The sequence below is a fragment of the Giraffa tippelskirchi genome, chromosome 4 (genome assembly GCF_054371585.1).
Source record: "Giraffa tippelskirchi isolate mGirTip1 chromosome 4, T2T-mGirTip1v1.2.pri, whole genome shotgun sequence".
Taxonomy (NCBI): Eukaryota; Metazoa; Chordata; class Mammalia; order Artiodactyla; family Giraffidae; genus Giraffa; species Giraffa tippelskirchi.
In genome coordinates, this window is record NC_137278.1 from 193,255,738 (window position 1) to 193,327,826 (window position 72,089).

Sequence of the window (72,089 nt, forward strand, 5' to 3'; positions counted from 1 at the left end):
TGACTTCTTATGTTGAGTCCAGGATTTCGATGCAACAGGGTATTATTTCTTCCTGTGGGTCCATGAATTAATTACAGTGCAGAAAGCATGGCAAGATCATCTTGTTTTATTAGTAATGGATTCAGAGTCAATGTATATTTGCTGTTTAAGAGTTTTTAGTTTTGTAAGATGATAAATGCTAATGCTAGGCAATTGTGTGTAGGCATTATACTGTAATGATTGGGTCTTTATCACTATTTTTTAATTTGATTTTTTAAAAATTAATTAACTAATTTTTGGCTGCACTGGGTCTTTGTTGCTGCACAAAGACTTTCTCTAGTTGCAGCAAATGGGGGCTACTCACTAGTTGCCTTGTGAGGCCTTCTCATTGTGGTGGCTTCTCTTGTTGCAGAGCGTGGCTCTAGGCTTGCAGGCTTCATTTGCTGCTGCACACAGACTTCATTCAGCTGTTGTGGCTCTCCATGGGCTTAGCTGCCCCATGGCATGTGGGATCTTAGTTCCTGGGCCAGGAGTGTCCACCACACTGGTAGGCGGATTCTGGACCGCCAGGGAAGTCTACTTATCATCATTTTTTAATGGTTCTCTTCTGACTGTCCTTCTCAATAATCTAAGTGACTACTCTGTGCTGGGCTGTTTTCCACAGGTGGCCATACCAGCGGAAGAACTGAAAGAAAATGTCTTGGTCCTTATGGCTTCAAATAGCTTCTTCAAACTCCTTATTTAAAAATGTGTAATTTTAAATTATTTTGCTCTTGTAGTTATAGCAGTTGCAAAAATATAAAAAAAAGAAAAACATATGCTGTAATTTGTTGTGAGTAACATTAGGAAAGGGGGCTTAGGACTTCGGACAAATGTGAATTTTATCATTCTACTGCAACGCTTTATTAAATGTTAAAATTCTACACTTTAGCCATTTATTTATAGATGTTGTAGGAAGTCATTATTTGTTGACATATATTTACATATATAAAAATTAAGGGGGTTTTCTCTGGCAGTCCAGTGGCTAAGACTATGCACCGCAATATAGGGGACATACGTTTGATCCCTGGTTGGGGAACTAAGATCCCACATTGCCCCAAAATTTTCTTTTGAAAAAGTAAAAAGACAGAACAGGAGAAAATGTTTGCAAGTCCTATATCTGAAGTGATGTGGATTCATAATAAATAATGAACTCTTACACTTTAACAGTAAAAAGATCAGTTACCCAGTTAAAAAAAAATTAAGGGCAGACAAGCCCATTAAGCAACTTGAGGCAGAGACAAGCACATGCATGGCAGGCTTCCATGAAGATTTTTTCTTTTCCTTTTTTTAAGAATGGATTTTTTAAATTTGTTGGCAGCTTTGCAGCCTGTGGAATCTTAGTTCCCCAACCAGGGACTGAGCCTGTGCCCCCTGTAGTGGAAGTCCAGAGTCCCAACCCCTGGACCGCCAGAACAGTCCCATCTGAGAAGGTTTTCTTAAACCTATCTTTTTTTAATGTCTTTATTGGGCAGCATGCCCCATTATGCTGCAGTTTTCTCCAATAATTTTATTCTTCTGTAATCTTGCTTTGACCTAGATACATAATGATACTGTTGTTTGAACACTGTTGCAGTAATACCTTTAACTTATACATTAATTGCTTTCATCAGGTTTATCCTTCCAATCCCCTCTTACTTTCATTTAATCACAGCTGCTTACTGCAGGTCAGCTACATTCTGGGTGCTGTGCTGTGTGCCAGTGATACCAAGGAGATACTGTGGTTTTGTTGCTGTTTATCGCAAAGCCTTCTCCCTCTAGACTAAAATAAATCCTCAGGAATGGAAATTATGATCAAATACCTATGGCAGAGCATTTGAAACCTCAGAGGAGGTCAGTGTGGTAGGAGACTACACGTAGTGAGGAAAATGACAGAAAATGAAAATGAGGAAGTGATCAGATAATGAGGTAAGTTTGAATGTTCATCAGGAAGTTCAAAAGGAAGTATTAGAAGCTTTTAATGGAGAAGAGAAAGAACCCGGGCTCTTTGGGATTTAGCTGATTTCATAGCTTGAAGAGGGAAAAAATTAAGTTTGGAGAAGGGATATCTAATTGTTATCTGTGAATAAGGAATCATTTAAGACAAAGTTCATCAATATTCTGGATGGTAAAAAGATCAGGGATGTGGAGTGGAGAGATGAATAGACAGAACATATAAGATTTCTAGGGCACTGAAAACACCTTTATGATATTATGATGGATATATGTTATTTTACATTTGTCCAAACCCATAGAATGTATTAATATAACACCATAAGTAAACTCTTAGGTAAACTATGGATTGAGTCAATGCAGGTTAATTGATTATAACAAGTGATAGCAAGTGTACCACTCTGGTAGGAGATGTTGATAATAGGGGAAGCTATCTATGCATGTGTCAGGGTAGGGATTCCTTGAGAAATCTCTGTAACTCCCCCCTCAAGGCAACAAGAAGGTGGGACGAATTGAGAGAGTAGGACTGGCATATCTACATTATCATGTGTAAAATAGATGACTAGTGGGAACCTGCTGTATAACACAGGGAGCTCAGCTTGGTGCTGTGATGACCTAGAGGTGGGGGAGAGCAGGAGGGAGGATTAAGAGGAAGGGGATATATGTATACTTATGGCTGATTCATGTTGTATAGCAGAAACCAATACAACATTGTAAAGCGATTTTCCTCCAATTAAAAATAAATTTTAAATTTTAAAAAAGTTTTAGAATAAAAGAAGATTGCTGTGATCCAAAAAGTCTAAAAGAATAAAGTCTTAAAAAAATTCTTTTAAAGATAATATACATAGAGGTCAGCTTGAGGGACTGTTTGGGGGTAGTTTATGACACTTTGAGCATTAATGATAGTAATATTATAATAGACAAATATATAAATCAATAAAATTGTTTTACAAGGTCATGTGTTCATAATGATAATTAAAAGAAATGTTTGTCAGCATAGATAGTTGTAATCTGAAATGAGAACCCTAACATGATATTTCAGAAATGTATTTCAACAAGTTAATAATTTCATAGCTAAATGATTTTGTATATGCTTAGAATATATATGTTTACGAAGTATAGAGAGGTATTTGTTTTAACTGTGTAAGTAAAGATGGGAAAATATTGGAAATTATGTCAGCCCAGAAAAAGCAGAATCCAAAGGAGGATGATCATACACAATAACAAAGCAGAAAGAGGAAAAGAGAGTTCAATTTCGTGCTTTAAAATGATGGTCTAACCACAAGTTTTAAGAAGGGACTAACTTCAAGAGTTTGATTCCTCTTTTCCTAGGGCTTAGATGTTCTAAATGGCCCGAAAATTTAAATGCTACAAGAATGCATACACAGTTTTTAATAGTGCTGACAGATAATAGCAATATATAAAAAGGATAGCATAACGCATAATTAAATGTTAGCTAAAATGAGACTTAAAATGTATCATTTGTAATGGAGATATTAGGTTAAGAAATACAAAATCTATATGAAAGGTGAGAATTCCAAATGTTCTATTTTTGTAATAAATGATGTTTAAAACAAGAGCTGACTTAATGGCCTGCAGCTTGAGTTCAGTCATGATGCGAAAAGCAAACAATCTAAAAATCAGTTGTTTGACAAACTGTTTCCTGAAGTATTTTGCTTTTTTGGTCCATGGAGATTACTGCAAACTAGAAAAGCATTCAAGGATCTAATAATGCAACTATTGGTTCAAGAACAGTTATAACCTTAGAGAAGTATAAAAATTATAAGAATAACACACAAAATGAAGTTTAAAAACTACTGTTTTATTTTAAAATAGATTTAAGTACAAGAATAACAATAGGTTTTATAATAATTTTACTTGTATTTGCTTCTTGAGGTGTTCAAAGGAGTTAGGTACTTCAATTGAAATTTAAAAATTTTATACGACTTAATTTGAGTATTTAAGTAGAAATTAATGTTGAAAAGTTTCAGTAGGTTTCAAATTGTCTTCATTAGTGAACAATGAGTCACAGATAAGCTGGGTGACTGATTCAGTTTCTTAGGAAGCTGCCTTCAAGCTGAAGGTCAGAGGTGGGGTCTCAGGTCAAGGCTTGATTAGGGAGCTCCCACCTCCAAGCTCACTCACATGGGTGTTGGCTGGTCTCAGGTCATCATTGCCTATTGACTGGAGACCCAAATTCTTTGCCATATGGGCCTTTTCATAGGGCTATTCATATCACAGGGGCTTCCCTCATAGCTCAGTTGGTAAAGAGTCTGCCTGCAATGCAGGAGACCCGGGTTTGATTCTTGGTTCCGAAAGATCCCTTGGAGAAGGAAATAGTAACCCACTCCATTCTTGCCTGGAGAATTCCATGGACAGAGGAGCCTGCCAGGCTACAGTCCATGGGACTGCAAGAGTCGGACACTACTGAGCAACTAAACCACCACCACCATTCACATCACAGCAGTTTGCTTTCTATGGGGGTGGGGGAGAGACCGGACAAAGAGAGAGAGAGAGATGGAAATACATTCGCTCTCTTGGGAAGAGGATTCCAAAATGATATGGATACTAAGGGGTGGGGAATTGTGATTGGGGGCCACTGTAGAGGTTGCCTGTACCATGAGATATGCATTTATGAATTTTATAAAATAGGGATGATTCAAATCACAAATATTAGTAAATTTTATTTTCCATTTGCAAAAGCCTTTGGTCACGTTTGCAGTGATCAGTTTGCTTTTGTGTATCCCTGTTAAATATGACCTCCTTGAGGTCATGCCTTGTGACTCACATCGGTCTTCGGCAGGCGATAGACTAGTCACCGCGTGAAGTGCTCCAGAAATTCAGGTTGAACAAGATGAATTAATAAGTATCATTTGAAACAGATTGTAAGCTTTATTTTATATGGTTGCTGAGGATAATTAGAAATCCAAATAGCAAGAGCACTTTTTGAAAACCTGTAGACAGATAATAGTTGTCGCCGTAATTTTGCCGTTTCCCAAGGGGCTCTTCTATTTCTGCTTTTGTAACTTTGTATTATGGCCACCAGATGGCATCGTCGTACAAATCAAGTTCTGAAATTAAGCTGCTTCAATTTGAAAATGTCTTGCTCGTAAGAATAAAGAAATAAATATATTCTCATAAGCTGTTACTCGGAATGTTAGTAGACTAGTATTGCAAATAGATTTGGCAAAATATATCTGTAGTATTAAAAATGCTATCACTTTTTGAACTAATGATTTCACTTTAGAGATCTGTCTTCAAATAATAATACATATGAACAAGATGCTACACAATTAGATTTGTTTTTTTTTCTCAGTATTATTTGACTTGCCAAATACTAGGAAAATCTTGTCTCCAGCAATAGGAGAAAGGTTAAATATATATGATATTACCTTACAATTGAAAAATACAAAAATTTAAAAATTATTTTTATGACGTATTCAATAATGTTAGTTGAAAAAATTATAAAATAATGTGTAACTCCTCCTATGCACAAAATACACACAGAAAATATGGAAAGGAAACATATTGGCATAATTTTATATGGAGATTTTAAGGTTTTTTTTCTTCATATTTTCCTTGTTGTTCCAATTTTCAGTAATGAGTAGCTGGAAATAGCATCGTATTTTTTGATAAGCAGAAATCAAGTGCGAGAACAAAGAAGGGAATAAAAATTTTTGTGCTAATCATAATTAAAAATTCTGTCCTCTACCATATTAAACCATAAAAATATTCATTTATCTAATGATTATCTAGTGTTTTTTATATGTCAGACATCACACTGGGTGTGATACAAAAGAAAGATAAGAAAATAAGACACAGTTTTTGTCTTTACTGAACATAGGGTCAACTTGGAGAGAGAGACATATGAACATATACTATATAAAGTAATATGGCAGATGCAACGAATAAGACTATTAATGGTCTGATACATTTTCTTTCTCTCATTTGTTAGTCTTGATTTTCCAGGTTTTTTTTTTTTCCACGTCGCACGGGGCTTTCAGGATTCTAGTTCCCAGACCAGAGATGGATTGAACCTGGACCCTCTCAGTGAAAGCGCAGAGTCCTAAACCCTGGACCAGGGAATTCTCTCAGTTCTCCATTTTGGTCTCCAATATTTGATCTGTGACTGTGATTTACTGAACTTTACACATATTTTTCATTAAGAATTTCCAAGAACAGCCATGACACACAAGTAAATAATATTTACACTATCTACCCAGTGGTTATGAGTACCATTCTGTTGGCAAAGATACTATCTACCTGTGAGAAAAGGATTGTTGCTGCTGTGATTAAGGTGGAGGATGATATAGAAAAACTGCTATGAAAAACTTGCTTGTCTGAGGTTACCAGCATTTCGATTGTGAGGCTGAGATGAGTTTTAGTAACAGATTTTCAAAAGGTTTTCCCTCTTCTCTGATTTAGCACAACAGAGTGTATGTGTGAAGAAGGAAAACGCGTGGGCAGCTCTTTTTGGAGAGGCATTACCCTTTTAAAAAAAACTCTACATTTTGGGTTACTTTTCTTCTCTCTAGACGGATGAGACTGAATGAGTATGGACTAGCACTGGGGTGTGAAGTTCTGAGCCTAACAGGCCACTAAGGTATTGCTGGACTGTGGGCCTGAGGGTGTGTTAGGGAGACTGAGGGGGTGGGAGGGGGTGGGGGTGAGGGTGGGGGGTGGATCTTTCTCCCTAAGAATAATAGAAGGTCTGACTCATGGCCTTTGGCTTGCTAAACATTTAAGATGCAGTACTGATGAAGGAGATATTGGACAATTGTTTTGAAGGCAGAGGAGTGAATGGAAATGCTCTCAACAAAGCACAGCTTTCCTTATGTCCAGTGGAAAAAAATGCACAACGTGAGTGTCGTGAGTTGAGTTTTATTTGGGCCATATGAGCACTACAGCCCAGGAGACAGCATGTCAGATAGTTCTGAGAAATTGTTCCAAAGAAGTGGGGAGTAAGATCAGTATATATACATATATACGTGTATATATATATATATATATATATATTAGTGAAGGGAGGATTCGTGTAGTTAAGCACACATTTTGGCAGAGGTTTGCTACTAGTCACAAGAAGGTTGCTGCTAGTCATGAGGAGCAGTATGTTCTTTAATGATTTTAGTGCTTTTCTAGATATAAGAAGATGCAAACAATTGGGCTCATAAACTCTTCTCCTAAAAATATCTAACTATGTGAATGCCTGTTCTGCTGTTTTTTCTCAGAGCACAGAGGGCTCATTACTGATCTCCACCTTGGACTCCTTTCAGAGTCTGTTCAAGGTCAGGACCACAGGGGCCAGTGACTTCATCCTTGTCAGAACCAGATGGTGAATGACAGTTTTTTAGCCGGCACTAATTTAGGCTGCAAACGGTGCTGGAGCTTGGTGGTTCTCTGCTCACCCCACATCGTTCTCTAGAAACTCCCCGCCTGCCTACTTTTAGACCCCTGAACTAGCCACTTCCTCTCTCTTCATTCATTTCCCGAAATCATTGTGAGCTCATACTGGTCATCTGGAGGCAAAAGTCTAGTCTGCCCAGTTTGTTCCTGTCTCTCATAATTGAATTTGTGCGTGATAGCTCTTGAATGTAAAAAGCAAAATGATTCTGTGGAAAGTCCAATATTTTTGTTTTGGTTTTTGGAATTTCACGAAACATTTTCTGTTATTAACAGAAAAGTGGGATGAAAATGTACACATAATTCTCATTATGTTAATGTACACATTATTCTTTATCTGTAAAAGAGAAAGTGAAGTGAAAGTGTAGGTCACTTAGTCATGACCGACTGTGACCCCATGGACTGTAGCCCACCAGGCTCCTCTGTCCATGGGATTTCTCAGACAGGAGGAATACTGGAGTGGGTTGCCATTTCCTTCTCTAGGGGATCTTCCCAACTCAGGGAGGGAACCTGGGTCCCCTGCATTGCAGGCAGATTCTTTTACCATCTGAGCCACAGGGGAGCTCTTTAAAAGTAAATATAAACATTCTACATAAAGTCACATATATGCATTTGTGTGCCCTTTTGTGAGTCACTTAATGCTCCTACATCTGAGTTTCTTCATCAGTAAAATGAAGAAAACAATCTATTATCCAGTTTGTTGAGGAATAGATGAAGTGGCTTAAGTGGAATGGCAACAATAACAAAAATACCCCCAAACTCCCCCAAACTATGCTTGACACACGGATTTTCTAAATGTTAGTTTGCTTCACTTAGTAAACAATAGACGACAGATGACAGCAAAAAGAATTGGCCCTTACTTACTCATCCCTGAACAAAGGAAAAAACTACTCTAAAAACACAACAGGGGCTTCCCAGGTGGCTCAGTGTTAAAGAATTCACCTGCCAATGTAGGGGATGCAGGTTTGATCCCTGGGTCAGGAAGATCTCCTGGAGGAGGAAATGGCTACCCACTGCAGTATTCTTGCCTGGAGAATTCCATGCACAAAGGAGCCTAGTGGTCTACAGTCCACAGGGTCACAAAGAGTTGGATAGGACTGAGCACGTACACACAAAACAACAACTTCTGAGATCAAACACTCCATTTGCAATCATCAGATGCTTTAATACAATATCCGATTCTCATGTGTACATTTCTTACTGTTACTGTACTGGGGAATCCATTCTCAAGAGGCCAAATTTAAAGTGAGCCAGAGATTTAAAGGTAGATCTAAAATCGGTAATATTTAAAAGTTTTACCTTTTGTTTCATGTTTCTAGACTTTGCATGAAAGTGAGGAGCGGAAGTGCTTGTCAGGGCCACTCTGCCTCGCACAGTGAAATGTACATCACCCTGAGCCTTGCAGTACTGTGAGCTCCTTGAGTTTGAGACTTCCTGTGTGGTTTTAGCTCAGATAGTGAGGTATCTCCAGCTGCTTTTCTTCCTCTGCTGAGCTAGATATGTTGACAACCTCTCAGGAAGTCTCTGGGTCTATTTTTATATTTTATTTTCATAGAGCATTTTGCTACATATTTTAGAGTGTACTTTTAATTGTCCTCGTGATGGTGGAGGGTCAGATTGAGACAGACAAACAGCAGGTGATCTAAAACTCACTTATGTGTTATTTAATTATCATTTGCATTTCACTGTTGGTTCAAATACACTTTGATAAAGCAATGCCCAATGATGACATTCCCTGAGCTTTAACTAATTCATAACCAGAGAAAGTGGGTTAAGAAGGGTGAGGTGCTGGTAGGAAACTAGGTGAGCATGAAAAATTGCAAATGTAAATTCACTAAGAGGAGAAGTCACTAGGATGTATCACTTAACGGTGAATTCAGGGCTTCATCTCTATTTAGGCTGAATTGAATCTCTCTAGCATCATGCTTGCTCTTGGTGTATTACGATCAAGTGAGGAATAATGCTCTATTAGCCTCTCGACCTGGAGTTTACCTTTTTCTGATATCAAAACTTGAGATGAAGGCAAAAACATAGAGTTGCTATTCAGCCTCGTTGTTATTTTTTAAAAACATAATGGGAAGTGGCATAAATGATTCAACATATTCCCTCCCATTTTGTATCTAGGTTAAGAAAGACTTTTTTTTTTTTTGAATTCAGTTGTCATTCATCTTTTATTTTTCAGTCAAACACTTACCTCTTTAGGTACATCCTTGCTTCTGAACTATGATTAACCTCTGGGTTATTCAACCTTTTGGTTTCTCATTTTTTTGTTTATCCTACCCGTGGGCTTAATGAGAGGGACTTTTAATAGCTGTGACTCACTTGCTTCCAATGTTAGTATCAGTGGATTTCAAACTTTAGTTTGCATCAGAATCATCTGGAGAATTTGTGAAAATACAAAATGTTGAGCTCCAACTCAAGAGTTTCTGACTCAGTGATTCTGGGGTATGGCCATGGAATTTGCATTTTTAACAGTTCTCAGGTGATACTATGCTTCTGGCCCCAGGGACCACGCTCAAAGACCTCTGCTCTTGTTTATTTTTAATTATTTCACAGTGGAAGTATTAATTATGCTTTTGTTGTGGTGTAGTTGCTAAGTCGTGTCCTACTCATTTGCAACCCAATAATTATGTTAACCAATGCCCCCTGAGTGCATCAGTCTGAGAATTCCTTTCTTGAAATTGCATTCTTTGACAAGAGAAATTGCTATATATTTCTTCAGACAAGGTTCCAACTAGCATTTCCATTTCCAAGCTATATTTTCTCATTGTTATTTCCCTAATAGAATCTGCTCTCAGAATGAAAGTTTCTATATTTTTTCTCTTATTAAGGTTCATTCTTTTATTCTGTAGTAGAATTTCCCTTCTTCTCTTGTTCACATGGGACTTATTGTTAGAACTGTTGTTAGTTGCTCAGTTGTGTCTGACTCTTTGCGACCCATGGACTACAGCTGGCCAGGCTCCTTTGTCCATTGAATTCTCCAGGCAAGAATATTGGAGTGGGTAGCCATTCTCTTCTCCAGGGGATCTTCCCAACTCAGGGATCGAATCCAGATCTTCTGCATTAGCAGGCAGATTCTTTACTGTCTGAGCCACCAGGGAACTTGTAAATAAGAAATTCAGTACACTTCCATCTTGGTCAGGTGTCAGAATTGTCCTTGTGTGATTCCAGCCCCACACAGGGTGTCCAAGTTTCCCACCTTCTCTTGAGGAGAGCTTAAAGGTGTTCAGAACTGTAAGTTACCCAAAGAAATTAGATAGGTGGTAGGAAATGCATGATCTCGGACAATTGGGTTATTTCTTACTTTCTGTTCCATTATGTTGAAAAGGTCTCTTATTAGTTCCATTCCCATTTCATTTTGTGCTCTGCTTTTCCCTTCCACAGTGCTTGGGGAAAAATACCAAGCTCAACAAGCACCTCCACTTCAGCCTCCTAGAGGACTTTGTAAAGTAGTGTCAGCTTTGTCCCAGGCTGGGCAAGAAAGTGCTTTTCAGTGTGAGTGAAAGTGGGGGAAAACTTGGAGGACTGGAAAACAACCCACATAATAGCCCTATGACTCTGTTTCTATATTTAGTGTTCTTGCCTGGAGAATCCCAGCGACGACGGAGCCTGGTGGGCTGCCATCTATGGGGTCGCACAGAGTCGGACACGACTGAAGCGACTTAGCAGCAGCAGCAGCATATATACATTAATTCGTTCATATATTCTTTTTCTATGTAACCGACATTTATTGAGTTTTGTGTGCCTTTAATTAACACTGTTCACCAACATTTCAGAAATGGAGACCTCATTGAAATGAAAGAGGCATTTATTTGGGGTTTGTTAGAACTGCCGTCTGGGAGACACAGATTCAAGAGGCGCTTGAATCGTGTTCTGATGGGCTACCAAATTCAGGAAGCCTATAAAAGCAAAACTCCAAGGCCACAGTTAGTTACATAAGCTGTTTGTCAAGAATTATAATTGGAGCTGGCAAGGAGTAGCATGCTTGTTAAGCAAGGAATGGTTGGGGCCTGAAATGATGGCATAGTCACCAGGGGGGACCTTGAGGCCTTAATGCTGCAGCTGGTGGATGTTGTTTTAAATATGCCTGATAGTGGCCTTGGGTTTGATTCAGTTTGGAGAAAATACAAGTTCTCAGAAGTGCAGAGTCATGTCTGAAACCAGACCGTCCATGGCTGCTGAGTCTGTTTTTTATGCCTGAACTGAGATTACTCCATTATAATTTCCATTTATCATCAGTACTAACCACCATTTTAAGAGATTAGTTCCCCTCTCTTGTACTATTTTCTTTTTAAGTTAGAATGGTGTGTATATAACCATATATTAAATGTGTATATTGCAAATTAAATATTTAAATATATACTATTTTAATATATGTGTCAAGTGTGTTTAACGCATGTATGTTATGTTAGTGTTAGTGGCTCAGTCATGTCCAACTCTTGTGACCCCATGGACTATAGCCCACCAGGCTTCTCTTTCCATGGAATTCTCCAGGCAAGAATACTGGAATGGGTTGCCAGTCCCTTCTCCAGGGGATCTTCCCCACCTGGGGATTGAACCCAGGTCTCCTGTATTGGCAGATTCTTAACCGTCTGAGCCACCAGGGAAGCCCTGTATATGTCAAAGGTTTTTCTTTTACTCTCTAATCAAAGATGATAGAGAATTGATGATCCATGGTACAAATGCAGTTTTATTTTGTAATCACCAAAAATTAAAATACATTTTTTTTGCTTTAAAATTCTACATTTTATTGAGCATATTTCTGGAGTTTCTTAACAGTATTTAGCAGCTATTGTGTGTACTCTTCTCCAGGGTCTACTTGATCACAAATATAACACTTGAATTTTTTAAAAAAGTTTGTTCAACATTCTTAAATACATGACAGTATATAGTTAAAACATCTGAATTACAATTAAAATTATTAGAAATCAATGCAGTGCATAAAAGTACAAAGAAGAAAAAATTCACTATACATAATCACTTAAAGATTTTTTTAAACTCCCTTCTAGGTGTTACTTATTTTCCTGTTTAATTAAACTGACAATTAAAAAAAATTATAGATTCTTTACAAAAAACTTAACATTTCAGATAAATACAAAGAATAAAGCTTTAAAAATACAAAATATTAGAAATAATCATTATGAATACACAACTATAAACGTATGACTGTAGGCACATTCCACATGGCTGATTGTCGATAAATAGAAGAAATTAATATTGAGTTCTGTAATCATAATTTCCAGATTTGTGTGCTATCAATTGTTTATTTATGTCAATTTAAGATGCCGTCTATGGGATCACACCAAGTCGGACATGAATAAAGCTACTTAGCAGCAGCAACAGCAAGATCAACATCAATTATTTCACATCACTTTTCCTTAATTTGATTCAAATTTTTCTTAAGGGAGCACAATGACTCAGCAAAGTTTCCACTAATTTTTTTTATTGTTTTATAAATATCTATATATAAAGGATATATGTATAGCCTACAATTCACTTATTAGAATGCCATCATTGAAAAGCCATCCAAAAATGCAATTATTCTCACAAAGTGTTTTTTAGCTTAGCAGAGCAATCCAATGGAGAAGGCACTGGCGACCTACTCCAACACTCTTGCCTGGAAAATCCCATGGACGGAGGAGCCTGGCAGGCTTCAGTCCATGGGGTAGCTAAGAGTCAGACACGACTGAGCGACTTCACTTTCACTTTTCCCTTTCATGCACTGGAGAAGGAAATGGCAACCCACTCCAGTGTTCTTGCCTGGAGAATCCCAGGGACGGGGGAGCCTGGTGGGCTGCCATCTATGGGGTCGCACAGAGTCGGACACGACTGAAGCGACTTAGCAGCAGCAGAGCAATCCAATAATGCTAATTCAGAAATACATTTTTAAACAAACTGAGCCAGTTGACTTAAAAAAATCATCTTACATACTCTTCTGCTTAGAACATAGAAGGCCACATCAAAAGGTCATTCTCATTCTGACAAGGAAAATCTAGATCATCTACAAAATTTTAACTTTATTTGAGCTGGTCAGAGTGACAAAGTCACAAAGTAAACAGTGCCAAAGAGGAACAAGCTCCCTCTCCCCCTACAACTCCACCCCGAGGAAAGATAAAACTCATAAAGAGCTTTATCTGTGGCAGAGGAGAAACAGTGGCTGCCATAAAAATGGATAAGATAAAAATAGCAGATATTTTACCCAACTCTTAATTTTTTTTTTTTTTTAATTTGGCTACACAGGGTCTTTGTTGTGGTATGCAAACTCTAGGTCAAGTCAAGTGGGATCTAGTTCTCTGACCGGGGCTCGAACCCAGGCTTCCTGCATAGAGAGCGTGGAGTCTTAGCCACTGGACCACCAGGGAAGTCCCTTTAACAAACTCTAAAAGGATGAATGTGGGCTATCTTGATAGTTTAGAATGCCGAGAGCCCTAAACATAAAGGGAGTCCACTCTCTTTCACCAGGTCTTTTCAACAGACCTCTAATGGGAGCTCATGAGACAGACTGGGACAGAGTAGGAGACCCAGACAAGCCCCTTAGTGATGGAGAGGCATGAAACATCACCATTTCCCAGGTCTTTTTCTCACATGAAGCAAAAACCTTGAGACACTGAGGGAGGGCCAGGAAACTCTCCTACTCCCAGGAATGGCTATTGGGGAAAGAATAGAAGCAAAAACTTTCTTCCATTTTAGAAGAGGTAAGATAAGCCTCCCTGTCCTCTCTCCTGGTCTCAGAAAATGAAGTGATGCTAGGAGATGGCTAAAAGCAAAGTCTCTTTGTAGCTGATTAAAGGAAAGCATTTGACTGTGTGGATCACAATAAACTGTGGCCAGACCACCTGACCTGCTTCCTGAGAAATCTGTATGCAGGTCAGGAAGCAACAGTTAGAACTGGACATGGAACAACAGACTGGTTCCAAATAGGAAAAGGAGTATGTCAAGGCTGTATATTGTCATCCTGCTTATCTAACTTACATGCAGAGTACATTATGAGAAATGCTGGGCTGGAGGAAGCACAAGTTGGAATCAAGATTGCCGGGAGAAATATCAACTTCAGATATACAGATGACACCACCCTTATGGCAGAAAGTGAAGAACTAAAGAGCCTCTTGATGAAAGTGAAAGAGGAGAGTGAAAAAGTTGGCTTAAAGCTCAACATTCAGAAGACTAAGATCATGGGATCCGGTCCCATCACTTCATGGCAAATAGATGGGAAAACAATGGAAACAGTGGCTGACTTTATTTTGGGGGTCTCTAAAATCACTGCAGGTTTTGCAGCCATGCAACCATGGAATTGCAGCCATGAAATTAAAAGATGCTTACTCCCTGGAAGGAAAGTTATGACCAACCTAGATAGCATATTAAAAAGCAGAGACATTACTTTGCCAACAAAGGTCCATCTAGTCAAGGCTAGAGCTTTTCCAGTGGTCATGTGTGGATGTGAGAGTTGGACTATAAAGAAAGCTGAGCACAGAAGAATTGATGCTTTTGAACTGTGGTATTGGAGAATACTCTTGAGAGTCCTTTGGACTGCAAGGAGATCCAACCAGTCCGTCCCAAAGGAGATCAGTCTTGGGTGTTCATTTGAAGGACTGATGTTGAAGCTGAAAGTCCAAAACTTTGGTCACTTGATGCAAAGAGCTGACTCATTTGAAAAGACCCTGATGCTAGGAAAGATTGAGGACAGGAGGGGAAGGGGACGACAGAGGATGAGATAGTTGGATGGCGTCACCGACTCGGTGGACATGAGTTTGTGTGAACTCTGGGAGCTGGTGATGGACAGGGAGGCCTGGTGTGCTGCGGTTCATGGGGTTGCAAAGAGTCGGACACGACTGAGCTACTGAACTGAACTGCAAGGAAAGGAAACCACAATTGCTCCCACCACAAGCCTTGCACCAAGTCACAAATAGCAGATTCTACTGCTCAAGGCAGAGCAGGCAACTCTTTCATCACTGCTGCTGCTGCTAAGTCACTTCAGTCGTGTCCTACTCCGTGCGACCCCATAGACGGCAGCCCACCAGGCTCCCCTATCCCTGGGATTCTCCAGGCAAGAACACTGGAGTGGGTTGCCATTGCCTTCTCCTTTTCATCACTGATCCTAGACAAAAAGGTGATGCTGCCAAGGAAAGACAAGAATAAAATTATCTTTAATCCTGAGAGAAAAGCAGGGAACTCTCTGGGGCCAAGGATTCCACATACTGTATATAAAACCGGGTTCTGCCACACCTACAGAAGAGAGGGAAACTCTTTCCTGCCTAAGACCCCAACAGATACAAGAAAGAGCTTGGCTACTGAGGAGGAGAGGCAGAAATGCTGAGAAAGCCACACTCCCAAGGCTAAGGCAGACAGTACTTGTCCGAGACTGAGACTAGATTAAGAGAACTTCGAATTTCTCCTGTCTCCCACACTGTCATACACTGTCCCACACTGATGTTACAAGCTATAGAAGCTTACCACTGGGGGAGGGCAAGAGTTTGGAGAGAGACCCCCTTCAGATCGCTGAAATTGTAGACTTGAATCAAAACACTCAGAACACATGTACACCCATGGCTGATTCATGTCAATGTATGGCAAAACCCACTACAATATTGTAAAGTAATTAGCCTCCAAATAAAATAAATAAATTTTAAAAAAATTAAAAAAAAAAACTCAGAAAAAACCTTCAGTCACCAAGACCCCACAGTAAACATTAGGTTGCAGCACCATATTGCTGAAAGAATCTGAAGTCTGCATGTAACAAAGAAGACCTCAGAAACAATGAACTATAAACCAGCCCAAGGTCCCATACTATTAGTTTTACAGAAGAAGAGCTATCTTTTTTCTAGCGAAACATACAATATTTGCCATTCAATAAAAATTATTTGACACACATGTGCAAAAAAGGAAGAAAATGACCCCCTGCCAAAAGTTAAAATGGCGGCGGCGGTGGTTTAGTTGGTAAGTCATGTCTGATTCTTGTGACACCGTGTAGTCTGCCTGGCTCCTCTGTCCATGGGATTTTCCAGACAAGAATACTGGAGTGGGTTGCCATTTCTTCTCCAGGGGATCTTCCCAATCCAGGAATCGATCCCAGGTCTCCTGCACTGCAAGAAGATTCTTTACTGACTGAGCTGCAAGGGAAGCACACAGCTGAAATAAACTCAGGTATGTTCAAGATGTTGGAATTAGCATCATGAAACTTGTTGAGAATAACTTTTAGCTTGTCAAAAAACTAGTGGAAACTTAGGAAAACATACATGAGTATATGGGGAAATTTTATCTGAGAGATGAAGATTATATAAAGAAAGAGTCAAAGGGAAATATCAGATGGGAAAAACTATGATATCAGAAATAAATCATTCCTTTCATGGGCTTGTCAGAAAACTGGACACATGAAAGAGAAAAAAAAAATCCTAGTAAACCTGAAGATAGATCAACAGAAATATCCCAAGTGAGTCACAAAGAATAGAAAAAGAGTGAAACTTGACAGATCATCCAAGAGCTTTGAGACAGTAAGAATCATAGATTCCCCATCTGAAAGTATGCAAACTGGAAGGTGATAAAGTGACATTCTTTGTAGTACTGAAAGAAAATTTCATTAACTACTATAGAGATAAAGACACATATTACATAATGTTGAAGGAATCAGCATAATAAGATGCCTAAAAATTCAAAGTGCATATAAACCCAATAAAAGAATTAGAAAATACGTAAAGTAAAAAAAAAAAAAAAAACCCCAGAGACATTACTTTGCCAACAAAGGTCCATCTAGTCAAGGCTATGGTTTTTCCAGTGGTCATGTTTGGATGTGAGAGCTGGACTATAAAGAAAGCTGAACACCAAAGAACTGGTGCTTTTGAACTGTGCTGTTGGAGAAGACTCTTGAGAGTCCCTTGGACGCAAGGAGATCCAACCAGTCCATCCTAAAGGAGATCAGTTCTGGGTGTTCATTGGAAGGACTGATGTTGAAGCTGAAACTCCGATACTTTGACCACCTGATGCGAAGAGCTGACTCATTTGAAAAGACCCTGATGCTAGGAAAGATTGAGGACAGGAGAGGGAGGGGACGACAGAGGATGAGATGGTTGGATGGCATCACCAACTCGATGGACATGGGTTTGGGTGGATTCCGGGAGCTGGTGATGGACAGGGAGGCCTGGAGTGCTGCGATTCATGGGGTCGCAAAGAGTCGGACATGACTGAGCGACTGAACTGAACTGAACTGAAAGTAAAAACTGATTTAATTGTAAAGGGAAATAGACAAATCCTCAGTTTCATTGGACACTTTGACATACTTCTATAAGCAATTATTTAGGATATTTAGGCAAAAAAAAAAGCGGTAAGGATTTAGAAAATCTGAAAGAGCACTTTGCAACCAAATTGCATATTGGATGTATATAGGGCCCTCTATTCAACAGTAGAAAAAGCATATTCTTTTCATGTGCACCTGGAGCATGGAACATTCACCAGCATTCACCACAAAAAGCCAAAAACATTTTAAAGAAAAAAAATTACAGACCCTTATCCGTTCTGGATAGATCAAAATTTCTTAACAAAATATTAGCAAATCCAATCCAGCAATATAAAAATTACTAACACATCATGACCTACTGGGATTTGTCCCAGGAATTCAATTTTGTTTCAACACTTGAAAACCAATTAATGTAATTCTCTATTTCAACACAGTATAAAAGAATAACCAAGTTGCTGTTATTTAGTCACTAAGTTGTGTCCAAATCTTTCTGACCCCATGGACTGTAGTGTGCCAGGCTCCACTCTCCATGGGATTCTCCAGGTAAGAATACAGGAGTGGGTTGCCATTTCCTTTTCAGGGAATCTTCCCAACCCAGGGATCAAACCTTTGACTCCTGCATTTCAGGCAGATTCTTTATTGCTGAGCGACCAGCAAAGCCCACACGCAGAAAAATACATGAGAAAATCCAACTTTCATTCTTGATAAAAGGTCTTAGAAAGTTGTGAACAGAAGATAACCTGCTAACAAGCACACGTAAAGGAAAAAAAAAAAACTATATCTCACATCATACTTAAAGGTGAAAGACTGAATGCTTTACTCCTAAGATTGAAAACATAGGCAGGATATACACTTTCCCTACCTTTTTTTAAATGTTGTATTGGTTCCAGCCCATGTAATTGATCAAGAAGAAGAAATACAATGCATAGACTAGAAAAAAATGAAAGACAAATTTCTTTATTTGCAGAGGTTCTGATTGTGCATAGTTTACTCAAAGAATCTACAAAAGAGCTATGACAGCTAATAAGTAATTGTATGAAATTCACAGGCTATATAGTCCATGTATAATTGTATTTCTATATGAATGTGGTAGGCAGCCTCTAAAGTGGCCTTTCGTGATTCCCGTCTTCTATTTTTGCCCTTCTGTAACTACACAAGGCCTAGCCCCTGTCGGCCGCCGCTCCCGGCCCCCGGCCCGGCCTGGCCTGGCCCCTCTCGTCCGTCCGGATGGACAGAGAGGCCTGGCATGCTGCGATTCATGGGGTCGCAAAGAGTCGGACACGACTGAGCGACTGAACTGAACTGAACTACACAAGGGTTGGTTTGTGGTTCTCTCCTAAGTATGCTGTTGCTGCTGCTGTTTCCTATATTGGCAGGCAGATTCTTTAGCATTGAGCCATCTGGGACAACGACAGAGATTCACTCAGTCGTGTCCGGCTTTTTCTGACCCCACAGACTGTAGCCCTCCAGGCTCCTCTGTCCTGGGATTCTCCAGGAAAGCATACTGGAGTGGGTTGCCATGCTCTTCTTCAAGGGATCTTCCCAACCCAGGGATCAAACCTGGGTCTCCCATGCAGATTCTTAACCGTCTGAGCCACCAGAGAAGCCTCACCTGGGAAACATGGTAAAAATAACAATATGTCACTTCTTTGGTTAGACTTCCATATATTTTTAAATATGTGTCCATTTCTCTTTAGAGAAATTTATTTTTTCCTTTAATGCAACAGTTAAGGAGAGAAGAACATGTACTCCTGTTGCTTAGGTGAAGCACCAGTCTCCAGATCTCAGGCTAGCAGTTTGATTACAGAGCTCAGACATCTCCAGCCACACAATATGGTAAATACATGCTGGTGGGATCCTGCAGAACAAAGCTTGAATGGTAAAAGTCAGTTAGTTCATCTTCAGTTAGACAATTTAGCCTGTTTTCTATTCTGCTTGCTCAGCCAAGAAGCGTTTGCTTCTTTTTTGGAGTATAGTTGCTTTATACTTCTGTGTCAGTTCCTTCTGTATAGCAAAATGAGTCATCCATATTTATACATATCCTCTCTTCTTTTTGGGTTTTGGTCTCATTTACATCACCGCAGTGCACTGAGTAGAGTTTTCTGTGCTAAACATTAGATTCTCATCCAGTTCAGTTCAGTTCAGTCGCTCAGTCATGTCTGACTCTTTGCGACCCCATGAACCACAGCACGCCAGGCCTCCCTGTCCATCACCAACTCCTGGAGTCCACCCAAATTCAGGTCCATCGAGTTGGTGATGCCATCCAGCCATCTCATCCTCTGTCGTCCCCTTCTCCTCCTGCCCCCAATCCTTCCCAGCATCAGGGTCTTTTCCAATGAGTCAACTCTTTGCATGAGGTGGCCAAAGTATTGGAGTTTCACCTTCAACATCAGACTCTCCAATGAACACCCAGGACTGATCTCCTTTAGGATGGACTGGTTGGATCTCCTTGCAGTCCAAGGGACTCTCAAGAGTCTTCTCCAACACCACAGTTCAAAAGCATCAATTCTTTGGTGCTCAGCTTTCTTCACCGTCCAACTCTCACATCCATACATGACTACTGGAAAAACCATAGCCTTGACTAGACGGACCTTTGTTGGCAAAGTAATGTCTCTGCTTTTAAATATGCTGTCTAGGTTGGTCATAACCTTCCTTCCAAGGAGTAAGCGTCTTTTAATTTCATGGCTGCAGTCACCATCAGCAGTGATTTTGGAGCCCCCCAAAATAAAGCCTGCCACTGTTTCTACTGTTTCCCCATCTATTTCCCATGAAGTGATGGGACCAGATGCCATGATGTTAGTTTTCTGAATTTTGAACTTTAAGCCAACTTTTTCACTCTTCTCTTTCACTTTCATCAAGAGGCTCTTTAGTTCTTCTTCACTTTCTGCCATAAGGGTGGTGTCATCTGCATATCTGAGGTTATTGATATTTTCCTGACAAACTGTGGAAAATTCTTAAAGAGATGGGAATACCAGACCACCTTACTTGCCTCCTGAGAAATCTGTATGTAGGTCAGGAAGCAACAGTTAGAACTGGACATGGAACAGCAGACTGGTTCCAGATAGGAAAAGGAGTACGTCAAGGCTGTATATTGTTACCCTACTTATTTAACTTTTATGCAGAGTACATCATGAGAAATGCTGGGCTGGAGGAAGCACAAGCTGGAATCAAGATTCTCATTAGTTATCTATTTTGTACTTTATGTCAATAGTGTATATATGTCAATCCCAATCTCCCAATTCATCCTCCCTCCCCCTTTCTCTGCCTTGGTGTCCATACATTTGTTCTCTACTTCTGTGTCTCTATTTCTGCTTTCAAATAAAGTTATCAGTACCATTTTCGAGATTCCACATATATGCCTTAATATATGGTATTTGTTTTTCTCTTTGTGACTTATTGCACTCTGGATGATAGTCTCTAGGTCCATTCACATCTCTGCAAATGACACAGCATCATTCCTTTTTATGGCTGAGTAATATTCCATTATGTATATACACACACCATGTCTTTTTCATCCATTCCTCTGTTGAGGGACATTTAGGTTTTTTCCCATGTCAAGGCTATTGTAAGTAGTGCTGCAATAGGCTTCCATCTTGGGTGCCCTCTCTCTCACTCACTCCCTTTGAGGGAAGCCGGCTGCCATGTTGTGAGCTGCTCAATGGAGAGGGTCACATGACAAGCAACTGATGGTATGTTTATATAAATCTCAATTAACAATGGTTAAACAATTTGAATAGATACTTTACCAAAGAAGATATACAGATGGCAAAAAGATGGTAAAAAATGATTAGTTATTAGTGAATGCAAATTAAAGCCACAACAAGGTACATGTACCTATCATAATGGCTAAAATTTAAAATATGAACAATGCCAAGTGCTGGTGAAGGTGTGAGATATCTAAAAATCCTCTTACAAATGTGAAATGGTACAGCCACTTTAGAAAACAATTAGAAATTTCTAATGAAGTTAAATATACACTTACCATATGACTCAGAAATGAATACCTAGGAGTTCACACGAGGGGCTTACCAGGTGGCTCAGTGGTAAAGAATCCACCTGCCAATGCAGGAGATGTTGGTTTGATCCCCTGGTTGGGAAGATCTTCTAGAGAAGGAAATGGCAGCCTACTCTGGTATTCTTGCCTGGAAAATCCCATGGACAGAGGAGCCTTGTGGGCTACTGTTCACGGGGTCACAAAAGAGTCAGACACAGCTGAGCGACTTAACAACAACAACAAATTCACATTGGAGAAATGAAAACACACATCCACACAAAGCCCTATAACATTAATGTTATGACTTTATCATTATCACCAGAAACAGCCCATATGGTCATCAACTTTGAAGGAATGCCAACAGAACAATTGTTGAATGAATAACAATTTATAGAATGGAATAATCTCAGCCATAAGAAGAAATGAAATACTGATGTATACAACAATATTCATAAATCTCAATAACATTGTGAAAACAGAAAGAAGTCATAATCAAAAACCTAAACATCATTATGAATTCACTCATATTGCAGAAAAGGCAAGCTTATAGAGAAAAACACAGATTAGTAGTTATAAGGGACAAGGCTGATGTGAGGGTATTGCCTGCAAAGGAGCATGAGGCAACTTTTTGGGAGATAGAAATGTTCTCTGCCTCTGTTATGCATGTGGGTACAAACTACATATGTGTTAAAACTCATCAAACTATACTCTTAAAAAGGATGACAATTACTGCATATAAATTTTAAATGAATATAACATTTTATTTAGGGAGATGCTTGAACCTTTATATTAAAAGCTTTATGAAATTACTAGGTTTAATTTTGATCTCAAATAAAAATCTAAGTTGACAAGAGACCCTATTTTAGTAGAAAGAGTCAAAAGATTATTTATTAGATAATGTCACACAAATGTATTCAGTGTTTATAATGTGCATTATCCTTTGAATTGCAAGAATATATTAATGAGGAAGTCAGGTAAGACACACGTCATGGGTCATATAATCTAATGAGACTAATGCATACCTTTTCTTTTTTTTACATTTTTAACCACACTATGCAGCATATGGGATCTTAGTTCCCCAACCAGGCATTGAACTCACACACCCTGAACTGGAAGTATGAGGTCTTAACCACTCGACTACCAAGGAAGTCCCCTGTATTCTATTTTTATGATGGGAAATATTTAGAGGAATGGGAACATGTAAAATGATTATAACCTAGCTTTGTTGTTGTTGAGTTGCTCAGTCATGTCTGATTCTTTGCAACCCTGTGAACTGCAGCCCGCCAGGCCACCCCAACCTTCTCCATCTCCCAGAGCTTGCTCAAGCTCATGCCCATTGAGTTGGTGATGCCATCCAACCATCTCATCCTCTGTCACTCTGTTCTCCTTTTGCCCTCAGTCTTTCCCAGCATCAGGGTCTTTTCAAATGATTTGGCTCTTCCCATCAGGTGGGCAAAGTATTGGAACTTCAGCTTCAGCATCAGTCCTTTCAATGAATATTCAGGATAGATTTCCTTAGGACTGACTGGTTTGATCTCCTTACAGTCCAAGGGACTCTCAAGAGTCTTCTCCAACACCACAGTTCAAAAGCATCAATTCCTCAGTCCTCAGACTTCTTTACAGTCCAACTCTTACATCCATACATGACTACTGGAAAAACCATAGCTTTGACTAGATGGACTTTGTAGGCAATGTAATGTCTCTGCTTTTTAATATGCTCTCTAGGTTGGTCATAGCTTTTCTTCCAAGGAGTAAGCGTCTTAATTTCATGGCTGCACTCGCCATCTACAGTGATTTTGGAGCCCAAGAAAATAAAATCTGTCACTATTTCCATTGTTTCCCCATCTATTTACCATGATGTGATGGGACCAGATGCCATGATCTTCATTTTTTGAATGCTGAGTTTTAAACCAGCTATTTCACTCTCCTCTTTCACTTTCATTAAGAGGCTCTTTAGTTCCTCTTCACTTTCTGCCATAAGAGTGGTGTCATCTGCATATCTAAGGTTATTGATATTTCTCCTGGCAGTCTTGATTCCAGTTTGTGTTTCATCCAGCCCAGGATTTTGCAGGATGTCCTCTAATAGAAGTTAAATAAGCAGGGTGACAATATACAGTCTTGATGTACTCCCTTCCCTATTTGGAACCAGTCTTTTGCTGCATATCTGGTTCTAACTATGACTTCTTGAGCTGCATATAGGTTTCTCAAGAGGCAGGTAAGGGGGTCTGGCATTCCCGTTTCTAAGAATTTTCCAGTTTGTTGTGATCCACACAGTCAAAAGCATTAGCATAGTCAGTAAAGCAGAAGTAGATGTTTTCCTGGAATTCTCTTGCTCTTTCTATGATCCAGCGGATGTTGGCAATTTGATCTCTAGTTCCTCTGACTTTTCTAAATCCAGCTTGAACATCTGGAAATTCTCTGTTCATATACTGTTGAAGCCTAGCTTGGAGAATTTTGAGCATTACTTTGCTTGTATATGAAATGAGTGCAATTGTGCAGTAGTTTGAACATTCTTTGGCATTGTATTTCTTTGGGATTGGAATGAAAACTTTTTCCAGTCCTGTGGCCACTGCTAGGTTTTCCAGTTTGCTGACATGTTGAGCGCAGCACTTTAACAGCAGCATCTTTTAGGAATCAACAAAAGCTTTCTTAAATAAGTGATTTAATTTTTCATCTGAAACCTGACAGATACATAACATTTAACCAGCTATAGTTTGGAAAGACAGAAGGTGAGAGTGATAGAACTGGGCAGGTAGGACAAGGGATTGGCTTAAGCCAAATGGTGGCTTCAGTGGAGTGAATGTATTAGAGTATAAAATTAGAGAATAAAAGGAGAGGACAGCTAGAGTTGTAGGAAGGTGCCTAAGAAATAACTTAAGAAATAAAGTACAACTCACATATTTTAAATGCATTCAACTATTTATATGTATTTTTATCTCTTTCTCCATAATTTTGATTTATCTCTTCTTTGTTGTTCAGTCGCTAAGTACTCCCTGACTCCTTTGAGACTCCATGGACTGTAGCCTGCCAGGCTCCTCTGTCCATGGGATATCCCAGGAAAGAATACTGGAATGGGTTGCTATTCCCTTCTCCAGGGGATCTTCCCAACCCAGGTATCGAACTTGTGTCTCCTGCCTTGGCAGATGGATTCTTAACTACTGAGCCATCAAGGAAGCCCAATTCATAGATATTTTATCTCTTTCTTCATAATTTATCATTTCTTCATGAATACCAAATAATTTCATTGATTAACAAAATGGTAAGCACATAGAAGTTTCTCCAAATGTGTTTATTCAATTATTGATATTATGTATAATAAGACATGCTTTCTATTCTCATGGAGTTAACAATCTATTTTATATTTAGACTCATGATCTTCTGTAGTATCTTTTAGAACTTTATTGAAGTGTTTCTTTCTCAAGTGAGGTCTTCCGGTATTATCCCCAAACTATCACCTCTTTTCCAATATGTTTTTCTTAGTTTAAAAAAATCACGATTTAGCATAGTATGCACTTGACTTACTGGTTTACTGTCCTCCACCTCACTATAATATAAACCCCATGAAGCAAGAGGTAATTTACTTGCTATATTTGTTGACTGCTCTATCCTCAGCATTTAGAACATAGCCTGGCATAAAATTACGTGATCAGTAAATGCACACTAAATGAGCTAATTAATGAATGTGTTGCTTTCATGGAAAAACACAAATAATTTTAAGATCTTCTGTACAAATTATACCTTTTAAGTTAGAGATCCCTTAAAAGGTGGATCCAATCCTTAAAATAAAATTGGCCAGATTTCTGAAAAAAAAAAAGTCAAATTTTCTACCTTCTGATGTATCTGTTATCATAGCTCAGCAATAGTGGGTCTCAGATTCAAATGTGCTAGTTGAACATAGGACCTTATTATCTGGTATTGTGCAGACTTTAGATATCCTCATCCTTTAACCTCTTGTGTGAAGGAAGAACAGCATGAATGTGACTCTAAGGGGAGGCTTCCTGTGTGGGAGACATCACAGAGCAGTTAGGCTCTTAGGCTCTTCTTACTCTGCTCATATTGTCACTTTGCTAACTGTTTGGTTCATGAGACAGACTCCTTGCCAGAACTTGGAATACCGAACCATGAGACATAAACCGCACAGAGGTGAGATGATCTCAGGATAACTGGCCATAAGTACAATTTAATCATTTATCCTATGCTCTTGGAAATTAAGCTTCATTGGATGTTTTGTAGTAGATTTTGTAGATAGTTTTCTGTAAAGAATACATCTTGAACAATGATTACATTGATAATAGTGGGAGGATATTTGAGTTTTCTTTTTCTTTTGTTGTTTAATGAAATTTGGTCTACGAGGTACACAGATACATATACAAACACAAAGAAGAGACAAATGGTGCCTAGGAAACTTTTGGAATAAGTCTACATATTCTTATCATTAATTAAATTTTCTCCCAGAAACATGAATATAGTCATGTATCTTGTGCACTTATAATTATTACTAGAATTTGCTTTTCCGTGTATGTATGTAAAGCTCAATAGATTTTTCTGTGCCTCTGTTTACACTTCTGTAAAATGGGGATATATAACTTTATAGTTTCTATTATACAGAATTGTTGTGAGGATTAAATAAATGAATGCATATAAATACCTGGAATAGTACCTGGGACATTGTGAGTTGTTCATTATTATTGTTATTACTATTACATTAATCTAAAAATTATAGTCACTGACTATGTCTAAAAATGACAGTCAATTCCCAGAAATTTAATGAAATGGATGAATGCAAAGGCCTGCACACATTCAGAGAGCTGGATATCAGATTCCCATACAGAGCATATTTTAATAATTATTTTTTGAGGAATTCTTTTTCATTGTTATTATTGTTTAGCTCTAAATACATACAGATCAACATGTTGTAGACAGGACGTTTGACTTGATTTATAAAAATATCAGTTCAGTGATCAACTCTTTGGTTATAAACAATGATGATAAACAGTATAGATGTCTAGATTTAACTTAAAAAATGACAACTCAGAAGATACTATTGTTGCCTTAATTTCTTAGCAATACGCCCAGCTTTCTTTTTTCAACACCTTTATTCAATTGGTAAGTTGAAGTTGTAGAATGTTACATTTATAAAGAAGCATTGAAGATGTTCATTTTCAGTACACATACAGCAGTAAGTACTTAGTAAATTCTTGTCCATAAAGCATGACATTATATGGTTATTAATTGTTATAGTCTTTTATTAAGATATCATTCTAGAATTGTTGATATCTTTTAAAAATAGTTATTAACCTCCACTTCAGTTATAATACAGGCTGTTATTTTATCCACTTATTATGATGAGAATGGATTTTGTTCCACTTTATTTCCCAGAAAACGATGGCGAGAAGATAGAATATGTGAAGTTTGCACTTGTTGCTCCTGATAGGCGGACAGGTGAGAGACCTGAAATATTTCAAGAAGAAGGTAAATGTTTGCATATATATTTAGACTTCATAAGATCTACTTTGGAGTTTCTGTTTACAGAAACTGTCATACGTGTGTGTGTGTGTGTGTGTGTATTCTTATTATCCTGGTTTAAATGGAAAAGTCCTATTATTCTCCAAAATTTAATTCTGGAGGATATGAGGAGAGGAAAGTTAAGTGTGAAATTGATAGTGTTAGCATGAATCAATATCTGTTTTGAATGCTGTCTTCCTCGGACTCATTTCTATTCCATTCATATTATAATTAATCACGTGCCTATTGCAAAAACACCTCCACAAGGCCAGGTTAACTAATATATCATCAGTACTTAGAATAGTGTCTGGTATATATGCTCAATAAATATATTTCAAATGAATTTTCATTCATTAATCATTCATTTCTTCATTCAATGAATTTTTTTGCATGGAACCATGTGTTAAGCATTATGATAGGTATTCATGCTGCATAGATAAAAGAGAGAAATTATGCCTTCAAGGATCTTTCTGTGCAGCAAGAGAGATGGCAAGTATACAGTTTTGAACAAATGCTATATAAGAATATAAATGAGGTGATGAGAGATCAGAGAAGGATACTGTTTTGAGAGTTGGGTTAAGAATAAAAGTGGATTAAACAGAAAAGACTCCTTGATTGGTATAAGTCTGATGGAGAAGGAAGTGGAGGAATGTTCCAGGTGAAGATAAGGCATAGACATGTGGGGGGTGATGGAACAGTAACCAGCAGGATTTAGATGGACTGAGGAGACTGAAGGCAGGGAGGCCAACCTCTTGCAAGGGATCTGGGAAAGAAATCGGTGGTCAGAATACAACTGTGGCATTAGGGATGGGAATGGAAGAACTTAGCAGAGGGACTTAAGGAGGTAGAACCATCAGGTTTCTTAAATTGTAGGATGAGAGGAGTAAAAGGACAGAGAAATCAAGATGATTTCTAGGCTTTTGACTTGGGAGACTTGGTCAGTTATGGTGCCATTTAACAGGATATGAAAGGCAGGTGGAGGGGCCTCAAGGTGAGGAGGATAGCTTTGGACAATGTGTTTTCAATACTTGTGATGAATGTGTGAGCCTGCAGATTAGAAAACCAATAGTGTCTAAGTGTATAAATTTGGAAATCATTAAAGAGTCCAACACGACTGAGTGACCAACACACACACACACACAGGATGAAAGATTTCCTCTTCTTGGGCTCTAAAATCACTGTAGATGGTGACTGCAGCCATGAAATTAGAAGACGATTGCTTCTTGGCAGAAAAGTTATGACAAACCTAGACAGTGTGTTAAAAAGCAAAGACATCTCTTTGCTGACAAAGCTCCATATAGTGAAGGCTATAGTCTTTCCAGTAGTCATGTATGGATGTGAGAGTTGGATCATAAAGAAGGCTGAGTGCCAAAGAATGAATGCTTTTGAACTGTGGTGTTGGAGAAGACTCTTGAGAATCCCTTGGATAGCAAGGAGATCCAACCAGTCCATCCTAGAGGAAATCAGTCCTGAATATTCATTGGAAGGACTGATGCTGAAGCTGAAACTCCAATAATATGGCCACCTGATGGGAAGAACTGACTCATTTGAAAAGACCCTGATGCTGAGAAAGATTGAAGGTAAAAGCAGAAGAGGACAACAGAGGATGAGATGGTTGGATGGCATCACTGATTTAATCGATGTGAACTTGAGCAAACTCTGGGAGATGGTGAGGGACAGAGAAGCCTGGTGTGCTGCAGTCCATGGGGTTGTGAAGAACGGGACATGACTTGGCAACTGAACAACAAAAGGGGTGTAAGTGACAGATGAAGCCATGACAGCAGACATCACTCATCAGCATAGCGCAGGGAACACTGCTCAATAATCTATAATAACCTAAATGGGGAAAGAATTTGAGAAAGGATAGATACATGTATATGCATAACTGAATCACTTTGCTGTACACTTGAAACTAACACAATTTTATTAATCAGCTACACTCCAGTATAAAATAAAAATTTAAAAAGATTATGCAGATGAAGAGAAGGGGCCAAAGACAGTTACTGAATACAAATCATTTGAAGATTTCACACACAGGGCTTCCCTGATGGCTCAACAGTGAAGAATCTGCCTGCCAATGGAGGAGACAAAGTTTCGATCCTTGATGTGGAAGATCCCATGTAGCAACTAAGCCTGTGCATCACAACTATTGAGCCTTGCTCTCAAGCCCACGGGCCACGACTACTGAAGCCCATGTACCTAGAGCCCCTGCTCCACAAGAGAAGCCGCTGCAACGAGAAGCCTGTGCACCGCAACTAGAGAGTAGCCCCTGCTCGCTGCAACTAGAGAAAAGCCCATGTAGCAATGAAGACCAAACACTGCCAAAAAAATTAAAAAATTAAAGAAAAAAGATTGCACACACAAACACAAAAACAACTAGGAAGTGACATCAAGAAAACTATGAGTGTTAACAGGAAAGGAAAGGGGGAATATCCTTTTTTCTCTTATCTCAGATGCAGGATTTTCTAGCTTCACAAAATAAATGGTAGATTGTCTCTCACTCTGACTCCATGCTATTTTTGTGTTTTTATTGTTTATAAGAATCTATGTAATATTAGGGTAATCTGTTCTTTTAACTTTTAGGACTTGCTTTTAAAACAGTATGAAACTATTGCTCTCTTTGTGAGAATATTTTAGACTCATTTTCATTAATGGTTATGGGCAGGTATGAGGTTCAAAATATTCACAACCAGCACGGCACAAGCTCAACCAACCTGAAAATACACCAGTCTGTAAACATCTGTTAGATCCTAGTATCTGTTAAACATAAAGAATTTTTCTTCAGGAATAAGTTTTGGTAAATTAAATATTTCATTGAATTTGCTCATTTCATCTAAATTTTCAAATAAATTGTAACCCTTCAGCACTCTATATCCTTCTTTCCTGAGTTATTTCTTACCATTTTCTACTAAACTATAATTTTTAAAAACTTATTTAACTATTATCCATGTTTCCTTCACCACCACCCCCCAAGTTGGTAATATTAGTTCCATAAGAATAGAGATTTTTGTCTTTTTTTTTTCACCTGCTTTATTCCTGATGCTTTTAGTAGCTGGACCACATTGTTTGCTCATAAATATTTGCTTAAATGAATAAGGTTTTTATTGTCTTTGAATTCTCTTCTATTTTTGGTCTTTTTTCCGTTCATTATATGATTAATTTCTACCTTCTTTCTTTTAATCCAGGAATTTCATTACTCTTTTAAAAGAACCAGTTTCGAATGTGTAGATCCTGTTTTATGTTTATTTACTTTCTATTTAATGAATTTTACTTATCATTTGTTTTCTTTTTTCCTCCTAGTTTCTTAAATTGAACTCATTTACATATACCTTTTATTCTTAAACACCAACACTTTTATCTTAATTTGCCATGAATTTTTCCACTTGGAAACAGATATATGCCCATTTTAGAAAAAAATTACTCTCAATTCCAATATCTGAGGTAAATCACCTTTGTTACCTTGACATATTTTTCTTTTGCACATATTTTCCCTTTGCTTGATTAGAAATAGTTCTGTATACAATCTAGAGACTGGATTTTTCTTTTTTTTACTTAAAATGTGATCTCAGTACAAATTTCTGCATTATTACCTTTGGACTAGTGTAGAGCTTCTACACTCTATGTAGTGATATTGTGACTAGAGATCTATACACATAATATAGTCATTTAAAAGTGTCCTTCAATGATGTACATATTAACCCATTAAGTTCTCACAGATAATCAATGAATTAGAGCCTGTCATTATCTTAATTTTACAAATAAAAAACCAAAGACATAAAGAATTTAAATAACTTGACTAACCTAAGTCACATAAATAAATGATAGAACCAGAGTTAAACCTGGAAATCTTGGCTCTGGAACCCATGCTCTGAAATGCAGGCTGAGTCTCTTTGTATCTTGACCAGAGATGTTGCCAGATTCTAAAATCTGGGTAAGCAAACCTGAGGGTGGGTGGGGCTGTGGAGGTGCAATCTGTGCTCCTGACTGTCTGGGGAACAATGTATCTTTCTTATACCAACACATCTCACCCTGGTCTCTGTATTTTTTTCTCTGGGATAATGATTATTCCTGCAATTGTCTCAATATGCTAATTAATGCTGAGGACATTTTTCTTCTGTAAAGCATCACAGAATAACAGGTTAAAAAGGCCTTACAGGAATGCAGGATTTCATTCTCAGCCTCTGATCCAGACAACTCAACAAATACAAAGAATTCCTGAACATGACAGAAATAAAGGTATGTGCAAGATTTTAAATTTCCATCATGCTCTGAATATTAGACCATTGAGAATTTTTCATGATCTTTTACGAAACCATAGAGAACACCAGAACTATTATTGCAGCTAAATTTTAATGCGTCTTCTACGAGAAAAAAAATGCTTTTTAATCCTATTTATTCAAACTACGCAGTGTAGACATAATCATCTGGATCACCTCATTGGAGACTTTGAGGGCAGTGTGGGAGAGAGAATGACTTATTTCTTGCAGAAAGCTCAGGGTTTTTCTGACTTCCAGGGATCCAACAGATAAGTATTCTAGACTAAACTTGAAAATATTTCTCTTAGAAAAATACCTATTTTCCTTTAAAATAGTACCTCACTTCAAATTATCATCATAAGAAGTTGGGAGCAAAGCTCAATGCATTTTGTAGTCAGAACTGGGTTTTAATATATTCCATCAATAATTAATAATGTAACTGTCAACTTAAAAAATGCACAATGTGAGAGTTGCAAGTTAAGTTTTATTTGAGGCAAAATGAGGACAGTAGCCAAGGAGACAGCACCTCAGATAACTCTGAGAAATTTCTCCAAAGAGACAGAAGGAAGGTCAGTATATATATGATTTTTGTAAGGGGGAGTATGTGCAATCAGGCACGTATTTTCCCGAAAGGTTTCTGCTAATCTCATGAAGATTTTGCTAGTCATGAGGAACAGTCATCACCATGAAGGATTTTAGTGCTTTTCTAGATAGAAGGAGATAGAAGAATTGGGCTTATAAAATCAGGTTCTAAAAATATCTGACTATCTGAAGACCTGTTCTGCCAGTTCTCCCTTCCCACCCCTCCGTCACCCCGGAGCACAGAGTGCCTCGTTTCTGCTCTCCACCCTGAACTCCTTTCAGGGAGTATTGAAAGTCAGAAGCTGCAGCTGTACAAGATTTAATCCTTGTAGAGGTAGATGCCAACAAGTGCCAATTTGTAGCTGACCTAATAGTAGGCCAGTTACCTAATTACCAGTATCTACACCTCAGTTTCCTCATCTGTAACATAAGAATAGTAACAATCTTAGAGTGATTGTTGGGACTAAATGAGATTATAAAAGCCATTACCACATGATAATCTTTCAAGTTTTGAGAGTTATTATTAATTAAATATGCAATTATATGTAAAGAATACTCCAAATAATACTTTCTTCCCCAAACTACACATTTTTCTTCTTGAGGTATGGAAAAGAAGAAATTTCTACCAGGACAATTTCCACATAGTCAATTTCTCAGTTTGTCCCTGAGTGATTCACTCAACTAATTAAACATATTTTTCAGTAGTATGTGTCTACTTTGAGTCACTGTGCTAAAGGAAGACCAGTCAGAGGACTTCTGTGATAGTTCAGACTAGATGTGACTGTGACTTGCGTGAACAAAATGGAAGCAGGACGTAAGATCAGGGATGCCTTCAAATTTCTACCTGCTTTTTTCTTCAGAGGGCTTTCTGGGTCCTACAGTGTGTTTGCCATTTCTTCCCTTCTCCATTGCCATAGTCTGGAATTTCTCCTTTAGCCTGTTTTTGTTTTTTAAGATTTTTTTTTGACGTCTTTTATTGAATTTGTTACAATATTCCTTCCGTTTTATGTTTTGGTTTTTTGGCTGTGAAGCATGTGGGATCTTAGCTCCCTGACTAGAGATCAAACCTGCAGCCCCTGCATTGGAAGGTGAAGTCTTAACCACTGGACCACCAGGGAATCCTTCCTTTAGCCTCTTTTTTTTTTAATTTATTTTTTATTGAAGGATAATTGCTTTACAGAATTTTGTTGTTTTCAGTCAAACCTCAACGTGAATCAGCCACAGGTATACATATGTCCCATCCCTTTTGAACCTCCCTCCCATCTCCCTCCCCATCCCATCCCTCTAGGTTGATATAGAGCCCCTGTTTGAGTTTCCTGAGCCATACAGCAAATTCCCGTTGGCTATCTATTTTACAAATGGTAATATAAGTTTCCATGTTACTCTTTCCATACATCTCACCCTCTCCTCCCCTCTCCCCATGTCCATAAGTCTATTCTCTATGTCTGTATCTCCATTGTTGCCCTGTAAATAAATTCTTCAGTACCATTTTTCTAGATTCCATATATATGTGTTAGAATATGGTATTTATCTTTCTTTTTTTGACTCACTTCAGTCTGTGTAATAGAACAGGTTCATCCATCTCATTAGAACTGACTCAAATGCATTACTTTGTATGGCTGAGTAATATTCCATTGTGTATATATACCACAACTTCTTTATCCATTCATCTGATGATGGACATCTAGGTTGCTTCCATGTTCTAGCTACTGTAAATAGCGCTGCAATGAACATGTGTCTCTTTCAATTTTGGTTTCCTCAGGGTATATGCCTAGGAGTGGGATTGCTGGGTAATATGGTGGTTTTATTTCTAGTTTATTAAGGAATTTCCATACAGTGTTCCATAGTGGCTGTATCAATTTACATTCCCATCAACAGTGCAAGAGTGTTCTCTTTTCTCCACACCAATGATTTAAAAACAGAGGCAAATACTTCTAACAAATGGTAGGTTTTTTTTTTTAATAAGTGAAATGATACCCCTGTGAACTGAGTGGGTTACAATAGCTACTTCATGACACTGCTAATTTATTCTTAACCTGTATGCTTTTGTGAGACAAAAGCTCAGATAATATTACCTAGATTGTAGCCTTGCGACACTTTATCTTCAGTTTACACATTCTTTTGACAGTGTTCCAAGTAGCATCTTCTGGATGTATTGCGGCAGTAATACTAGGAATTATATGTGTCATCCTTTTGGGAATATCAGCATTTTTTGCTACTAAGTGTAAGTATTCTATAGAAACTTCATTCCTTTTTTATTTATTTGTTTTTTTAATTAGAGGATAATTGCTTTACAGAATTTTGTTGTTTTCTGTCAAAACTCAACACGAATCAGCCATAGGTATAATACATATATCCCCTCCCTTTTGAACCTCCCTCCCGTCTCCCTCCCAAATCCCCCCGCCCCTCTGCCCCAGGTTGATATAGAGCCCCTGTTTGAGTTTCTTAGCCATACAGCAAATTCCTGCTGGCTATCTATTTTACATATGGTAACGTAAGTTTCCATGTTACGCTTTCCATACATCTCATCCTCTTCTCCCCTGTCCCTATGTCCACAAGTCTATTTTCTATGTCTGTTTTTCCATTGTTGCCCTGTAAATAAATTCTTCAGTACTATTTTTCTAGATTCTGTATAGGTGTGTTAGAATATGATAATATGATATTTATCTCTCTCTTTCTGACTTACTTCACTCTGTGTAATAAGTTCTAGGTTCATCCACCTCAGAACTGACTCAAATCCATTCCTTTTTATGGTTGAGTAATATTCCATTGTGTATATACACCACAACTTCTTTATCCATTCATCTGTCGATGGACATCTAGGTTTCTTCCATGTTCTAGCTATTGTAAATAGTGCCACAATGAACAATGGGATACATGTGTCTTTTTCAATTTTGGTTTCCTCAGGGTATATGCCTAGAAGTGGGATTGCTGGGTCATACGGTGGTTTTATTCCTAGTTTTTTAGGAATCTCCATACCATCTTCCATAGTGGTTGTATCAATTTACATTCCCACCAACAGTGCAAGAGGGTTCCCTTTCCTCTATACCTTCTCCAGCATTTATTCTTTGTAGACTTTTTGATGACAGCCATTCGGACCAGTGTGAGGTGATAGTCCACTGTGGGTTTGATTTGCATTTCTCTAATGAGTGATGTTGAGCATCTTTTCATGTGTTTGTTAGCCATCTGTATGTCTTCTTTGGAGAAATGTCTGTTTAGGTCTTTTTCCCATGTTTTGATTGGGTTGAGAAACTTCATTCTTTATGTTAAATTTTATCTAAACATTTTGTCTTTTCCTAAAAGGAGAGTCAAGGTTAAGTCTAATGAGATAATCACACTCTGACATCAGAAACATTCTTATTTCCAGATGTTTCTCAGGACTTGAGAAAAAAATATTTATGAATCTAAAGAAGAAAGTCTTTTTAAAGATTAAATTTAACTTTTAGTTTTTAATTTTTGTTTATATGAAATATAATTGACATCCAATATTGTGTTAGTTTCAGGTGATATTTGCATGGCTTCCCAGGTGGCGCTTGTGTTAAACAACCCACCTGCCAATGCAGGAGACAAAAGAGACACAGGTTTGATCCTTGGGTCAGGAAGATCCCCTGGAGGAGGAAATGGCAACCCTCTCCAGTATTCTTGCCTGGAGAATCCCATGGACAGAGGAGCCTGGCATGCTAGAGTCCATGGGGTCACAAAGAGTCAGATACAACTGAGTAACTAAACAACAACACAGCCTTTTCAGATTGCTGTTTAGTCTTGGGAAGGGGGCTAAAGTCAAGAATGAACTATGTTGACATTTGATGATTTCACTCTCTCATACAGTTTTTAAATGTGAAAAACATAATTGAAATTATGGGAGAAGATTTTTAATTTTTTTATGATTTTTAATATTATATATATTTTCTTCATTTTGAAAATGAAAATTTTGGTGTAACAAGTTTATATTTTACCTATTAAACTAACTATCTTCTGCTGATGATTTTCAGATTTTCAAAATTCCTTTAATTATCAGAATGTGTTGGATAATGACCCGCAGGTATATGATCAGAACATGTTGGATAATGACCTACAGGAATATGATAAAGCCAGGACTCCTATGAAAAATAAATGCTTTTCAAAGGATCAATTAAACTTAGGTACGTAGTAACATACAAGAACTCATAATTAAAAATTGGTATAATGAGTTATTGCCAGGCAATCTCCATTTTATTATTAAACTCATGATCTACAAAAGTGAAGTATGTTATTGCAGCACTGTTTACAATAGCCAGGACATGGAAGCAACCTAGATGTCCATCAGCAGACGAATAGATAAGGAAGCTGTGGTACATATACACAATGGAATATTACTCCGCCATTAAAAAGAATACATTTGAATCGGTTCTATTGAGATGGATGAAACTGGAGCCCATTATACAGAGTGAAGTAAGCCAGAAAGAAAAACACCAGTACAGCATACTAATGCATATATATGGAATTTGAAAGATGGTAACGATAACCCTATATGCAAGACAGAATAAGAGACACAGATGCATAGAACAGTCTTATGGACTAAGGGAGATGTTGAGGGTGGGATGTTCTGAGAGAATAGCATTGAAACATGTATATTATCATATGTGAAACAGAACACCATTCCAGGTTCGATGCATGAGACAAACGCTCAGGCGTGGGGCAATGGGATGACCCAGAGGGATGGGATGGGGAGGGAGGTGGGAGGGGGGTTCAGATGGGGAACACATGTAAACCCATGGCTGATTCATGTCAATGTATGGCAAAAACCACTACAATATTGTAAAGTAATTAGCCCCCAACTAAAATAAATAAATTTATTAAAAAAAAGAGAGAGAGATGAAGACAGAGGATGTGGTAAAAATATTAATAGATAATTTAATAAAAGAGCTTATAAGTAAAAAAAAAAAAGTGAAGTATGTTAGAGATGTTTTTCATTCAAGAAGATACAATTTCTTGCCACATGGTCTGCCTGCATCTTTGAACTGGAGATAATCAAAGTTTAGTAGTTTCTGTTTATTGTTCTGTCAGTTAACTGACTTTGCAAATAAGAAGTGAAATAATTTTTTAGTTTCTTTCAGAGTCATATCAATCAACAAAGGAAATCTTTCAGTGCACTTAATTTATATGGTATGCATAAGATATAGTATAATTGCTTAGTAGTTTCCTACTTCTTTATAAGACAGTATTTTTCACTGATCCTTAGTAAAATGATACTGTCTTATATCACTTCCCAGGTGGCTCAGTGGTAAAGAATCCGCCTGCCAATGCAGGAGATGCAGGTTCGATTGTTGGGTTGGGAAGATCTGGAGAAGGAAATGGTCAGCCATTCCAGTATTCTTGCCTGGGAAATCCCATGGACAGAGGAGCCTGGCAGGCTCCTTGGGATTGCATGGGGTTGCAAAAACAGTCAGGCAAGGTTTAAGGGACCAAATAGCAGCAACTGTCCTATATATCACTTTGCTAACTCAAGTCCCTTGAAACATATCCCAACTCCTGACTTGTTCATATGGGTAAAATTCACCTTGCAAGCAATCCCATCCTATCTCTCAAAGTCAAGGATAACCTGAAAATTCAGAGAGCTTCCCTGAAGTTTCTCCAGGCCAACAGTCAATTCAATAAGACTCTTATCTACATCCATATACTAGTTTTGATAAGCACTCTGGTGGGACTTTAACCTTCTGTCTGTTTTGCTTATCACTAGCAACTAGTTGGTACCAAACTAACAAACTACTGCACAATTGCACTCATCTCACACGCTAGTAAAGTAATGCTCAAAATTCTCCAAACCAGGCTTCAGCAATACGTGAACCGTGAACGTCCAGATGTTCAAGCTGGTTTTAGAAAAGGCAGAGGAACCAGAGATCAAATTGCCAACATCTGTTGGATCATTAAAAAAGCAAGAGAGTTCCAGAAAAACATTTATTTCTGCTTTATTGACTATGCCAAAGCTTTTGACTTTGTGGATCACAACAAATGGTGGAAAATTCTGAAAGAGATGGGAATACCAGACCACCTGACTGACCTGCCTCTTGAGAAACCTGTATGCAGGTCAGGAAGCAACAGTTAGAACTGGACATGGAACAACAGACTGGGTCCAAATAGGAAAAGGAGTACATCAAGGCTGTATATTGTCACCCTGCTTATTTAACTTATATGCAGAGTACATCATGAGAAACGCTGGGCTGGAAGAAGCACAAGCTGGAATCAAGATTGCCGGGAGAAATATCAATAACCTCAGATATGCAGATGACACCACCCTTATGGCAGAAAGTGAAGAAGAACTAAAGAGCCTCTTGATGAAAGTGAAAGAGAAGAGTGAAAAAGTTAGCTTAAAGCTCAACATTCAGAAAACTAAGATCATAGCATCTGGTCCCATCACTTCATGGCAAATAGATGGGGAAACAGCGGAAACAGTGGCTGACTTTATTTTTCTGGGCTCGAAAATCACTGCAGATGGTGATTGCAGCCATGAAATAAAAGACGCTTACTCCTTGGAAGGAAAGTTATGACCAACCTTGACAGCATATCTAAAAGCAGAGACATCATTTTGCCAACAAAGTTCTGTCTAGTCAAGGATATGGTTTTTCCAGTAGTTGTGTATGGATGTGAGAGTTGGACTGTGAAGAAAGCTGAGTGCCGAAGAGTTGATGCTTTTGAACTGTGGTGTTGGAGAAGACTCTTGAGAGTCCCTTGGACTGCAAGGAGATCCAACCAGTCCATCCTAAAGGAGATCGGTCCTGGGTGTTCATTGGAAGGACTGATGTTGAAGCTGAAACTTCCAATACTTTGGCCACCTGATACGAAGAGCTGACTCATTGGAAAAGACCCTGATGCTGGGAAAGATTGAGGGCAGGAGGCGAAGGGGACGACAGAGGATAAGATGGTTGGACGGCATCACCAACTCGATGGACATGGGTTTGAGTGAACTCTGGGAGTTGATGATGGACAGGGAGGCCTGGCGTGCTGCGGTTCATGGGATTGCAAAGAGTCGGACATGACTGAGTGACTGAACTGAACTGAACTGAGCAACTAGTTGCTTAAAATATTCTTGCTAGAATATAATTTAGTTACTTTGGTTTGGTTTTGTCTTCTACGAAAATACTTCAAAGATGCTTTTTTAGTAATTATATTTTTTGTTCTTACATTTTTCAGCTGGCAATATTTGATGGGTAGGAGAAAGGAGAAATGGATTATTTTCTTTCTTTAAACTAATAATTGCTGCTGTGGTTTACTCATTCAGTCATTTCCAGCTGTTTGTAACCCCATGGACTGTAGCCCACCAGGTTCCTCTGTCCATGGGATTTCCCAGCCAAGAATACTGGAGTGGGTTGCCATTTCCTCATCCAGGGGATCTTCTTGACACAGGGGTCGAACCTGTGTCTCATCTGTCTCCTGCATTGGCAGGCGAATTCTTTACCACTGACCCACCAGGGAAGCCCAAACTAATAATCACTGTACTTTGATGAAGCTAGAGAGTTCCTGGAGGAAAAGCATTGTTAGTATTGATACAAAAATTAAATATCAAAAGCAATACAGTTTTTACACTGTTAAATATTTCCTACTTTTGCATTCATGTCCTGGTGCCCATGTCATCTTGGAGAAAACTTTGCAGAAAAAGAAAAGTACTCTCTCCCTCTCAACAACAGATATGTTATTTTGCATATTGAGTTAGTAATGATGTCCTCAGAGATCAAGGAAAGTAATAAGACCTGTAGAACTGGGAAGGATGCCTGGAGCAAAACTTTCCAGGAAGAGAATTAGACTAACTTGAAAAAGTTTTTTTTTTAAAGAAAAGTACAGGGAAGAATACAAAAACAAATGGTCTTGCTGTGAAGAGAAATGCTACTATTTTTCTGACATAGATAAAACCTTCGAAGAGAGTCGAAAATTCTGCACCAACCAGGGCTCCCATCTGTTGAAGATAGAAGATGAGGATGAACAGGTAATGAGTTCTGAAGTTGGAAGTTTTTCCCATATTTTTTTGTATGCAAGGAGAAAATTGCTAAAAATTTTTAAAGAACATCTGAAAGTCATGTATTTGTTAAATGACAATGACTTGTCTTTTCAAGTCAAATAGAAAACTTTGTAGTAAATATAAAGAGTCCCTTGTTGGTGGGATAATGGTGACTCAGTTTTAATTTTGTCTCAGAAAAAACACTAAGTTCTGGTAACTACTCTCTGTGTCTGCTGTAGGCAGCAAACTGAAGTTTCTGAACAAGAAGGCGTTTCTCACGAAACCATCGTGGGAGTTGCCCTTTTTTCTTTCTTTTTTTTTTTTTTAATTTATTTATTTTTATTTTTTATTTTTTTTTACATTGCTCTGTTTTGAAGTTCTTTTATAATAATGGATCTTTTAATATGTTGATACTTTTGGCACACATTGGAGTGGGTAGCCTCTCCCTTCTCCAGGGGATCTTCCCAACGCAGGGATCAAACCGGCATGTCTTGTGTTTCCTTTCACCAGGGAAGCCCAAGGAATGAATAGGCAATAATAAACAATCCTAATTGAAAATGTAAAGAAAAGGTTTTAATAAAAATCAAATTATAATTGTTTGTGTTCACATTGTTTTCTTTTTATTTTGTATCGGAGTATAGCCAATTAACACACAATGTTGCGGCAGTTTCAGGTGAACAGCTAAGGGACTCCTCCATATATATACATGTATCCACTCTCCCCCAAACTTCCCTCTCATTCAGGCTACCACATAACATTGAGCAGAGTTCCATGTTCTAGGTCCTTCTTGGTTATCCATTTTAAATATGGCAGTGTGTGTTCACATTATTTTCATTTTTTATTGTTAAAAAAAAGACTAGGGATTAAATTACATGTAGGGTTCTTCCTTCGCAGGAATTTATTCAGTCTTTGGTCTCTTATTTTTATTGGATTGGATTATCTCGAAAAGGAATCGTCAGCCCCTGGGTGTGGGAAGATGGTGCTTTGCTACAATATAAACTGTAAGTATCCAAAACACTTGAGAGCTTCAGTTTACTTTTTAACTATGGAAATGAATTGCATAGATAAGTTTCATTAAGCAAGATTTTCTGACCTCAAGAGCAATTCTAAGATTAATTTTAATTTTGTAAAATATCCTTGGCATTAGAAAAAACACTGTTGACTTCCATGCTTCTGTACTTGTATTCATGTGGTTTCCTCAACCAGTAATACTTTCAGTTAAAATTTGTTTTCTCTTTGAAGTCATTCTTGATCTCCAGCTTTGAAACTGGTTCCTCTTTTATGCTCCTAAATAGCATTTTGTTTTCTTTTAGCATCTCACATCCAATCTAGAATATTCTGTCTCTCATCTTTTGTTAATCCACAGCACACAACACATAATACTTGATGGTTGCTTAACAACTTAAAAATTATCAGTATGGATATTAATGAATTTTCTAGACATAAATAGAGGGTAGCTGGAAAAGTAGGGTTTCAGTGACTAGTTGCTCTTGTTATAGTAGCTAGGTTGTTGTGACTCTGAGATCCCATAGACTGTAGCCCACCAGGCTCCTCTGTCCATGGGATTTCCCAGGCAAGAATACTGGAGTGGCTTGCCATTTCCCCCTCCAGGGGATCTACCCCATCCAGTTATCGAACCCATGTCTCCTGCATTGGCAGGCAGATTCTTTACTGCTTGACCACCAGGGAAGCCCTCAATGACTAGTTCCATGGTCTAAATCAAATATCTTCACTGTTTATCTAGATTTCTTCACTGTCTAGCAAAGCCCACTTCATATTACAAATAAGTGTACACCATTAAGAAACAATCTGAAAATGAATTGGACTGGACTCAGTGTACTACTTTTTTCCCCATTTTTCATAATGTAGTTTTCTATGATAATCTTTAAGATTAGATACATTCCCTCCCCACAGATGCTATTAATAAATAAACTAAGAAAGTCTTAACAGCTTCTAATGGTAGAGATGGGCTGAGGACTAGGTCACCTATCTCTGGATTTGGTCCTTTTTCCACTACACTAGTGGAATGCTTTAGAATGCTTTTTTATTTGCTGTAATAAAGGTTTGTTCCAAATTTGCAGTTAATCACATGAGATACACTCTTTTATATTTCTGCACATTCGCACATACTATATCCTTCATCTGGATTATCTGTAGTTCCACTCTTCATCTGGTTAGATTCTAATCATTAATTTATTTTATTTTTAGTTGCTTGGTAGCTCAGTTGGTAAAGAATCTGCCTGCAATGCAGGAGACCAGGGTTTGATCACCGGGTCAGGAAGATCCCCTGGAGAAGGAAATGGCAACCCACTTCAGTATTCTTGCCTGGAAAATCCTGTGGACAGAGGAGCCTGGCAGGCTACAGCCGATGGGGTCGGAAAAGTTGGATATGACTTAGCGACTAAACCACCACCACTATAGTTGCTTTATGATGCTGTGTTAGTTTCTACTGTACGGAGAAGTCAATCAGCTACATATATACATAAATCTCACATAAACACAAATTCCCTCCTTTTTGGATTTCTTTCCCATTTAGGTCACCAGAGAGCATTGAGTAGGGTCTCCTGTGCTATACAGGAGGTTCTTATTAGTTACCTATTTTTCACATAGTAGGAATAGTGTATATATGTCAGTCCCAACCTCCCAATTCATCCCACCCAGTCCCCTTTCCCTTTGGTGTCCATATGTTCGTTCTCTACGTCTGTGTCTCTATTTCTATCTTGTAAATAAGATGATCTTTACCAGTTTTTTCAGATTCCATATATGTGTGTTTACGTACAATATACGTGTTTTTTTCTTTCTGATTTTCTTCATTCTCTATGACATTCTCTAGGTCTATTCACGTCTCTACAAATGACCCAATTTCATTCTTTTTTATAGCTGAGTAATATTCTATGGTATAGATGTACTATATCTTGTTTATCTATTCCTCTGTTGATGGACATTTAGGTTATTTCCACATCCTGGCTATTGTAAATAATGCTAAAATGAACATTGGGTGCATGCATCTTTTTGAATTATGGTTTTCTCTGGGTCACTAATTTATGAGATAATTATATCATTTATTATTTGCGCATACATTGATTTAATCATTCATAAACCATGTATCACATTCTATGTAGGGGTTCTGCACTAAGTGGTATGTCTTCCTTAAGACTCAGCTAAAATCTTCCCACAGCAAAACTGTGTTCCCTGGCAAACTCTTTCCCCCTTGTCTGAGTTAGAAGCCACTCTTCTGTGCCAAATGAATGCATCCTTCCCTCTCTTTGTGTAAACTCCTTGAGGACAGACATAGATTTTCTCTGTATCTGTATTCCAGAATCTTGGTAATATGATAATAATTTAGAAATGTTTGTTAAGTAAATAAACAGAGAGATAGCTAAACATATAACTCCCTCCTTGTCTATAGTAGTATGTCTACTGGAAATATGATTTATGTCTGAATATTAGACTCAATTTTTCTTTTTCCCCTCTTCAACAGAAATCTGTGGAGTTCAAACATAAACAACAACTGTGCATATGTCACAGCAACCAAACTAGCTGCCACAGTGTGCACCAGGCAGTTTTTCTTTATTTGTGAGAAGAATTATACTAGTGTTGATCTCAAACTGGCAGAAGATAAATGAAGTAGTCGACATTCTGATGCATCCACCTGTTACCTGCAAGATGGAAGTAAATGTTGTGTTCCTGACACTGGTCTGTTTGTTAAGTTAATTGCATATGTAAGATAACTTGTAAATTTGATGTAGATACTTTGAATGTTGGAGCTTCATCTGCATGGGGAGGGAGTTGACAAGCACCTTCTTTGACTTGATTTGAAGTGGAATTAATTTTGATGGAAAGATGAAGATTAAATTCAGAAACTATTAGTGATCTTCTTATTCCCCTCTATTTTGGCTGGATTTTCCTGCAACATATGTTATCCCTCATACATATTGTGAAGAAATGGCCCATACACTGGGCTATTTTTTAACTGATGTTCAGGAAATCAAGATGAAACATGATATGACTATGTACCTGCATTTTTATTTTTCTGAGAAGTATATTTTACTTTCAGAGAGGACGAGTCATTTCTGCACTTTCACTTTATCACTTTTAAAATTCAAGATTTTCACAATTAATGTAAGAATTCATAGTTGAAAAATAAAAAAATATAAAAAAATAAAAGCCCATTGAATAAAAACTGATTCCATAATCCTTTCTCCTAATTCTTTTGCCTTTCCAGTTACACTGTTAACATTTTGGATTGTATCTTTCCAGACAGTTTTGGCTAGCATTTTGTTGTAGATAGTGTTACATGAAACTTTATTACATATACATCTCCGTGAATGTATTTGAATATTCTTAAAGTAGAAATAGAGAAGAGAAACTTCCATGTCAAATAGTGTGCAACTTATAAATCCTGAAGTATAGATACTTTCTACAAAAGCTGTTAATTACTACCCATGTATACAATACATGTATACCTTCCTTCAAACCCTAATATATTATATTATCAATTTTTAATAGGCGCAAATGTTCTTTTATTGTTTCAACTAATACTTCCAATATTACCTGTGAGACGGAGCATCTGTTCTGTTACTTATTCTTCAATTATTCCATGAGTGGCTATTTTATTTTCTTTATTCATTGTTTTTCTATTTGTTTGTCTTCCTTCTTTTCTTTAGTGATTATAGAAAGTACTTATGTCTTTTTGTATTTTCACTCAGTATATTTTTATTATCTTTCAACTTAGTTTTTCATGATGTTTATCATACGTGTAATATATAAGACAGTATTTTTCTTTATGACACTTAGGATTCATGCTTCACTTAAGGAGGCCTTTTCTCTCTAAAATTTAAAATAATCTTTTATCTTTATATTATTTTAGGGAACTTTTAATTTCTGGAATAGGTGAGGGTTTCTATGTAGTGAAGTAAATAGTTACTCGAATTTTAATAAACATTAAATTTATTGAAGCACTTGTCTCTTGGAAAACTAATATATCAAACTGAAAATTTAGTATGTAGAACTCAAGTATTTTTTCTTTCTTTTTAAACTTTTTCTTTTATAGTGAAGTATAGCCAATTAACAATGTGACAGTTTCAGGTGAATAGCAAAGGGACTCAGCCACACATATACATGCCAGTTCAGCTCAGTTCAGTCACTCAGTCGTGTCCAGCTCTTCGCAATCCCATGGACTGCAGCACACCAGGCCTCCCTGTCCATCACTAATGCCTGGAGTTTACTCACACTCATCTCCATTGAGTTAGTGATGCCATCCAACCATCTCATCTTCTGTCTTCCCTTTCTCCTCCTGTCATCCAACCGTCTCATCCTCTGTCGTCCCCTTATCCTCCTGCCCTCAATCTTTCCCAGCATCAGGGTCTTTTCAAATGAGTCAGCTCTTCACATCAGGTGGCCAAAGTATTGGAGCTTCAGCTTTAACATCATTCCTTCCAATGAACACCCAGGACTGATCTCCTTTAGGATGGACTGGTTGGATCTCCTTGCAGTTCAAGGGACTCTCAAGAGTCTTCTCTAACACCACAGTTCAAAAGCATCAATTCTTCGGTGCTCAGCTTTCTTCACCATCCAACTCTCCATACATGACCACTGGAAAAGCCATAGCCTTGACTAGACGGACCATTGTTGGCAAAGTAACGTCTCTGCTTTTTAATATGTTGTCAAGGCTTGTCATAAGTTTCCTTCCAAGAAGTAAGTGTCTTTTAATTTCATGGCTACAGTCACCATCTGCAGTGATTTTGGAGACCCAAAAATAAAGTCTGTCACTGTTTTCCCATCTATTTACCATGAAGTGATGGGACCGGATCTTATTTTTCTGAATGTTGAGCTTTAAGCCAGCTTTTTCACGCTCTTCTTTCACTTTCATCAAGAGGCTCTTTAGTTCTTCTTCACTTTCTGCCATAAGGGTGGTGTCATCTGCATATCTGAGGTTACGTGTATCAATTCTCCCCCAAACTCCCCTCCCCCTTAGGCTGCCATATAACATTTAGCAGAGGTCCCTGTGCTATATAGTAGGTCCTTGTTGGTTATCGATTTTAAATATATCAGCGTGTACATTTTGATCCCAAACTCTCTAACTATCCCTGTAGAATTCAGATATTTGAAAGCAGAGTCTCTCACAGAAGACCAATTAGTGGCTACTTACAGACAACACTTTATGACAAAAATCCCAGAAGACAAGGCAGAGGCTCAAGTACTCCACTGGTTCACAGAGATGGAGAAGGATTGCATAGAAGGATGAGAAGAATGGTCATAGTCTGGCCACTTGTCCTTCCCCTTGGTCAGCACCGAAGAGGGTCTTCCTGAGCCTACAGCTTCTCCCAGTGGGTAAAAGTGAGCCCAAGTTGGACATCCAGCTTCCCAGCATTGTGGGTCACTTCCTGGATGACTCATCTGGGTCTTGCATCAAGAAGATGCAAGAATCTGTGGGGCTTTCAGCATGGACATCAGATTGGAACAGAGAAAGGACATGGAGCCTAGTGCTGGACCAACCAGCACTTACTGAAGCAAGCAGCACTTGCGTCTTGGCAGACCATACTTCTTCTCACAGTGGTGCCTGAGTAGAGAGCCCAGACAGCAGCTGAGTCTATTTGTACAGGGGCTTCCCTGGTGGCTGATATGGTAAGAAATCTGCCTGCAATGTAGGAGACCTGGGTTCGATCCCTGGGTTGGGAAGATCCTTTGGAGGAGGGCACATATTCTTGCCTTCTCCTGTATTCTTGCCTGGAGAATCCAAATGGACAAAGGGCTAGAGTCCAAGGGGTCACAAAGAGTCAGACACAACTGAGCGACTAAGCACACACACACACTCCAAACTCCGGGATCTAATGCCTGATGACCTGAAGTGGAACTGATGTAATACTAAGAGAAATAAAGTGCACAATAAATGTGATGTGCTTGAATCATTTTGAAACCATCCCCTCTACCCTAGTCCATGAAAAAATTGTCTTCATGAAACTGGCCCCTGGTGCCCAAAAGGTTGGAGACCACTGTTCTTTGCAGATATAAGATGAGGCTCTGTTTGCCAGAGAACCCTCTGTTTAGTTCTGCCTAATTTGGGTCTCTAAACAACAAAAATATTGGAAGAACAGATGCAGAAGCTGAAACTCCAATACTTTGGCCACCTGATGCGAAGAGCTGACTCATTGGGTCTTTTAGACCCTGATGCTAGCAAAAATTCAAGGCAGGAGGAAAAGGGGATGACAGAGGATGAGATGATTGGATGGCATCACCGACTCAATGGACATGAGTTTGAGCAAACTCCAAGAGTTGGTGATGGACAGGGAAGCCTGGCATGCTGCAGTCCATGGGGTTGCAAAGAGTTGGACACAACTGAGTGACTGAACAACTACAAATGACAAGATGTGCAGGCCTGTTCTGCTGTCTCTCTAGGATTGCATAACCCCCCTACTGTTGAATACAGCCCCCAGGGCCACCCAATTAGGAAATGTAACCATAGCATCTGGGAAGTTGTGTAGTTCAAGCTCTAGTCAGCCTACAGTGGCAATTGAGTAGCCAATCCAGCCAGTAGAGCTGAGCTGATGGTCCTATCTGACCAGGATGATTAGTGCAAATTTCTGCCTAATCTGGGTCTCCAGGTGACCCTTTCTTTGAGCCTGATTTGTCACCCTGCTTGTACAGTAAAGTGGGCTTGTGGATCTATGCATTTCAAAGAGTAGCTTTGAGTCCCACTCAATAATGCCTGACCAAAGCATCCAGGAGTCTGCGCAGCCCATCCTACAGCTGGTTTAAAGTATATGCCTGAGCATAGAGCACAGCCCATCTGAGCTGAGCAGCTCTGCCCATTTGCTTCATCTGTCAGGGGAGCTCAGTCAACAGTCCTTCCCAATTTGGGTCCCCAGCCAAGAAGCTGTAACAGCATAGAAACTGTTGTTCTGTGGCTCTGACTGGATTGGAAACAGATTGAAAGATGGTCTATGGCTGAAGATAGCCTCTAGCTCCAGCCAACCAGGAAGCCTAATCAGAACATCTGACTTATCCCATAGCTCATCTTATGATGACAGTATAGCTTATCCAGTATAGCTTATCCCATAGCCCATCTTATGATAACACTTATGCAGAAAGCCTAGGCAGTGCTTCTGCCCACCTGCAGAGCTGAATCAGTGGCCCCATCTGGCTAAGGAGTTTTTTGGGCAGCTCTACCAGATGTAGGTACCCAGTTATTGAGATGCAATGCTATTGTCCTCAATTCAGGCCCTGCCCAGGCAGGCAAGCAAGTTTACAGACCTGCCCAGCAGCTGAGGAGAACACATAGTCCTGCTCAACTAGGAAGTCTGAACAGAGTGTCTGAGAATCCACAGAGCCCATCTTACAATTGCCTGGGCAAAAATTTAAGGTAGTAGTCCTATTCAACTGCTCTCAGCCACCAGCATCACGCAATCTCAGGGCTCAGGGAATGCCCTTGCCCAAATAGAAACCCCAGTGGCAAGCCTTGCCTGACTAAGAATGCTCCCAGCTGACCCATCCAGAACCCCAAGCCGAGCTGACTGATGTAGGATGATCTCTTCCAAATGAAACATGTAAAGTCTGGATGAGAAGATGGCTCACTCAAGTGTGCAGATACCAAGGATAATGGATGATAAAGAATCAGGTAAACATGACATCAATAAGGGAAACTAGTATAGCTCCAATAACTGACCCTAAAGAAATGAAGATCTATGAACCATCTGATAAAGAATTCAAAAATATTCCTCTTAAAGAAATTTTGTGACCTACAATAACACACTGATAGACAAATAACAAAATTAGGAAAACTACATTAAAAAACCAGGATATTCAACAGAGAAATAGGACTCATTAAAAAGAATTCCCAAACAGAAGTTCAAGAATTTAATAATACAATGACTAATCTGAAGAAATCAATAAAGAACTTCAACTTCACTTGACAAAACAACCAACAGAAAATAATCAGTAAACTGGAAGACAGGTCATTCGAAATTATCCAGTTATCCAAATTATCCAGTCAGAGGAGCAAAAATTAAAAAAAGGAGTAAAGAAAGCCTATGGGACTTTTGATTCCTAGATGGCTCAGTGGTAAAGAATCGCTTGTAATGTAGGAGATACAAGTTTGACCCCAGGATAGGGAAGATCCCCTGGAGAAAGAGATGGCAACCCACTCCAGTATTCTTGCCTGGGCAATCCCATGGACAGAGGAGCCTGGCAGGCTACAGTCCGTGGAATCTCAAAAGAGTCAGAGAGTACTTAGCAACTGAACAACAACAACAGCAACAAGACACATTATAAATAAATTGGCAAAAGTTGAAGACAAAGAAAGAATTTTGAAAGCGATCAAAAGAAAAGCAACTCATCACATGAAGGAAAACCCCCACAAGACAATAGGTGGATTTCTCAAAAGAAATTTTGCATGCCATGAGAGATTGGGATAACAATCAAACTGTTGAAATAAAAATTGTCAAGGATACTGTACCTGGCAGAGCTGTCCTCCAGAAATGAGGGAGAGATAAAGACTTTCCTGAACAAAGAAAATCTGAAGGAATTCTTCATCTCTTGACTTGCCTTAAGAGAAATCCTAAAGGAGGTTCTTCAAGAAGAAAAAAAAAAAATGCGTCTCCAGCTTCACCAGGGTCTTCCTAATACCCCTGTTCCAACTTAGATCTCATTCTTACCCCGTTCATGCCCTTACTTTAAAGGTAGGCACCCTTTGAGGTTGACAGTTCAATTTGTATTGCGATTCAGCTAGAAGCAGGTTGAAATTCTGAATTTAATTTTTAGCGATCTCAGCTCTACAGGAGATATGGGTCTCCTTCAGGGCTTACATTGAGACGTTCAGGTTATTGACGTGATGCTTAAGTGACTGCACCGTTTTACATTCCCTCCAACAGTGCACAAGGATTCCAATTTTTCCACATCCTTGTCAGCACTTCCTATTAATATTTTGTTTTTTAAATAGATAAAACAGAAAAATTGCCAGCAGAAGCAGTGACTGGAGAAGGCAAATAAAGATCTCAATCTTTTGTTATTAAAGACAAAATTGTAAGCAGAAATGCTCCCAAATAATTAAAATTTTGATGTTTCAATATATTAGTTATCTCTTTACCTTTTCATACTGTTCACGGGGGTGTCTTTGGCCACCTGATGCAAAGAGCTGGCTGATTGGGAAAGACCCTGATGCTGGGAAAGATTGAGGGCAAGAGGAGAAAGGGGCGACAAAGGAGGAGATGGTTTGATGGCATCACCAACTCAATGGACGTGAGTTTGAGCAAACTTTAGGAGATGGTGAAGGACGGGGAAGTCTGGCCTGGTGCAGTTCACAAGATTGCAAAAAGTTGGACATGACCTAACGACTGAACAATAGCGACCAACAACATGTTATTGAACAAAAATGACATATGGAGACATTTTAAAGATCTGAAATACAACAAATTATCTCCCTTCGTCTCTTTTATTTTTTGTCACATACATTCCTGTTTATTTGCTAGTTAACTCATTTTTCTCTTTTCCTTACATTCTAATATAACCAAGAATTTTGGACTCAATTTCTTCACACTCACCTAATTTTTTACCAGCTTTAAAATAAAAAAAACCAAATAGATGAAAACTGCTTATAAGAAATACATAATACAAAAATAAAAATTACAAACATACTTTGGAAACTTATTTCAAAATTGTGTGTACTCTGCCTGCTTCATTATAAAATTCCCTCTAATTTAGCTGTATCTTGCTGTCATTCTGCTTCATCCTTTTAACCTAATGTTAACAGGAATATCTCTCTCTTTATGTCTCATATTATTTATTTATTAATTTGTTTCATCTTAAGGTTGCATCTTGGTTTCTACGAATTTATTGTCCTTTCAATCAAGGACAATAGTTTCTCCTTTTTCTTTGATACTGGTTAGATTTGGTGGATGTAAAAATAGTGAAACATGATTTATAGTTTAGTGGGACAAGAAAGGCTAAATAAAACTTGATGAAAAAAGGAAGTGTAGAAAACATTACAAAAAGCACTAAAAATACATTGATATTTTGGGTGTGGAGGTATGTGGGTGTTTTAAGAACAGGCAAGTGGGGGAAAATGTGTTTATAATCAAACAAATAATAAGGGCCTCATTCTTTACTCAAAATAGTTAAAAAGATAACAAAAAATCCTCAAAGATGTGATATACTCATAGTCTGATAATAATATTTTATATTTTTACTTGCTGTAGATACTGTTGGAAAATATTCAAATCCATACAGTCAGAAAGATTTTCTAAAACTCACGTATATGTTTTAATTGCAGTAAACCCAGAAGCTGATTTTAAAAGGCTCAGGAATGAATACTGCTAATAATTGCTTTTCCTTGGCTGTTGTTCAGTTACTAGGTCATGTCTGACTCTTTGTGACCCCATGGGCTGCAGTATGCCAGGCTTTGCTATCCTTTACTATCTCCTGGATTTTGCTTGAACTCATGTCCATTGAGTCAGGGATGCCATCCATCCATCTCATCCTTTGTCAGCCCCTTCTCCTCCTGCCCTTAATCTTTCCCAGCATTAGGATCTTTACTAAGGAGTTGACTCTTCACATCAGGTGACCAAAGTATTGGCATTTCAGCTTCAGCATTAGTCTTCCAATGAATATTCAGGGTTGATTTCTTTTAAGATTGACTGGTTTGACATCCTTGTTGCCATTGGTGACTTGTTCAAAATTTTTAGAAATATAGATGCATTGGTTGGGGCTTCCCTGGTGGCTCAGATGATAAAGAATCTGCCTGCAGTGTGGGAGACCCGGATTCGATCCCTGAGTTGGGAAGATCCCCTGGAGAAGGAAATGGCAACCCACTCCAGTATTCTTGCTTGGTAAATTCCATGGATGGAGGAACCTGGTGGGCTACAGTCCATGGGGCTTATTATTAGACAATAATAACCTTAAGGTCTGTACAACTTTTAAAATAAGTGGAGACAACACATTACTGTAAATATATGTTAATTTTTTGAGTCAATTTTCCAACTAGTTCTTTTTAAAAAATTTTATTTTTTATTGGAATACAGTTGATTTACAATGTTGTGTTTCAGGCGTGCAGTTGAATGATTCAGCTATGCATATAAACGAATCTATTCTCTTACAAATTCTTTTCCCATTTAGGTTTCTACAGACTATTGAGAAGTGTGAAAGTGAAAGAGAGTGAAAAAGTTGGCTTAAAGCTCAACATTCAGAAAACTTAGATCATGGCATCTGGTCCCATCATTTCATGGCATATAGATGAGAAAACAGTGGAAACAGTGGCAGAGTTTATTTTTGGGGGCTCCAAAATCACTGCAGATGGTGACTGCAGCCATGAAATTGAAAGACGCTTACTCTTTGGAAGGAAAGTTATGACCAACCTAGACAGTGTATTAAAAAGCATTTAATATTCTTTTTTAACATTACTTTGCCAACAAAGGTCTGTCTAGTCAAGGCTATGGTTTTTCCAGTAGTCATGTATGGATGTGAGAGTTGGACTATAAAGAAAGCTGAGTGCCAAATAATTAATGTTTTTGAACTGTGGTGTTGGGGAAGACTCTTGAGAGTCCCTTGGACTGCAAGGAGATCCCACCAGTCCGTCCTAAAGGAGATCAGTCCTGGGTGTTCATTGGAAGGACTGATGTTGAAGCTCCAGTTCCAGTACTTTGGCCACCTGATGCGAAGAGCTGACTCATTGGAAAAGACCCTGATGCTGGGAAAGATCGAAGGCGGGAAGAGAAGGGGACGACAGAGGATGAGATGGTTGGATGGCATCATTGACTCAATGAACATGAGTTTGGGTAAACTCTGGGAGTTGGTGATGGACAGGGAGGCCTGACATGCTGCAGTCCATGGGGTCGCAAAGAGTCGGAAATGACTGAGTGACTGAACTGAACTTGTGCTATACAGTCGGTCCTTTATATATTTGAAATATACATATTTCAAATGAGCAGTATGCTCATTAAAATTTTTTTTCTTATTGAGATTGAAGCCACATAATTTAAAACATACTATTTTAACCATATTTAAGTGTACAGTTCAGTGGGACTAAGTATATTTACATTGTTGCGTGACTCTTACCATCATCCATCTCCCAGATTTTCACCTTCCTAAAGTGAAACAGTCCCCATTGAACACTAGCTTTCCATTCCCTCTCCCCATCGCTTATCCTCCAGCCCTGGCATCCAGTGTATCAGTACTTTCTGACTGTATGACTTTGTCTATTCTAGGTATCTTGTGTAAGAGGAATCAAACAATATTTGTCTGTACCTATAAATTGGCTTCACTGGTGGCTCAGTCATTAAAGCATCTGCCTGCAATGCGGGAGACCTGGGTTCAATCCCTGGGTTGGGAAGATCCCCTGTAGGAGGGAATGGCAACACACTCCAGTATCCTGGCCTGGAGAGTTCCATGGACAGAGGAGCCTGGCAGGTCCCAGTCCATGGGGTTGCAAAGAGTCAGACACGACTGAGCGATTTTCACTTTCATTTTCAATGTATATTGGAATGCATTTTTAAGGCTAAATGAATATATGTCCTACAAGCAGATTGTACCTTTTTACTTACCCCTTCACAATACACAATACAGTGTGTACATGTTAATCTTAAACTCCCATGCTATCACCTTCTTCTGTTCTCCCCCCGGTAACCATAAATTCTTTCTAAGTCTGTGAGTCTGTTTCTACTTTGTAAATAAGTTCATTTGTATCATTTTTTTTTTTTTTTAAGATTTCACATGTAAGTGTACAAATGAACCTATTTCCGGGGCAGGAATAGAGACACAGACATAGAGAATGCGCATGTTGACACAGTGGGAGAAGGAGAGGGTGGGGAGAATTGGGAGATTAGAATTGACAAATATACACTATCATGTAAGACAGCTAGTGGGAATCTGCTATAAAGCACAGGTTGCTCAGCTTGGTGCTCTGTGATATTCAAGATGGGTGGGGCTGGTGTGGGGTGGAAGGAAGGTCCAGGAAGGAGGGAACATATGTATACATATAGCTGATTTGATTCGCTGTACAGAAGAAACTAACACAACATTGTAAAGCAATTATATTCCAATAAAAATATTATTAAATACCACCTACTAGATTCCTTAAGCCTCCCAACAGAATACACTTGTGTGGAAGGTATTCCCGATGCTGCTGAAGAGGATGGGCTTCCCAAGTTAGCTGCCTCACTCCCTGTTGCTACAGAGAAAGTCATAAGTATGAACTGCAGTCAGCTCTTACCACCCACACCCCTGGATGACATCACTGCACTGAGAGCGTAGAAATCATATGTATTCACGCCTAGAATACATGTTCAAAGTCAATTTACTGTCTTAATTATACTTTACAAATAAGAATGCTACTTAGTCGCAAAACAAATAGTTATCAAATGCATTTCTGTTCAATGACACATTTTAGGATTGGAGAATTTGACATAGAAGGTGTAAATTGAGATGTACCACAGCCAAGTAGAGTAATTACATCCGTGAGCCTCGAAGTTCATGGCACACAAGTATGCCTAAAAACTAAGCTTTGCCTTTATGAGAAAGTCCTCATGCATGGAGAATTTCTAGAACACTTTCCTTGTTGTCTTAATTTATGTCAGAAACCTCCTCCCCGAAAGCAACCCATTAGATCCTAGCAAAGAAAAATAAGTCAAAGACAAATCTACAAGGAAAAAAGGTATAAATTTTCGAACGTGCTACCATTATTTAAAGGAGATAAAACAGTTTTGCTTTGGAGGCGATGGGGGAAGGAAACATAAACCATGGAAAAGTGTTTTTGAAAAGACTTCAAACCATGTAGCTGACATAGAAGTGGGTTTTGGTTATTACTATACATTTCTAAGAAGAATTTTAAAGCATCAGACATAGGGGTCCTTTGATGCACAGATCAATGTGGTTGATAAAAAAACAAAACAACACTTTTGTTCCTGTCTAACACATACTTCTAGGTTTAAATGGGGCATTGAACTATTCACTGAATTAAACAAATAATAATTTATAAATACATGCTCTGACAATTTTGGCTATAACTAGAACAGATGATTTTTTACTTTGATGACTTAAAAGGACTACATTCAAACCCACTCAACATTTTGAGCCTGTCCCTTTGTTTCTGTCTTGATTTTTATTTATTATTTAAACAGAAAATCTGCTTCTTTAGATAATTTAAAGAGAAGACAAGAAATAACTAGAAATCTATTATTATTCAAAGTGGCCAGCCCAATCATGTATGTATTTATATTACTGCAATCTGTCAAGCAATGTGGTTATCAAGATGTTTGTTAAAGATATGAGTTGCTTATGCACATTTTGACATTTACTTATTTTTATAGTTTTTATATCATATATATATAACAATTAGGGATTTACCTTCATTCTTTAAAAAGAAAAATGTACGAATCATGTCAGGTAGAACACGGATATTTCCCTTTTTGTTTTTATTAATATAACATTTTATTTTGTTGTCAAGCATTTTCTAATCTCATGAGATCCTAAGATGACCATTTTATTTCAGATTTATGGTAACTGCTAAAGTTCAGATTGAATTGATCTACAAATGTCCTCAAAATTTGGGGTTTTAGTTCTTTGTGACTCTTGTCTGACAGAGTGTGGAGTAAATGAGATATTGACACCAGTAGAAACTTTCTTTGTGGGAATATTGAATGCCATTTGATCATTGGTTATCTTTTTCTCTGACATTGTCTCTCTAAGGGCAGTCTTACATTTCAACAAGGACCTCCTAGTCTCAAAGCAGAAGTGAAAGGCCAGCAGAGCAAGCTCATCCTAGCTGTGTTCCTGACCAAGCGTGTCCTCCTGTTGGTGAAATCTCAAGGCACAGACACAGGTACTATCAGGCAGTGTGGGTGTACCTTTACTGTCACGCTGTTGAACAAAGAAGGATAAAGCAGATAAAGGAGAATTTGCTACTGGGAGAATATGTAGAAAGTTACAAGGATTTTGTATCATTGCAAGAAAGAATTCATTTTGGGGTCCATGTTAATTAATATCTAATGTTAACCCTGTTTGACACTATGGGTCAAAATATTTAATATGCAGAATATGAGTTTTAAATATACTCAAATGTTTTGGGAAATATTTAACTCTTTTTTTAGGTAATATAAATTTGTGGGTTTTTTTCCTCTCATCTCTAGGTGTGGTAGCCAACTGGCTAGCAATGAATTATGCAAAGCTTGAACTCCTTTATCCTAAAGTTAAATGTAATAGAAAAAGTTCAAGTGTTTGGATAATATGATTATTTTTCCATTAAAATATACCCAGGTTTATATAACAAATATATTTTCTTGTTATTTGGGTAGACAATTATTCAATTATAAAGTAACTAAATAAAAATCAGTGAGCTAGGAAAATATGTCCTTGAAAAAGGATTTACTTTATAATTTGGCACTGTGGTAGAAAGAATATTTATTGAAAAATAATTGGTAGTATATTCATACATCTTATCATCATTTGATGATTGATCAAATCAAGTTTCCTCAAATTATGAAGAAATTAAAAGGTGAAATACTATGATATTAATATTTTAAGAACCTAGAATAAAATCTATGTAGGAAGACCAGTTATCTGGTTCTTTCTACCAAGTTACCAAAAACATTATTTTTTGAAAAATGTTTTTCCTCTTTAGGCATTATTTATTTATATTTATAGGGAAGAGACACCATTATGTATTTTTTGTGGAAGTGTTTATATAATTGTAGGCAAAGGATCATATTTTTGGAATAATACAAACAATTGATATAATACACACATTTGAGCTAAACATATATAACATAAAATATATACTTTAATATGTACTTATATATATTTATTCATTTGAAGTAAATGCTTTTATTTACAACAAACCGTGGAAGAATCTTACAGAGATGGGAATATCAGATTACCTTACCTGCCTCCTGAGAAACCTGTACACAGGTCAAGAAGCAACAGTTAGAACCAGATATGGAACAATGGACTGATTCCAAATTGGGGAAGGAGTACATCAATATATACATATTGTGACAATACATATATATTGTCACCCTGCTTATTTAACTTCTATGCAGAATACATCATTTTAAATGCTGGGCTGGAAGAAGCTCAAGCTGGAGTCAAGACTTTGGGGAGAAATCTCAATAACCTCAGATATGCAGATGACACCATCCTTATGGCAGAAAGAAAAGAGGAACTAAAGAGCCTCTTGATGAAGGTGAAAAAGGAGAGTGAAAAAGCTGGTTTAAAACTCAACATTCAAAAAACGAAGATCATGGCATCTGGTCCCATCACTTCATGGCAAATAGATGGGGAAACAATGGAAATAGTGACAGACTTTCTTTTCTTGGGCTCCAAAATCACTGCAGCCCTGAAATTAAAGATGCTTGCTCCTAGACAGCATATTAAAAAGCAGAGACATTACCTTGCTGACAAAGGTCCTTCTAGTCAAAGCTATGGTTTTTCCAGTAGTCATGTATGGATGAGTTGGACCATAAAGAAAGCTGAGTGCTGAAGATTTGATGCTTTTGAACAGTGGTGTTAGAATTACAGATTATGCCTCAGTTGTTTGATGTTACTTCCTAAAATGCGTTTTCTTGACTCCCACAATTTCTGCCTTTTTCTCAAACTGAGAAGATTGTCAAATTTGAGTGTGTGTGTCTGTCCTAAAGGGGGATTACTCTATTCAGTTTCAGACTATGGTTGCCATTTGTGCATGATACAGGCACTAAGTGACCAAATACAAATTTTCAAAAGAAGCTATAATTCTAGATATTTATGTGAGAATGAAATATACCATTTCCTAAATTGTTGCAATGAATTCAATTATTTTAAAAACAGTAAAAGCTTAACATAACATGCCCGTGAACTATAATGGCCTGTTAATTAATCATGTAGAGACTCTGTTGTAAGTCATCACAAAGAGAAATTTAAAAGTGTTTTTTTATATTTTCAGATCAATAGTTACTTGGCATCACTTATTTCAGATTATCATGCTGATCATTCATTTAGCTCTTTCTATTATTTCATGATAAATGTTGCCAGTTTTCAATGCTATTAAAATGCCTTATTCAATGCTGCAAAGGATTCTTGTTGTGTTCTTTGCCTTCAGCCCTCAGAAATGAGCCAGGAGAAAGTGATATACACGGAGCCAAAATTCCTGTATTCAAAGAAAAAGAAGGACAAAAGATATCAGAGTCACAAAAGGAAAGGTAAAATTTCTTTTTCATTTGTTCTCTGAAAATATTATGATGTTAAGAAAAAACAAAATCATAATTGTGTCCACATATATTTGATATTACATGCCTGGTTCTTTATATACTGAGGTGTGTGTACGTGCTAAGTTGCTTCAGTCATGTATGACTCTTTGAGACCCTATGGACTATTGCCTGCCAGGCTCCTCTGTCCATGGGATTCTCCAAGCAAGAATCCTGAAGTGGGTTGCCATACCTTCCTCCAGGGGATCTTTCCCACCCAGGGATTGAGCCTGCATCTTCTGCATCTCCTGCATTGCAGGTAGATTCTTTACCACTGAGCCACCAGGGGAAACCCTTATATGTTGCTGTTCAGTCGTTCAGTCATGTCTGATTCTTTGTGACTCCATGGGCTGCAGCATGCCAGGCTTCCCTGTCCTTCACTGTCTCCCTGAGTTTTCTCATGTCCATTGAGTTGATGATGCCATGCAACCATCTCGTCCTCTGTTGTTCCCTTCTCCCGCCTTCAATCTTTCCCAGCATCAGGGTCTTTTCTAATGAGTCAGCTCTTCTCATCAGGTAGCCAAAGTATTGGAGCTTCAGCTTCAGCATCATTCCTTCCAATGATTATTCAGGGTTGGTTTCCTTTAGGATTGATAGATTTGATCTCCTTGTTGAGAGTCTCCAAGGGACTCTCAACAGTTTTTTCCAGCCCTTATATACTGAAGGATATATTTAAACATAATAGTAAAGAGATTTGTGGTCACAGTAATTATATATATTAATTTTAAACTCCAGAAAAAATTTCCATTTTGTTCTAATTCTGTGTGTTTTTTAATGCTTTATGCTTAATATATATTTATATATATATATATTTTGCTTTTTGATTTTGTACAGAATCTCCATGGCATATCATTGCAATAATCCTGGGAACTGTATGTTTGTTTCTCCTACTGGCAATCACAGTTTTAGGATATATGTGTGAGTACCATATACACACATTTCCTATGAGTGAAAAGAGTCAGGATAAAAAATGAGATACTATAACTAATGAACCTCTGTTGATATAAAGTTGTATAGAAATCATTAGTGATGATGGATGGTGTTGATGATAATATTGATCATGATGATTTTATTATTTTGCTGTCACTGAGTGTTTATGCCACACAAAATAGTGTGATAAGTGTAATAGCACAAAAATCTTGCTGATTATACGGTGTTGTTTACATACACAGTGGAAATTATTTTTCAAGTAGGATGAGGTTTTCCATATGACCAGAGAGTTAGGGAAATATTTATTTGAATATTACATTCATTATATATGCATTAAGCATACCACTATATACTTAAAGATAATAATGTTTAAATTACAAAGGAAAATAAATGATTTATTTTCTATATGATTAAATGTTATCAATTTTACATAGTTCATATAAATTTTCAAAAATTCTTATACAATGCTTGTTTCCAACATCTTTTTCCTAATGATTATTAATTCTTTGTTTCACTCATTCAACAAACAATTTTGAGGGTCTCTTATGAATCAGGAACTATGTTTGGCATCAAAGATACAGAAATTAAAGAAAAAGTAATTTGTCAATGAGCTCAGTTTAAAGGAAAATATTTTTAAAAAATGAACCAGTGTTTAAAATAAAATATTATTAGTATAAGGATGATGGCATGAAGATATCAGATGAATGGCATATAGCATGCTGAAGTCAAGAAAGCTCTCCTGTAGGATTTAATAGTTGATAAGATGCAAAGGGAAGGTAAGAAATAGTTAGGAGGCTCAGGGTAGAGAAGGCTCATTCAGGTAAAGAATAATATGAAAAACGGACAGATGTACATGCTGGAAACGTTCAGGTTTTGGACCAAAAAAAAGTGGCTAGAAATAAGTCTGGCTGGGTATGAAACTTCATGGAAACCTTTTGTACCATGTTGTGTGCATGCACGCTAAGTCACTTCAGTCGTGTCAGACTCTTTGTGACCCTACTGACTGCAACCTGCCAGGATCCTCTGTCCGTGGGATTCTCCAGGCAAGAATGCTGGGGTGGGTTGCCATACCATCCTCCAGGGGGTCTTTCTGACCCAGAAATCGAGCCCACATCTCTTATATTTTCTGCACTGCAGGCGGATTCTTTACCCACTGAACCACCTAGGAAGCCCTTGTACCATGTTAAGAAATTTTAAATTTGCCCTAAAAACAAAGGAAATAATTGAAGTATTTTACATTAAGGAAAAACATGACTCATATTACATGAGAAGATCTGGATTCTGGAAAGTCCAGTCAAGGTAGACAAGATCAAATAGGGGATGATATCCAGATGAGAAATGAAATGTTGCCTGCCATGTCAGTAAACAAAGGATGTCACAATCATCAGTGATTGTAGCCATCAGGGATGGAAAGCTGGTGAGCCCTGAGGGAACTCAGGAAGCAAAACAATACCTGTGATTTAGCAGCCATCAGACTGCAGCCACTCCCTACTACGAGCCCCGAGGACACTCAGTATAAGAAAACACAGCATTCTGGCCCCAGATAGCTGAGATGCCTATCAAAGGAATGATTTCTGTGAGCCCAGACTCTTGTATATTCCTGTACAAACAAAAATGCTGAATTTCTTAACTTCAAATACCTAGTTTCCTTTATTGTTTAGATAACAATAATCTTTTGAAGTTTAGACTACCTGCCTTTTGTTGCAAAACTCCTATATAACCTATCCCTCCCTCCCACCCTCACCTCTTCAGAGCAATTCTTTCCGAGTTATTTGAGGTACTTCCTTCCCAGGGTTTGAAGTCCAAAAAACTCCCACTGAATAAAACATAACTCTCAACTTTTAAGTTGTGAATATATATATATTTTTAATTGACAACAGACTAGGGGTGAGAGTTTCAGACTTGTTCAGTAGGAAGCACAAATTTTTTTCTGCAATAGATTGATGGATACTTGTGTATTTATAAAAAGGAAAGCAGGAAAGTGAGGGGAACTTAGGCTTGATGGGGATTGTTTCTATGTGAAGTATTGACAGCAAATGGAGCCATCTTCTGAGAGACAGTCAGGAGGGATCATAGACAATCTAGGAAAAGACTAAATAGTTATTGAATTAGGAAAAGAATGTGACTCAATAAACATATTGTGTAGTATTGAAGGGCATAATGATGATGAGAACCATAAATGTCGATCAGCATTAATCTTTATCTGAACAGTTTTGTGACCTTTTTGTCATTGGACTTTCAGAAGTTTGTGTGAAGGCAATGTGATGAGTGATACATGTCTATCAGAGTTGGCTATTTTCAGATGTGCCTAAAGACTATTTTGCAAGATTGCTGGAAGTCTTGCCCAAATTAGTTCTCTACTGTGTCGCCTTAGATAGACAAAAAGGAAAGGGAGGTGGGTGTCTATTAATCACAAGAAACGGCAGTACTTAGAAACTAGAAGTCTTGGTGTGTCTTTTAAACTTAGGTCCAAAATATAAACATTGGAATGGATTAATGAATTGGAGCAACAGTGATATTTATTGTAACCGAGGACATTAAGATACTGTGCAATTAATGTATCTAGAGCTTTTTTACAAGTAGACATTGCATTTGGCTGAATGGTAATGAGTGTTAGCACAGTTTGAAGTAAAGATTCTCGATTGTGTAACAAATTCTCCAGTTTTGGAAAACTGTTCCTACACTTAAAGAGCCATACGCTTCATGTTTTTACATTTTTTATGCATGAATTTTTGGAAAAGATGGCTGTTTCTCTCAGAGATTTTTAACTCTCTTTTTTCACATTAGAAGTAGCCCTCTGAGTTCTTTTCCCATAGGTGTTCAATGAATCCATCAAAAACTTGTGCAAAAAAAGCCAAATCCCTTAGGTTACCCTTAAATGAAAATATTAAATGATAAATCAAATAGTGAATACTAAATTTCACAAATTTTGAAATCTTTATTTGAAGAGTAGATGACATAAAAGCCCTTTATTTCCAGTTTATATTCTCCATTTTATAAATGTTGATTACTCTTTTACACACTTAAAAATAAATATAGCAAATTATGGCTATATATAAAAATAAATTTTATGTTTTGACACTTTAAAATATTTTAATGTTACATTTTCTCTGATCATACTTTCAATTAGTCAACATTGTTTATTTTGTAATTCAGAATTAAATGATTGTAATAAAATGATCTATTAAAGCCATTCATTATCTTAATTTTGCAATATGGATTGAAGATTTTCAGACAAATTCTAAGTGCAATACACAAGATATGAAAGACACAAATGAAAGGAATGCTTCTGTACCAGGAGCTGAGGATTACTCAGTTTTACCACCTAGCACAGGTAAGTACTAAATATTTAGGCTGATAACTGACAGATATTTTTCATGGAATTATCCCCATCTGTGCCCTTTCAGTGTTGTTGGTCACTTGCTAAGTCGTGTCCTACTTTTTGCAACCCTATGTACTGCAGCACACCAGGCTTCCCTGTCTTTCACCATCTCCTGGAGTGTGCTCAAATTCATGTCCATTGAGTTGGTGATGCTATCTAACCATCTCATCCTTTGCCACCCTCCTCTCATTTTGCCATCAACCTTTCCCAGCATCAGGGTCTTTTCCAGTGAGTCAGCTCTTTGCATCAGCTAGCCAAAGTATTGGAGCTTCAGCTTCAGCATCAGTCCTTCCAATGATTATTCAGTGTTGATTTCCTTTAGGATTGACTGGTTTGATCTCCTTGCTGCCCAAGGGACTCTCAAGAGTCTTCTCCAGCACCATAATTCAAACGCCCTTTTAGTACTGTAAAACTTTACACTCAACTTTGTTAGGACCTTTAATTATGCTCATTCTTTCTTATCAAATCAATTTTATCAATTATAGTTAATTGAACACAGAATTTCCAAAGTAAGAAGCTCCTATTAGACCTTTATATTGTTTCAATTGTTTTGTGCTTGTGGATTAATTTTTGCCAATATAGATTCCTTGGAATTAATGGTTATATCATGCTCAGTCTCTCAGTCATTGTCTGAGTCTATGTGACTCCTGGACTCCACCAGGCTCCTCTGTCCATGGGTTTCTCCAGGCAAGAATACTGAGTTGGGTAGCCATTCCTTTGTCCAGGGATCTTCTTGACCCAGGGACTGAACCTGGGTCTCCTGCATTGCAAACAAATTCTTTACCGTCTGAGCCACAGGGAAGCCTGGAATTAATACTATTTGTTTATATTTACATTGATGGATTTCTTCCTTCAGGGAGAACTACTCCATTTTTCTGTAGTCTATTTGTATTTAAGAAGTCAAGATTTATCAATCTTAACAATGGCTTTGGGTCTGTCAGAGACAGTCTCTGGCTCAACAGTATGCTTACCTGCAGAGTTTGGCAAGAGAGCTATTCCTAACATATAACTTTGGGGATGCAGGAAAGTCATCTATTTTGGGTTCATTCAGTCTGAAGTAGCAGTGAAGTACAGAAAAGTGCAGATCTTTAAATGATCTTTAGGTTGTGGATGATGGTGGCTTTTATTTTCAAGTTAAAGGCTATGGTACATGTCAAGGAAAATGGTCCTGCTGTGGAAAAGACTGTTACTATTTTTCAAAAGAAGAGAAAACTTGGATGGAGAGTAAGAAGTCCTGCCAAGACTTGGGCTCTAATCTCATTAAGATTGATAACCAAGAGGAGCAGGTATGTTTACTTGACTACATCTGAATAAGTGCTTTAGAAGTTCATATGTCTTGTTAGGGTAATTGTATAAGCTTTTCCTCCAATGTTATTTCATCAGTTTGATTTGAAGCCCTGGTCCACATAGGTGCAGACTTACCTGCAGGGGAGGGGACACAGGTATAACAAAGACCTGGAAGAATTACTTGTTAAACCAAGAGAAATAGCTTTCCTGTGGATGTGGGTGCCATGGGATGATTTTCAGTCTTTCGATTGTATGTGTCGCCTCTTCACATTTTAGTATACATCGGATTGCTCAGTATTTGGCGGCTAAGGGCTAATTCAGGGCAAATGAAAAACTGCCTTCAATGATACGAACAGTTTAAAAGAGACAACATCTCACTGTATTGAGTTCTATTCTTCCACTATCGGTATTTGGGAGGGAACACATTTCTAGAGAAGGATGAATTTTTCATTTTCATGACCATAGAAAATATAGAATGAAAATAAAAGTGAATGAAACTAGCTGGAATGATTCTTCAAAAATGCTTTTTGTCTTACTTATAATCCCGAGTGACAGAGGAAGCTTCTCTTTTCTGGAAGAGAAAAATCTAGATCACATTTGCAATCACTTATGATTTGAGAATATAAAGCTTATCTAACAGATTATGTAGATTTCCTTCTAATGATTCAATTCAGGCATTGAACTTAATTCTTAATATTTAGTCCTAGAAATGTTATTTCTATTAGTGTCTTATGAAGTACAAGTTAAAGCCCTATGTTTTCTTGTTTATGAAAGTTATATTATCATAATAATAATATGAATGAATCAATCTTTACTATCTAAGTAGTGGGTTATGAAGCCAAAGAAATACAAATACCCAGAAACAGATTACAAGTTCCTTGATCAATTTAAACCTCAGTTGTGATCAGTTCCCAAGTGCTATGAGTTTTATTTTACCCCCAAGAGTTTATTTTAATCCATATTTTTCTTGTAATTTCCAATTCTGTTCTCTTCAGTTTTATTCCTGCCATTGAAGTTTCTGGACTTAGAGCTTCAATGAGTCTGCTTATGTTGTTATTCCTGTATTTCCATGAACTATTCTAGTGCCTTTGAAATTTCTGAAAAAATTTTGATGTTGTTTAGAGCAAAAGTCATGCTTCATACTCTATTACCTCTTTGATGATAGCCTTGCTGTCAGTATTAAAAGCTGTGAACTATACACTCTGCAAGCTCTGGAACAGACTTTGTCCTAGAACAGCATTATTCTCACAGTAACATTTAAGATTTTCAGTCTTCTGCTGTGTTATGGAGCATAAGAATGTAATTAGAACTGTGACTTAAATCCAATGATATTTGAAAAGAGAGACTGGCTTTTATACATTTATGTACCTAACATCTAGCAAAAATATATAAATGAATGAACTAATAGACATTTAATTTTAAAGCTTTTTCAAAGATCTAGAAATAATAAAGTATATTTTTGACATGCTTCTACAATACCCATACATTTTTCCTAGGCTTTAAAAATAAACTATTAAAATATTCCACTTATATAATTTTATTATGGTGTAAAAATATTGACATGTGTATGTGTTTGTGAGAGAGACAGAGACTGAGGTGTTACTTTTAGGAAAGAGAATTTACTGCTTCACATTTGTATCCATTCAAAAATAACTGATGTGAGTAAAATATATCAATTGGAATAATAATTACAAGTAACTAACAATATTTTATGTTAAAGATGCTTCAGACACTGCCTGCATTATTTCAGTACACAGAATCTCCATAACAGATAACATGATTCCCATTTTATAGACAAGGAGAATGCTTAAGAAAATTTATTTGCTTAAGTTTACATGCAAGTAAATGGGATGACCTATTTTAAAATGTGTAGGTAAGTTTCTCCATTTTCACTCCTGCATAATATTATGTAGTGCAGATATACTTTATTCATAGTCTAGATGATGGGAATTTGGGTCATTTCCAGTTTTTGTTGTTATTAATGGTCCTTCATTAAACATTCCTAAATACATCTCTGCAAGATTTTTCCTTCTGCCCTATGTTTTATCATACATCATCCTAGGATTGGAAGCTCTAGGTATGTAAAAGTTCAACTTCATATATTTCCAAATTATTTTTCAATATAATTTTAGCAGAAGTTTTTGTTTGTTTGTTTGTTTGTTTAATTTTGGCTTCTTGTGGGATCTTAGTTCCCTGATCAGAGATTGAAGCCAGACCCCTTGCCATGGAAGAACAGGGTCCTAACCACTGGACTGCCAGGGAAGCCTCTAGCAACAGTTTTAAAGATACTTTTGTTCTCTACCTTCAAACAAGCTTGGTGTTGTTCTTAATTTTTCACCAAGTGACTAACTGTCAATATATCTTTGTACTTTTGATTTACATCTCCCTGACATCTAGTGAGGTTGTCATATCTCTACATTTATAGTGCCTATGTTTTATGTATTTGAAATATAGGTTCTTAAATTTTGCTTATTTTTCTTATTGAATCACTTTGCTTTCTTATTGATTTATAGGCATATTTTATTTGTTCATGAAACTAAATCACTACAGACATCTGCAGATTTCAGACTTTTCTTTTTGTATTCTTTAAAGTATCTTATGATGAAGAGAAGTACTAGGTTTAGAGCAATCATGTTTACCTATGTAATGTTTTAAACAGTGATTTATTTTTTAAAGTCCATCATGTTCCTTCTTTTATATATTTCATCCAGACATGAGTGACAGAGTGATTCATTCATGAGGTCTTTCCACTTTCATTTCTTTTCTTCACAATGGAGAAATTAGTGCCTACTCTATTTGTCATAGGGGTATTTGAAAACAAATGTGCCCAGCATCTTATGAGAGTTCCCTGTAGTAAAGTGTATTGTTGATATTATGAATAATGCTAGTGATTCTAATTTTCCCACAGGTCTTCATTCAATCAAAAATAAAATATAGTCATTGGATTGGGTTAGAGAAAAGAGTGGTTCATCATCCCTGGAAGTGGCTGGATGGCACAAGCGCTTCTAAGAATCTGTAAGATTTTATTTCATAGTCTCCCCACTCCCTTTCATTCTCAGTACCTGATTCATAAATTACAGGTCAAAAACAAGAAATGGTCCTTGGGAATTTAGGGAACAACTTTAATTCTAGTCATCTTACTTCTCAGACGGGCAACCAAGTGTACATCTCAGGCCCCAGATAATCAGATCCAAAAAGCATTATATCTACCCTCATTCTTTGGCAGTAGGAATGAATGATAACAAACCAAAAAATGCCAAGTAATTTATATAGCATATTAGAGGATAGTAAATGCTATGATGTGATATGTGGCCCAATACATTTTGTCATAAAGGTGCTATATAAGTACCTTCTTGTGATGGAGGTAAAAAGAAGTGAGTTCAAGGTTCTTTGTTAGCACCTATAAGAATAATTGCCAGTAATTTTGATGGGGCATATCTGGAATTCAGTTTTAGATAAATGAAGGATAAATATATTAAACATTTAATTATCTGCAGGATGTCACATGAGCATTTTGGTACATTATTATCAAGTTCAAATGTGAGGTCTGTTCATGCCTCAGTGTGGAGATGGTATTAATACTATGAGGCTGGAAGTGAACATCAGGAAATCTAAGGTCTGGGCCCTTGGACACCCAAATGTTTAAGATTATGTAACTCAAAAACATTACTGTGAAAAGTCGTTAAAAATATGATTAAGTCAATGGAGAGGGTAGGTTCCTTAGGATGGGGTACCTTAAAAAGAAGGGCTACTTCAATAAGCAGAATGTGAAAGGCTGGTGACTTTTCACTGCTAATTTTGTTACTTGATACTAATACTTTCACTGAGATTCATGAACAGTTGGAGCAAAATTAAAATACATTTTCTTCTATTTATTGTAGCCTCGCCCTAAAATGCAAAATCCATGTTCCTTAATCTCATTGCTCAGTTTCACAGATTTTTAATGCTTTGTTTCATGTGGAAGGCATTAGATTCAGTGGGAAAAAAAAGTACACTCACATTTTCTTTCTTTCTTTTCACTGAAGGATAGATGACATACTATATTATATTATTAGTTTCAGGTATATGACATAGTGATCTGATGCTTATTTACACCATAAATTGATCATTACAATAAGATGAGTCACCCCCCTCCCCAAAGGCTAGTAACCCTTTGTCACCACAGAAATTTATTGCAGTATTACTATTATATAGTCAGTATTACTGACTATATTATATTCCCAGTGACTTACTCATTTTATAACTAGAAGTTTGCAACTTTTAACCCCCTTCATCTATATTTCCCAGCTTCCCACTTTTCTCTCTGCAACCACCAGTTGTTCCTAAGAGTCTGTGAGTCTGAATGTGTCTTATGGGGCCCAGGGGCACAATCTACTCTGGGCACTGGAGCCAGGTGCCCCGGGGTATCTCCTGTATGGGCTGCATGTGTCCTCTTGTTGTGGTTGAACTGCCATTGCTGTGAGTGTGCAGGTTGGTGGGTTTGGCCTGCAGGTGGCCAAAGTGTTGGTGCTTCAGCTTCAGCATCAGTCTTTCCAATGAATATCCAGGGTTAATTTCCTGTAAGAATGACTTGTTTGGACTCCTTACGGTCCAAGGACTCTCAAGAGTCTTCTCCAGCACTACAGTTTGAAAGCATCAATTCTTCACAGCGCAGTCTTCCTTATGGACCAACTCTCACATGCTAACATGACTACTGGAAAAACCAATAACTGTGACTACATGGACCTTTGTAAGCAAAGTGTTGTCTCTGTTTTTTAGTATACTGTCTAGGTTTGTCATAGCTTTGCTTGTCATCAGTTCAGTTCAGTTGTTCAGTCGTGTCCGACTCTTTGTGAACCCATCTACTGCAGCACACCAGGCCTCCCTGTCCATCACCAACTCCCAGAGTTTACCAAACTCATGTCCATTGAGTTGGTGATGCCATTCAACCATCTCATCTTCTGTCAACCCCTTCTTCCCCCACCTTCAATCTTTCCCAGAATCAGGGCTTTTTCCAGTGAGTCAGTTCTTTCCATCAAGTGGCCAAAGTATTGGAGTTTCAGCTTCAGTATCAGTCCTTCCAACGAATATTCAGGACTGATTTTCATTAGGATGGACTGGTTGGATCTCCTTGCAAGGGACTCTCAAGAGTCTTCTCCAACACCACAGATCAAAAGCATCAATTCTTTGGCACTCAGCTTTCTTTATAGTCCAACTCTCACATCCATACACGACTACTGGAAAAACCATAACTTTGACTAGATGGACCTTTGTTGGTAAAGTAATGTCTCTGCTTTTTAATATGCTGTCTAGGTTGGTCATAACTTTTTTTCCAAGGAACAAGTATCTTTTAATTTCATGGCTGCTGCCACCATCTGCAGTGATTTTCGAGCCCAGAAAAATAAAGTCAGCCACTGTTTCCACTGTTTCCCTATCTGTTTGCCGTGAAGTGATGGGACCAGATGCCATGATCTTAGTTTTCTGAATGTTGACTTTCAAGGCAACTTTTTCACTTTCTTCTTTCACTTACATCAAGAAGCTCTTTAGTTCTTCTTCACTTTCTGCCATAAGAGGGGTGCCATCTGCATATCTGAGGTTATTAATATTTCTCCCGGCAATCTTGATTCCAGCTTGTGCTTCCTCCAGTCCAGCATTTCTCATGGTGTATTCTGCATATAAGTCAAATAAGCTGGGTGACAACATACAGCCTTGACATACTCCTTTCTGGATTTGGAAACCATCTATTGTTCCATATCCAGTTCTAACTGTTGCTTCCTGATCTGCATACAGATTTCTCAGGAGGCAGATCAGGTGGTCTGATATTCCCATCTCTTTAAGAATTTTCCACAGTTTATTGTGATCCACACAGCCAAAGGCTTTGGTATAGTCAATAAAGCAGAAGGAGATGTTTTTCTGGAACTCTCTCGCTTTTTTGATGATTCAACAGATGTTGGCAATTTGATCTCTGGTTCCTCTGCCATTTCTAAAACCATATTGACAATCTGGAATTTCATGGTTCACGTACTGTTGAAACCTGACTTGGAGAATTTTGAGCATTATTTTACTAGCATGTGAGATGAGTGCAATTGTGTGGTAGTTTGAGCATTCTTTGGGATTGCCCTTCTTTGGGATTGGAATGAAAAGTGACCTTTTCCAGTCCTGTGGCCACTGCTGAGTTGTCCAAATTTCCTGGCATATTGAGTGCAGCACTTCTGCAGAATCATCTTTGATGATTTGAAATAGGTCAAATGGAATTCTCTCACCTCCACTGACTTTTTTTGTAGTGATGTTTCCTAAGGCCCACTTGACTTTGCATTCCAGGATGTCTAGCTCTAGGTGAGTGACCACACCACCATGATTATCTGGGTCATGAGGATCTTTTTTGTATAGTTCTTCTGTGTATTCTTGACACTTCTTCTTAATATCTTCTGCTTCTGTTACTTGTCATAGCAAGCATCTTTTAATTCCATGGCTGCAGCCACCATCGGCAGTGATTTTGGAGACCAAGAAAATAAAATCTGTCACTGTTTTCACTTTTCTGTTTCTATTTACCATAAAGTGATGGGACCGCATGCCATGATATTAGTATTTTTAACAATGAGTTTCAAGCCAGCTTTTTCACTCTCTTCTCTCACGCTCATCAAGAGGCTCCTTAATTTCTTTAATTTCTACCATTAGAGAGGTATCATCAGTATTTCTAAAGTTATTGATATTTCTCCTGGCAATCTTGATTCCATCTTGGGATGCATTCAGCCTTGCATTTCACATGATGTACTCTGTGTATAAGCTAAATAAGTAGGGTGACAGTATACAGTCTTGACATACTCCTTTCCCAATGTTGAACCAGTTCATTGTTCCATGTCCAGTTCTAGCTGTTGCTTCTTGACCTGCAGACAGGTTTCTCAGGAGGCAGGTAAGGTGGTCTGGTACTCTCCTCTTTTTAAGAATTTTCCAAGGTATGCTGTGACCCACACAATCAAAGGCTTTAACATAGTCAATGAAGCAGAACTGGATGCTTTTTAGGAATTCCCTTGCTTTCTCCATTATTCAATGAATGTTGGCAATTTTATCTCTGTTTCCTCAGCGTCTTTGAACCTAGCTTGTACATCTGGAAGTTCTTGGTTCATGTACTGCTAAATCCCCGCTTGAAGGATTTTGGGCATAACTACCAGCATGTGATGTAAGTGCAATAATATGGTAGTTTGAGGACTTCTCAGATGGCACTAGTGGTAAAGAACTTGACTGCCATAGCAGGAGACATAAGAGACACATGTTCCATCTCTGGTTAGGGAAGATACCCTGGAGGAGGGCCAGTATCCTTGCCTGGAGAATCCTCATGAACAGAGGGCCTGGCGGGCTGTGGTCCATAGGTTCACAAAGAGTCAAATATGACTGAAGTGACTTAGCAGGCAGCAGACAGGAGTTTGAAAATTCTTTGGCATTTCCTTCTTTAGGGTTGGAATAAGAACTGACCTTTTCTTAAAGCTATCTCTAATCTTTTCCTTTCTATTGTTTTCCTCATTTCTTTGCATTGTTCATTTAAGAAGACTTTTTTTTCCTCTACTTGCTAGTCTTTGGAGCTCTGTATTCATTTGGGTATATTTCCATTTCACCCTTGCCTTTCATTTGTCTTCTTTTTTCAGATATATGTAAAGCATCCTCACACAACCACTTGGTCTTGCTGCATTTCTTTTTCTTGGGGATGATTTTGGTCACTACCTCCTGTACAGTGTTATTAATTTCCATTCATAGTTCTTCAGGCACTCTATCGGACCTAATCCCTTGAGTTTATTTGTCACCTCTACTATATAATCATAATAAATTTGATGTAGGTCATACCTGAATGGCCTAGTGGTTTTCCCTACTTTCTCCATTTAAGCTTGAATTTTACAATAAGGAGTTCATGATCTGAGCCACAGTCAGTTCCAGGACTTGATTCTGTCGACTGTGTAGAGTTTCTCCTTCTTGAATGCAGAGAACATCATCAATCTAAATTCAGTATTGACCATCTGGTGATGTCCATGTGTAGAGTCGTCTCTTGGGTTGTTGGAAAAGGGTGATTACTATGACTAGCATGTTCTCTTGACAGAACTCGCTTAGCCTTTACTCTGCTTCATTTTGTACTCCAAAGTCAAACTTGCCTGTTATTCAAGTATTCTTGCTGTGAGTATCCCAAGAACCCTAAAAAAAGGCAAAAAAGATATGACATCAGAAGATGAGACCTAAGGTCAGAAGGTGTCCAATATGCTACTGGGGAAGAGCATAGAGAAATTACTAATAGCTCCAGAAAGAATGAAGCAGCTAGGTCAAAGCAGAAACGATGCTCAGTTGTGGATGTGTATGGTGGTGAATGTAAAGGTTGATGTTGTATAGAACAATATTGCACAGGAACTGAGAATGTTAGGTCCATGCATCAAG

The 72,089-nt window shown here is 37.9% G+C and overlaps 2 protein-coding genes across 4 annotated transcripts in view; one reads left to right on the plus strand and one right to left on the minus strand.

Moving 5' to 3' along the window:
* Positions 1 to 1,721: 1,721 nt before the first annotated feature.
* On the plus strand, positions 1,722 to 44,079 carry LOC145545284 (C-type lectin domain family 7 member A-like). Of its 3 annotated transcripts, XM_081589361.1 has the most exons (10): positions 1,722 to 1,926; positions 6,486 to 6,553; positions 6,697 to 6,810; positions 26,952 to 27,044; positions 31,200 to 31,313; positions 34,044 to 34,139; positions 35,908 to 36,057; positions 39,724 to 39,875; positions 40,782 to 40,888; positions 43,369 to 44,079. In XM_081589361.1, the coding sequence occupies exons 3-10, from the start codon at positions 6,708 to 6,710 to the stop codon at positions 43,511 to 43,513; spliced, it is 960 nt and encodes a 319-aa protein (XP_081445487.1). In that variant the 5' UTR covers positions 1,722 to 1,926; positions 6,486 to 6,553; positions 6,697 to 6,707; the 3' UTR covers positions 43,514 to 44,079. The 3 variants fall into 3 exon arrangements, with proteins under 3 accessions (XP_081445487.1, XP_081445489.1, XP_081445488.1); XM_081589363.1 differs by lacking the exon at positions 1,722 to 1,926 and having other exon boundaries at positions 6,457 to 6,553; positions 39,796 to 39,875; XM_081589362.1 differs by lacking the exons at positions 1,722 to 1,926; positions 6,486 to 6,553; positions 6,697 to 6,810 and adding an exon at positions 25,121 to 25,715 and having other exon boundaries at positions 39,796 to 39,875.
* A 23,539-nt stretch (positions 44,080 to 67,618) lies between these two features.
* Positions 67,619 to 72,089, minus strand: part of LOC145544499 (NKG2-A/NKG2-B type II integral membrane protein-like) — a 16,988-nt gene continuing 12,517 nt past the window's right edge. The window contains exon 7 of the mRNA XM_081587415.1: positions 67,619 to 71,852. The gene's annotated coding sequence lies outside the window, so the exon portion shown is untranslated. The remainder of the gene's footprint in view (positions 71,853 to 72,089) is intronic.

Coding starts and splice junctions, on each gene's coding strand:
- LOC145545284 (XM_081589361.1), top strand. CDS start 6,708: ATGAAGGAGATATTGGACAATTGTTTTGAAGGCAGAGGAGTGAATGGA. Junction 34,140..35,907: donor AGCATTTTTTGCTACTAAGT/GTAAGTATTCTA, acceptor GATGATTTTCAG/ATTTTCAAAATTCCTTTAAT. Junction 36,058..39,723: donor AAAGGATCAATTAAACTTAG/GTACGTAGTAAC, acceptor TTTTTTTTAAAG/AAAAGTACAGGGAAGAATAC.